This window comes from Silene latifolia, chromosome Y (assembly GCF_048544455.1).
Source record: "Silene latifolia isolate original U9 population chromosome Y, ASM4854445v1, whole genome shotgun sequence".
Classification (NCBI taxonomy): Eukaryota; Viridiplantae; Streptophyta; class Magnoliopsida; order Caryophyllales; family Caryophyllaceae; genus Silene; species Silene latifolia.
In genome coordinates this window covers 26,539,865-26,611,953 of record NC_133538.1, presented here as the reverse complement: position 1 = coordinate 26,611,953, position 72,089 = coordinate 26,539,865, and the positions used below count along the sequence as shown (strand labels likewise).

At 38.5% G+C, this 72,089-nt stretch overlaps 2 protein-coding genes across 2 annotated transcripts; one reads left to right on the top strand and one right to left on the bottom strand.

Moving 5' to 3' along the window:
* The first annotated feature begins 26,378 nt into the window (after nucleotides 1-26,378).
* Nucleotides 26,379-30,021, top strand: LOC141633770 (large ribosomal subunit protein bL27c-like). Its single transcript, XM_074446181.1, has 3 exons — nucleotides 26,379-26,805; nucleotides 29,319-29,420; nucleotides 29,508-30,021. The coding sequence occupies exons 1-3, from the start codon at nucleotides 26,506-26,508 to the stop codon at nucleotides 29,688-29,690; spliced, it is 585 nt and encodes a 194-aa protein (XP_074302282.1). The 5' UTR covers nucleotides 26,379-26,505; the 3' UTR covers nucleotides 29,691-30,021.
* Nucleotides 30,022-31,072: 1,051 nt separating this feature from the next.
* Nucleotides 31,073-39,666, bottom strand: LOC141626850 (protein transport protein Sec61 subunit gamma-1-like). Its single transcript, XM_074440457.1, has 3 exons — nucleotides 39,421-39,666; nucleotides 39,188-39,308; nucleotides 31,073-31,280 (listed from the first exon to the last, which is right to left on the bottom strand). Exons 1-2 carry the CDS (start codon nucleotides 39,512-39,514, stop codon nucleotides 39,193-39,195), a joined length of 210 nt encoding a protein of 69 aa, XP_074296558.1. The 5' UTR covers nucleotides 39,515-39,666; the 3' UTR covers nucleotides 31,073-31,280; nucleotides 39,188-39,192.
* Between the last annotated feature and the right edge of the window lie 32,423 nt (nucleotides 39,667-72,089).

Here is a 72,089-nt window from a genome sequence, read left to right as displayed (position 1 = left end):
TCACTGGTTCTGATGGAGGTTTTCTACCGCCAGACATGGAATAGGTAAAGGAATCAAACACGGAATCCTATTGTACCATACGTTTTGAAATGGGACATATTTCTACCCCAGGGATGCCTTTGAGTGTGTTGTGCATTTTATCATGTTTCGGAATGATTGAGGATTGGAAACAAGACATATTTGGAAACGAACTGCAACTTTTATTGGAATGACACATGCTTAACAGACTCGAAGGAACGATTCCTAGGACACACCCTAGGTCATCGTGGAACAAACGACTCAATTTCAGGAAAATAAAGTCCTAGACTCGACTCAACTAAGATAAGAAAACAGATCCCGGCTCATAATTTTCAAATCTAGTTTTGAGCTTTCCCTTGTTCAGTTGTCAACTTAGATGCTCGGTTCTGGTCCTTGATCCCTTTGATGGTCGGCCTCCATCCCGAGGTAGTCCTCTGAGGATCTACGCCAGTGATGAAAGTTGGTGAATCGAATTGTCTTTTATTAACTTCGTTAACGAGAGGAGTACATTCTAGAGCAAGACTCCCGACTTGAATTTCATTCTTCGGGTTTGGCAAGAATTCAAAGCAATCCACAAATATTTTCCCGATAAACACCCCCTTCAAGTGACATGGGTGGATAAGATGGGAATAATCGACATTGTCTTCGACAGAAACAAAGTTGGCGTGATCGCCAAATGGATTGGTGATGTTATTGGGTTTAACAGCTGGGATCGGGAGCGTTCCGTTCTCGATCATGTCTTGAATTTCGTGCTTCAGTCGATAGCACCTTTCAGTATCATGGCCTTTCCCTTGGTGAAAGGCACAGTAGGCATTTGGTTTATACCATTTACCTTGTTGATCAACGGGAGGGTCCGGAGTTGGACCAATAGGCTTCAGCTTTCCTTGGGCTATGAGCCTTTGGAGAGCGTATGTATAAGTGCATCCAATATCAGTGAATGCCCTAGGTGTTTGGCGCCGCGACCTCTTTGATTGCCCTTCTAAGAGATTGATGGCTTCATCAATATGGGTCGTTGCTGGGGCCTTGCCCTTAGTCGATGAGGCCCCTTGGTACCCTTTCGGCTTTTCAACCTCTGCCCTTATGACATCATCTTCTACCTTTATCCCGATTCTTATCAATTCTTTGAAAGAGCCAAAATTCTGGTATTTCAGAGCATTGCGATAGACAGGTCGTAGATTCTTTACGAACTTATCTACCATTTCAACTTCATCAGGCTTCTTAGCTAGTTTCACGCTTTCAGCGCGCCATCTTGCAAGGAATTCAGTAAAGCCTTCTTATTCTTTCTGTGTCATCACCTCCAATGTTCTTATGTTGGTTTGAATCTCGACATTATCAGCATAGTGCTTGCAGAACTCCACCGTAATATCTTCGAAAGTGGGGAAGTTCTTAAGGTCCAGATTGTAGAACCACGCCTTCGGGTGTTCACCCAAAGATTGGGCGAAAATTTCAGAGAGCATGTCAGCAGGTACTCCCTTCAGTGCTAAGTACCCTTTATAGGCCTTAACATAGTGGACTGGATCTTCGGTGCCCTTGAACTTTCGGATGTCAGTGAGTACTATGTTCGTGGGCAACTTATCCTGAACTGGGGCATAGGCCCTAGCATTCTCATAGTGGACGTTCTTCCCCTGGGAGAGTTTCAAACGGTCTTCAATGAACTTGAACCGTTTCTCCAGATCAGTTAGAGGTGGGGTAGATAGAGGGGAATCTTCACCCAGCTTAGATTCAATTGCATCCATGCGGGTCATCATGAGGTTCACGGCCTCAGTAAGCTTGTTAACAGCATCTTCCATTGCTTGACGTCGGGTTTTTGGCGGCCTTTCTACAAGAAAACCCCGTACTGAGTCAATATTTAAAGTAAGAGCCCCTGCACACTTAAGGACACGACCCCGACTTGACTCAAACAAAGACTAGGCATAATCGACTCGAGGTTCTTTCGAATCGAATTAAGACAAATTAGAGTCGCCACCAAGTTTTTTGGGAACTTGGAACCGTTCAAGTCAACTTTACACCTTTCATCGAAAAGCATAAAGCCAATCGACTACGAGTGATTAAAGATAAAGACTTGTACCCTATATCACTCGATTTGAATGACTCTCGTAATCCAATGGTATTTAGACGGATCCACAAACCATAGATCTTGAGTAAGGGGTGAGGGTACGTGTTAGGAAGCCCATAAGGACACCCAACCCTGCCCGTCAATAACGGCCTCTACTAAGTCAAGTATGGATTTCAAACAAGGTCATAGCTACTACGATATATGAAATGCAAACATTGTTTTCAAAACCCTAACATGTGAAGTTTCTACGTCGATTTAGATGCAACTAAACTAACTTTGTCAAAGTTGTAATTTAGCATGTGGGTTGATTAATCTAACAACATACAAAGCAAACAAGGCTTAAAGGGGGAATGGGGGAGCCGTTGGGATCTACCTATTACAACCCGGGCATTTCATGCCGACACAACGAGAAATTAGAAATACAACTCGATCTAAATACAATTGCTACATACAAAACCGTACACGATAACACACACGGCCATTCGGCCTAGAAAACCGTGCACAAGAGGGGTGGCCCACGGCCTACATGACTCACGGCCTTGGGTCACTCCTCGTGGTGTGTGCTTTCACTTAATCTCATCGAATTAGACATAGGGCCGCGCACCAAAGCATGCATTAGCATAAATCGGGCCATGTTGCTTTAAACAACATGCGATTTACTACGCTCTTACTTGCATTGGGGCACAACCATCTAACCAAACAAGACTAAGGTTTTTGAAAGAGGTTTTGACTCGATAAAAGAAAACTAATTAGAAAATTACAACTCGATAACAAAAGATAAATTACAAGCGACAAAACAAATAAAGAACGAACGATGCAAAAACAAACGAAACAAGAAGGATCAAAGGACACGGCCAAATCACGGCCAAACCAAACACGGCTACCCTAGGTCCTAGGTCAGGTTCATTAGTTAGATCAATTGATTGCGAAACGGGATAGGAAACAAGTTAGAAAACGAGTTAGAAACAACGTTGATCGATTGGAAGGATGTCGCGCAAAGGTGTATTCTACACGGCCTAAAAGGGGTCAAATTAGGTCAAGTTTGCTAATTAAGTTAACTCATCGAGTGTTAATAAGAAGGTGCTAATCACGCACTCTTATACTAGCGAGAAATTAGGTGAAAGAGAGAGATGCGTTCATTAAGTTACAGAATCATTAGTTGATTTTTAAAGCTATGTCGATGTACCCTAAAGTGTCTAATTAGGTTATTAAATGATCGAATGTCGCCTAAATAAGTTATATGTTAACAATCAGAGGTCATACTATCATGTGACGGGTCCTAAGATGGGTCGAATTGGCCGAAACAAACAAAGGGTCAAAACGAGGAACGGAAGTTAGAGATTCGTTTTATTTATGCCCTACCTTGAACACGAGGATATGTAAATGAGACGGGGGTGTACGACCGACTGATGTAGCGGTTTCTTTTCCCATCTCAAGTCAACGCGGGTGTTCATGGTGGTACTTTAACTCATACTCGGACTAAACTAGTTTCAGAGTTAATTTAAACGATAAATAAAAGCGATAAACAAACAAAAACAAACTATAAGAAAAGCAAACATAAAAACGAAATAAAAAAAGGAGAAAGAGGAGGATTTGATGCACCCTCAACCTACATGTATCGTTGACACCGTCTTGGGTCGTAATCGATGGTAGATTTTATCTCGAGAGGCCGTCGTCGACGAAGAAACAAAGCAAACACGCGTTTTTTGACAAATCTGGACAGCAACTTTCAAACGATGATTTCTCCCTCGTTTCACGACGAAAATTCGATTTAAAAGATGTTTTGAAAACTAGAAAGAGAGGACAACAGAGATCTTAAAGCAACCCCTGCTCGTTTTGAGTTATTGGGCACGAAAAACGAGCACAAACAGAACTGGACAGACAAGAACAAACCGCGAAAACAGAGTGTATAACACTCTGTTTTTCGAGGGATTTCGTGTACTCTCAAGGGCAATTTGGCTCGCAAATCTTTGTCTAATGTGTAGATGGATGCTATGTGGTTAATTAGGAACAAGAAACTTGAGTTTTGATGGAGGTTTGAAGGAGGAACGAATTGTTTTTCGAAGAGGACACACAAACTGTTTCAGTTTGGATGTCGGTTTTGTGGAGGGTTTTTGAGAGGCAATTAGGGTTTGTTTCTGAGGTTTAAAGCTTGTGAGTGAAGGTAGTATGTATGGAGAACTTAGAGGAATGAATGTATGGTGAAGGGTGGGTATTTATAAGGAGTTAAAGTAGGGTAAAAGGGAGGAGAGGCAGACGGGCTCGACTGAACATAGCTGCTGTCCAGCAGCTTTTGGGGGGTTTTCTAGGGTTCGTTTGGGAGGTTTTCTTGGTGATTAAGGTAAGGTAATATGGGCCGTGGTTAAGGGGGTTCGAACTGGGTTGGATGGGTAGTGGTCTAGGTTGGTTAGTGTACTCGATATTCGTGCCAACTCGTAAAGAAAACGGGCTCAAAAACCGAGCTAAAATCGAGCTCAAAAACGTGTGGTTGAAACGAGTTCTTTTCGATTTTTAAATCGATTTTTCAAATCAATTAACATATTAAAATAAATGATTTTTCAAACCAAATATACTCATAAAATGATTTTTCAAATCAAATATTTATTTTATTTTCAATAAAATAAACTTGGGAAAATAAATTCAAAATAAAATAAATTAAATTGAAATCACCTTAAAAAAGACTTTAATTTAAATATCATTTAAATTAAAATACTCCGTCGACAACGCTCATTCTACATCGTAAAACGAACCCAAATAATGACAATGACAACTAAATAAATACATGTGTCCTATCATCATCGGGTGTTTGTCGGGTTCTCTATAAATTCCAATATCGACGGATACGGGTATCTACAATTGGTGACATTTTCTTAAAAAATGTGAACTTAATGGGCATAAACATTGGTTATTACAATTTGTTTAAGTGATCGCATATATGAACACAGTTGTTCAATTTCTTATCAATTATGTTACCAAATTGTATATGGAAACATATTGTTCAAGAACGACAACATGACTTATAAATTTCAATTCCTTAAAAAATACATTGATTGTGATTCTTTTACATATTGCGCAAGAGTGAAAAACATTACTGTTAAAATGCATTGGCAAGAATGTCAATTGTTCACATATTGATCTATTATGTTACCAAGTTATATATGGTAACATATTGTGCAAAAACGAAGACGTCACTTAAATTACATAATGACAACTCTAAGTCACCTTGTGTAAAATATATACTACAACAGTGTCCTCATGTCTATCCACTATGTTACCAATTAAAAGATGCTAACAATATGTTCACAAGTAAATCACTATATTTAACAACTTATTGATATACGTGTCCATTGTAATACTCCGTATTTATGAGTCTTTGGGTACTCCATCGAGTAGGCCTTACTCTGTCGAGTAAGGGTAAGTTGCGTTTAAAAATAGTTTCTGACCTCTTGGGTACTCGATCGAGTAACTAGGATACTCGATCGAGTAAGGGGGTACTCGATCGAGTACCTTGGGTACTCGATCGAGTAGCTGGTTTACGGAGAGTTTTTCTCGGGTTTTGTTAATTATGCGATTAAGATATATAACTTTCGTCGTCTTTATTCTAAACACTTTTGCAAAACCTAATTTACTGTTAAAGAGAGAAAGCAAGTACGTTCTTCATCCTAATCGCATTGTTAGCAAATCCCGGAGTTTGGAAGGTCGGTTTTCATCGTTTGATATACCGTTGAGATCCTTGCGTCGAGGGTAAGATCTATGTACCCTTTTTGTTGTCTTTCCTTTGATTTGGTTAAACCCTAATATAGGGATTTGGAGGTTTTTGAGTAGTATGTGATTTGGTAGCATTTGTATGTTGTATGATAGGAGGAGGTTTCGTAGAGGAAGCTTTTGATACAAATTTGTAGAGACCGTCCGATAGTGTGCTTTCCGGGTAGGATTTCCTACTCGTATTAGTCCCATAATGGGATGATTGTTGATGTGTTGAGATTGATTGTTTGATATAGTAATTGTATTGTGACGGTTGTGATTGTGATTGTGATTGTTGTCTATGGTCCTCGAGGCGTGTCCTCTACCGAGTGGGGTCAAGTGCGGGAGTGGCTTCACGCCCTAGTTTTCGCCTTCCGTGGAACCCGCCACGAAGGGATGTGCACATTAATGGACGGGGTTATCGCTCATTATGAGGAGCGGGGATTTGGTTGGTACGGTGCGGTCCCCCATGGCGGGATCGGGTCAAAGTGGACAATCGGTGATTGAGATTATTGGAATTGGTGTGGTTGTGTGTGTGATTAAGCATCTGTTTATCTTGTTGTTGATATATATTGAGTTGTGTGATTAGTGCGACCCGGTTGTTGTTTTGTAAACCTACGGTGATCCATTCGGGGATGGTGAGCAGATATTGAGCGGTATGAGATGAGTACTTGGGATATTTGGGATTGCCACGATATGATGATAGAAGTCTTCGCTTTGTAGCTTAGTAGTTTCTTTACATTTCGATTAGAACGAAGAAATGATGAGTTTGAGAACATGTATTTGTACTTTTGGTTTTGGTTTCGAGATTGTAACCTTTCACTAAGTATTTCTATTTAAACGTTGTTTCTTTATTGTTTATTTGATTATCATTGCCTCGGGCAACCGAGATGGTAATATCTTCATACCTGAGTGGTCCTGGTAAGGCACTTGGAGTATGGGGGTGTTACAAATGGTATCCGAGCAACGATCCTGAAACCTGTAACCAATGAACCTAATGAACATAGGGAGTCAATTAAAATGAACCCGGAGTAAAGGTTGTAGGAGCTAATGCAAAGGCTTGGGAGACGTCCTGAAGTCGCGAACTCGCCCTACAATTTTGAACCGGCCACATGGGGTGTGTATGTCAAGGTCGTATGCGTTGTTTGGTTAGCTTGTGTGTGACTGTGATGAAGTGTGTGTAACCGTTGGGTGTTTGCAGTAAGAAGTTGAGAATGTGAAAGAAAGGTTGATGATATATGTAGAATTGTTGTTGGAATGTAAACATGTTGGATGTTTACAATGTGGCATTTAATAACATGATATAATGATTTCGTAGATCGTATGAAAAGATGTGTAGCATTATATGCTTAGTTATGATATAATGTTGGTTTTATAAAGTTTTTAGCATGTTAGCATATGAAATAGCATGCGGGTAGCGTTTCTGAGTTAGCATGACTCGATCGAGTGGGACTGACTCGATCGGGTGGGTTTTTGATGATTTTGAGTCCAGAATCGTGTTTTTGGGCACTCGATCGAGTACCTAGGGCACTCGATCGAGTAGGGGGTCACTCGATCGAGTAGCCTAACTACTCGGTCGAGTATGTCAGAGATCAGAAGGTCTGTTTGGGGTCTGATGTTGGAGCACTCGATCGAGTATGTTTGGCACTCGATCGAGTAGCCTGTTACTCGATCGAGTGTGTTTGGGAACTCGATCAAGTAGGGTCTGGGCAGCTTGTTTTCGTGTTTTGAGGTTTTAGCGCGTATGTTTATGTCCACCCCTTTTCTGATATAGTTTCAAGATGCCGCCCAAGAAGACTGCTTTGTATGCGAGAGCCGAGCTTATGAACATAGATGACATCATTAAGATGTTGGAGCATCAGGATGCTCTTACTGAGGCTTTAAAGACTGTGGGGAAAGATAAGGATAAGGATAAGGATAAGGAGAAAGAGGTTGATCACTTTAAAATCAGCCTCTATATAGCGAGGTTTAACCCGAAAGAGTACAAGGGAGTTGGGGAGCCGAACCTTCTTGATAGCTGGCTTAGAGAGATGGAGAACATATTAGATTTGGTTCACTGTCCTGATGAGATGAGAGTGGAACAGGCTGCATTCTATCTGAGGGAGGCAGCTGGTAAGTGGTGGGATACGGTGAAAGTGAGTGCTAAGGAGTTGTATGTGAACCAAGGTTTACCTGTTATACCTTGGGAAGAGTTTCGTCGGGCTATGAGAAAAGAGTTTGTATCGGAACACGTGAGGAGTAAGTTGAGAGAAGAGTTTGACAGTTTTAAGATGACAGCTGAGATGTCTGTGGCCGAGTACTACAGGCAGTTCAATGACAAGTCTAGGTATGCTGAGGATATGGGTTTGAGTGAGGAGAATTTGGCGCTGAGGTTTGAGAGGGGGTTGACCCCTAAGATTATGGATAAGTTACCCGTGGGAGTCCTTACTGATGTTAAGGAAGCTTATGAGAGGGCTGGAAGATCTGAGAGGCTGGTGGAGATGGCTCAGGAGAGGTCAGGTAGTGAGAAAAGGAAGTCTGAGAGCGAGGGTGGTGGCCAATCTAATCACAAGAAAGGAAACCACAATCAGTCTAAGGAGTTTTCTTCTGGGTCAGGGTTCAGTGTTGGGGCTTCCTTTGGGCGTGGCCGTGGAAGTGTTAGTGGTAGTTGGGGAGTAACCTGCTATAGCTGTGGTGGTGTAGGCCACAAGAGACATGAGTGCACAAGTGCACCGGGAACTTTCCAAAGACCTGCGCAGAGCTATGCGAGCAATAGACCGGCTGGGTCATGGCCAAACCGGGGAAGTCAAAGTTACCAGAGTGGAGGCAACCGCAACGGCGGTAAGTCTTATCAGAAACCACCAAAAAACAACAACAACAATCAAGGGTCGGGTGCTAAGCCGACCACTTCAGCCAGTACTGTCCAGGGAGGTGGACAGAAGACCAGTGGAAAGTTGTTCATGATGGAGAAGAAGGCAGCTGAGGAGGATGCACATGTTATCACAGGTACTTTTCTTGTTAATGGTATTCATACCTTTGTTTTGTTTGATTCGGGGGCTTCTCAGTCGTTTGTATCTTCGAGTCATGTTAAACGGTTGGGTTTGAGGGTGTATGAGTCTGTTAGCGAGAAAGTTTTTATACCTTCGGGTGAGTCTGTATCTTGTGGGAGGTTATATAGGGATGTACCTATGGTAGTTGGGCAAGTTGATTTCCCTGTAGACTTGCTAGAGTTTCCTTTTGACGGTTTTGATATGATAGTTGGGATGGATTGGCTGGGAAAGTATAAAGCTAAGATAGACTGTCATCAAAAGAAAGTGTCTTTAAGAGGTCCTAAGGGCGTTAGTGTGTCTTATCGTGGGTTTCTAGTCAAACCGAAAGTTAAGTTGATTGCAGCTGTCACTTTGAAGTCATATCTGAGGAAGGGATGTCCTTTGATATTGTGCCATGTGAGAGATGACCGGATAGAGGGTCCGACAGTTGATCAGATACCAGTGGTGGAGGAGTTTGAGGATGTGTTTCCAGAGGAGATTCCGGGGTTGCCGCCGAGAAGAGAGATAGATTTCACAGTAGAGTTGAAACCAGGGACGGGGCCAATCTCTAAGGCACCGTACTGTATGGGTCCTAAGGAGATGGAGGAGCTTAGGAAGCAGTTGGATGATTTGATAGAGAAGGGATACATTAGACCTAGTGTATCGCCGTGGGGAGCACCAGTTCTTTTTGTGAAGAAGAAAGATGGGAGTCTGAGGTTGTGTATAGACTATAGAGAGTTGAACCGAGTGACGGTGAAGAACAAGTATCCTTTGCCAAGGATAGATGACTTGTTTGATCAGTTGAGTGGTGCATCAGTCTTTTCTAAGATTGATTTGAGGTCGGGGTATCATCAGGTGAAGATTAGAGAAGTGGACATACCAAAGACAGCCTTCACGTCGAGGTATGGCCATTATGAGTATGTAGTGATGCCGTTTGGGTTATCTAATGCACCGGCAGTGTTTATGGATTTGATGAATAGGATCTTTAAACAGTTTTTGGACAAGTTTGTAGTGGTGTTTATCGATGATATCTTAGTCTACTCCAAGACTAAGGAGGAGCATGAGGAGCATCTGAGGATCGTGTTGCAAACTTTGAGGGAGCATGATTTGGATGCTAAGCTATCCAAGTGTGAGTTCTGGTTAGAGAAAGTTTCTTTTCTAGGGCATTTGATCTCTAAAGATGGGGTAGTTGTGGATCCGGCAAAGATAGAAGCAGTGAAAAAGTGGGAAGCATCAAAGAATGTTGCTAAGCTCAGGAGTTTTCTGGGTTTAGCTGGGTACTACAGACGGTTCGTGAAAGATTTCTCCAAGATAGCTAGACCTATGACAGCGTTGATGAGGAAAGAGAACAGGTTTCGTTGGGATGAGAGTTGTGAGACGGCGTTCCAAACATTAAAGGAGCGTTTGACCACAGCTCCTGTCTTAGCATTGCCTGAAGGGATCGAGAACTTTGAGGTTTATACAGATGCCTCAAAGAATGGGTTGGGATGTGTGTTGATGTAGAACGGTAAAGTGATTGCCTATGCTTCTAGGCAATTGAAGCCTTATGAGGAGAACTACCCTACTCATGATCTGGAGTTGGGTACAGTAATGTTTGCTCTCAAGATATGGAGACATTACCTTTATGGAGCAATCTTTAAGGTATTTTCTGATCACAAGAGTCTCAAGTATATTTTCACTCAAAAGGAGTTGAACATGAGACAGAGGAGGTGGATGAAGCTGATTGGCGATTATGACATGGAAATTATCTACCATGAAGGGAAAGCCAATGTAGTTGCTGATACTTTGAGTAGGAAGAGTGTACATTCTCTGTGTACAGCTCTATCTTTGATGAGGCTGAGAGATGAGGTAGCGAGGTTTGGGATACATATGATGCAGAAAGGAGATGCTATGGGTGATATGACAGTGCATCTTGAGTTTTATAATGACATTCGAGGTAAGCAGGCGTTGGATCCTAAGATAGTTGAGTAGAGAGCTGGAGTAGAGAAAGAGACAGTGTCTCGATTCTCTATTCACACAGATGGTAGTTTGAGGTTTGATGGTAGATGGTGTGTTCCTAATGATGAGGAGTTGAAAAAGACTATCATGACAGAGGCACATTGCACACCATATTCAGTTCATCCAGGTGGAGATAAGTTGTACAAAGATTTAAAGAATACGTTTTGGTGGCCTGGGATGAAGAAAGATACAGCTGAGTTTGTGGCCCGTTGTTTGACATGCCAGAGAGTTAAGGGGGAACAGCGACGACCACAAGGTAAGATTCAGTCTTTAATGGTACCTGAGTGGAAGTGGGAATCCATTTCCATGGATTTTATCGTGGGTTTGCCAAAGAGTCAACAAGGTAACAACATGATTTGGGTAATAGTGGATCGACTGACCAAGTCAGCTCACTTTGTTCCAATGAAAGATACATGGACTAAAGCACAATTGGCAATGGCCTATCGAAAGAGCGTGCTTAAGTTACATGGAGTCCCTAAGGACATAGTGTCTGACAGAGATGCGAGATTTATATCAAGATTTTGGAAAGGGTTGCATGAATCGTTGGGAACAACTTTGAAGATGAGTACAGCATTTCATCCTGCGACAGACGGACAGACTGAGAGAACAATCAAGACTCTTGAGGATATGTTACGAGCTTGTGTGATAGATTTTGGTGGTAGCTGGGAACAGAGGTTGGACTTGATAGAATTTTCTTACAATAACAGCTATCACACTAGTATTGGTATGGCACCGTTTGAGGCTTTGTATGGGAGGAGATGTAGGAGCCCGATTTGTTGGGACGATAGTGCTGAGGCTGTGGTTTTAGGACCAGAGATGGTGCATGAGATGGTGGAACAGATTAAGATGATCAGGGAACGGATGAGGGCAGCTCAGGATAGGCAAAAGAGTTATGCAGATCTACATCGCCGAGATATAGAGTTTCAAGTTGGGGACAAGGTTCTTTTGAAAGTGTCTCCTATGCGTGGGGTTATGAGATTTGGGAAGAAAGACAAGCTAAGTCAGAAGTTTATCGGGCCTTATGAGATCTTAGAGCGAGTTGGGGAAGTTGCATATCGTCTGGCTTTACCAGCTGCGCTAGAGAGAGTGCATAATGTGTTTCATGTATCGCAGCTGCGGAAGTATGTGAGTGATCCATCACATGTGTTAGAGGTAGAGAACTTAGAGCTAGATGAGTCCTTATCATATGTTGAGGTGCCTAAGCAGATTCTTGACCGAAAGGTTAGGAAGACTAGGAGTGGTGAGACAGTTTTGCTTAAGATCCTTTGATCTAACCACAAGACTGAGGAAGCTACATGGGAGCCAGAGGAAGCCATGAAAGAGCGATACCCTTTTCTTTTTGATCAGGTATGTATGGTTACGGGGACGTAACCTTGTTTCTTTTAGGGGGTAGGAGATGATCGCGATGAGTTTTTAAGAGTTTTATACCCTTTTTGTATGTTGTGTCGGTATGTGTGTCGGGATGAGTTGGGTTAGTAGCATGTTTTATGTTGAGTTTTGTTTTGGTTGTTGAGTTGGAAGTGTTGAGGGAGTACCTTTGTTTAGTAGTGGTTTGAACTTCGGGGACGAAGTTCTTTTTAAGGAGGGAAGACTGTAATACTCCGTATTTATGAGTCTTTGGGTACTCTATCGAGTAGGCCTTACTCTGTCGAGTAAGGGTAAGTTGCGTTTTAAAATAGTTTCTGACCTGTTGGGTACTCGATCGAGTAACTAGGATACTCGATCGAGTAACTAGGATACTCGATCGAGTAAGGGGGTACTCGATCGAGTACCTTGGGTACTCGATCGAGTAGCTGGTTTACGGGGAGTTTTTCTCGGGTTTTGTTAATTATGCGATTAAGATATATAACCTTCGTCGTCTTTATTCTAAACACTTTTGCAAAACCTAATTTACTGTTAAAGAGATAAAGCAAGTACGTTCTTCATCCTAATCGCATTGTTAGCAAATCCTGGAGTTTGGAAGGTCGGTTTTCATCGTTTGATATACCGTTGAGATCCTTGCGTCGAGGGTAAGATCTATGTACCCTTTTTGTTGTCTTTCTTTTGATTTGGTTAAACCCTAATATAGGGATTTGGGGGTTTTTTAGTAGTATGTGATTTGGTAGCATTTGTATGTTGTATGATAGGAGGAGGTTTCATAGAGGAAGCTTTTTGATACAAAGTAGAGAGACCGTCGATAGTGTGCTTTCCGGTAGGATTTCCTACTCAGTATTAGTCCCATAATGGGATGATTGTTGATGTGTTGAGATTGATTGTTTGATATAGTAATTGTATTGTGACGGTTGTGATTGTGATTGTGATTGTTGTCTATGGTCCTCGAGGCGTGTCCTCGGCTGAGTGGGCTCACTTGCGGGAGTGGCGTCACGCCCTAGTTTCGCCTTCTGTGGAACCCGCCACAGAAGGGATGTGCACATTAATGGACAGGGTTATCGCTCATTATGAGGAGCGGGGATTTGGTGGGTACGGCTGCGGTCCCCACGCGGGATCGGGTCCAGTGGACAGTCGGTGATTGAGATTGTTGGAATTGGTGTGGTTGTGTGTGACAGTTAAGCTGTCTGTTTATCTTGTTGTTAATATATATTGAGTTGTGTGATTAGTACTAACCCCGGTTGTTGTTTTGTAAACCTACGGTGATCCATTCGGGGATGGTGAGCAGATATTGAGCAGGTATGAGATGAGTACTGGGATAGCTGGGATTGCCACGATATGATGATAGAAGTCTTCCGCTGTAGCTTAGTAGTTTCTTTACATTTCAGTTAGAACAAAGAAATGATCGGTTTGAGAACATGTATTTGTACTTTTGGTTTTGGTTTCGAGATTGTAACCTTTCACTAAGTATTTCTATTTAAACGTTGTTTCTTTATTGTTTATTTGATTATCATTGCCTGGGGTAACCGAGATGGTAATATCTTCATACCTGAGTGGTCCTGGTAAGGCACTTGGAGTATGGGGGTGTTACATCCATAATTAACAACATTATTTGAAAATGACAAATACAAGATCACATAATTATTTAAAATTGACAAAACATCAAACTACAGTTTATTGGCACGACCTCCACCTTTTGCAATATCACCCCCACGGTCATTTGACCTCTTCGTGTTGTCATGCGTGTGTAGCGTTGACTGTATTTGAGATCCTCAGTGGTAGACTCATGTTCAGTTGTGGACTCATTTGGACATGAAATATCGAAATATACATTCTGTCACCGCTTCTAGAAAACAATGTTATCTTAATACAACTGAAGAAATAGTCACAAACAGTTCATAATTTGTTATATTTTACAGTACTCCACAACTCTACTAAACATTTCATTATGTTGACAGTTTAACTTTATATGTTACCATCCTTACTAATATTTTTTTTTGGTGTAAACCGGGGTGTCCACCGTCGACAACAGTGTATAATCCCCTCGCCGCGGGTGCTCTCACAAAGAGGTAAACGGCTGGCCAAAGAGTTTGCTCCATTCCCATGGGCAGGGATCGAACCCCTGACCTCATGGTTAAGGGATGAGGTGAGCAACCACCACACCAAACCCATTTGGTTACCATCCTTACTAATATGTTCATTAATAATAATCAATAAAACTAAGTTATATCCACGAGTAGTAACAAATGTACTCTTTATAACAAAATATGGACCCATCTCAGTTTACCAACATTTTCAAAGAAATTAGTCACAAAATATACTTCACAAGTATAAATTGTCACCACATCGATATAATATATTACCATTTATGCATAAGTAAAAAACGGTTAAAAACAATTGATAATTGGCTTCATGTTATAGTACTCAATAACTTTCTAAAGCCGATCACCCTGTTGATAGTTTAATTCTATATGTTACCATTCTCTGTTATATGTTCATTAATAATGAGCAATTAAACTAAGTTATATTCACAAGTAATAACAAAGTGTACAAGTCTGTAAACATAAGGAATCATATTAAACCAAGGTGAAATATAATAGGTAAAGTAAAACAACCAAACTCCGTAAAAATGGAAAAAAAAAATTAAAACACCAAAAAAATGTTTAATAAACAGTCATTTCAATCTAATATGTTTACATCTCAGTATTACAAGTTATTATATAAATACATTTTTTTTTGTTAAAATCAACACATATAATACCATTCAACTTAATTACTTACCATTCTAGTAAGAGCATACAATGACCACAATGACCATTGTAGATTTGATCTTGAAATTATAATTTATTTAAGATGGAAGAAAAAGTGAAAGATTTGACGAAAAAGAAAAAAGAAAAAAAATGTATAAGATTGTGGAAAATAGAGAGGAAAGAAGATGGGATTTTCTGACTCATGCAAGGCTCCATTTTCGTCAATTAGGGCTCCATTTTCGTCAGCCATTTTTTTATCGCAAGCTTTTTGAGATATTAAGAATGTAAATTTTGACAATTGATTGTAAGACCATATATAATTTTGAACAATAGAGAGCAATGAATGGGATTTGTTTTTTTTTTTTTTTTGCTTTCTTACAAATGAAACAATAGGGTGCTGAAGAAGAAGAAACCTAGCACAAGCAAGAGAGATATGGCATTTATGAGAGAGATATAGCATTAAAAGAAAGACAGACTTGTTGCAAATAATTGACAATAAATAGTGTGCCAAGTACTCATACGTACAACCTGCCATAAATGAGCAACAGTGCCTTGTCCCTTTCTTGTTTCCCGACCCGCGATTAATATGGTATGTAATTGACCCGTCGCAAGTTTGCGACGGGTATCTCCGTCACAAGGAAGAATTTGTGATAAAAGATATTTCATTTCAGAATCCATTTGGGCTTAATTGAATCCATTTGCAATATGGAGAAACGATTTTCATACCTAATATTTTGTGATATTAGAGATGTAAGCTAGAGCAACATATATTATTATCTATTACCTAACATTTTGTTTTATTGCGGAAATATACCAATTAGTAGATTATACAACCAGTTGTATGCAGTTGTACGGTGTAGAATTCGAGTTGTGTATTAAAGTTTTCGAGTTTTGTTTAAAAGAATCTGAGTTATGCTGTAAAGTTTTTGAACTCACACACTTAAACATAAAAAAAATACTCTTATAAAACTCAGAAAAATTACACATAAGCTCGGATTAATGTATATGGTTGTACAATGCTTATTATACAACTGGTTGTATAGTAGTATTTATGGGAAATATACTACTCTTTCCATTTCATTTATATTGTCTCCATTTTCTCCAAAATTTATCACACTTTTATTGTCCCCGTACTTAATTTAGTAATATAAATTAGTAAGATACCACTAATACCCTTAAATTTAGTAATGTGATACAATATGGGACATGAAAATGGGACTGATAATTCAGATTCCTATTCATCTCGACACAAATGTTTATTATCGCATATTGACCATTATCCCTAACAACAATTCTCCTATAAGACCGTCATATAGCATAGGACTGACCCCAAAAGGAGAGAACCCCAAAGATAACATTAAATTTATTTTATATTTTAATTTTAGATTAATAACACGACATTTTATGATAAAAACTACTGTAACATATTTAAACATACAATTTATTAATATAAAATTTTAGGTTATCAAAATAAAATATATTTTGACAATTCTATTAACTAATTTTTTTGGAGCATTTCGTTATTTGATTAAAAAAGGTAGTTATAAATTAACGTAATTTATTTTCGCAGTACATATTTTACTCATTATAGTACTTTTTGTCACAAATTCCATTCACATGCCCCTCAATTATCTAACATTCTTGCATTCGCTCATTCCACGACCTACTCCACAACCTACTTCGTCGCCGCATCCCGAAACCATCTACCACCTGGCAAACTGAAGGAAATGTAGATCTATATACATAAACATACTCATATATGTTATAAATTAATTTGTCATAAAATTAAATAAAGGTCTTATGCATGCAAACAAGGTAGCAAAATAAAGAAGAAATCACCCTTACATTGTAATTTCGGTTCTTATGGGCACAAGTGAGTTCTCCTAGAACTCACTTGTTCTTGAGCTCTCCAAATGGAAGAACAAGGATTCAAGTATAGAATCCCTCCCAAAAGCATATACCCAAGGAATACTCATAATAACTAATATTATTTAGATCTAGTAATAATATTAGTTTTACTATAAAATTGACACAATATAAATTGTAATTTTACTCTTGAATATTTCGGTCAAGAGAGGAGTAATTTTTGTGAGTTTATTTCTCTAGAAAAATCATATATTGTAGAGATTATCCATTTTCTTACACTAGAAAATTGTATTTTGTATCACAAAAATGAATGAATAATTAGAGAGGAAAAATTGCTCTCTTTCTTTTGATAGGGCCGAAAAAAGAGAGAGAGGGGGCCTTGGGTAGGTAGCCCAATACCTTTTATTTTTGCTCTTCTCAAAAGCATAGGTGTGCATGGCTACTCCTTTAGGTATAATTATTGTGTTTTCCACTCAAGATAAAAACACAATGTATATCATATACTCCCTCCATTATTTCGGCATATACAACATAAAATGGATGCTCCATTTTATTTTGTCATTTGTCAATTGTAACATATGTGACATGTTACTTGACATATGAAATTGTAATGTATTTTTAACATATTAAAAATCAACATACTCATAAAATATGTCATTTACAAAATCGACTAGTAATTCGTAATTACTTGTACCAAAAGTTTCCAAATTATAAACTACAACATTCTGTATTTATAATAATTTATTCATTTCGTTTCAATTGTTTCTGTAAACAATAATTTCATCTAAGTAATAAAACAATTCGATTACTTAGACCGTGTCTTATTTAATCATATTTACAATAAGATACGTAAACTATACTCACAAAATTATCCGTCAATTTTAAGCAATTTAATTAACTCGTATCGGTATACGATTAATTAAATAATCAATTAAGAGTATTTCCCTATAGGTATGACCTAAGGGGATCAACTGATCACCACCGTCGCACGACAGTAATGTCAAACTCTAGTCAGCCAATCATTACCGATATGTGTGGACCGAGTTGACTTGTAAAATATTACATCCCACATGTATTCTTAAAATGAGATTTAATAATGATATTTAAATCATGTGATCGCACTATTGTTGAGGACACATTTCCCAACAATCTCCCACTTGTCCTCGACAAGTGTGCGTCACCAATTCTCTTGTCCTATTACTATCTCCCACTCAATGCAAGGTGTCTTTCAGGTCGTACTTGCAAGTGATCATATCGAGAGTGGTTTCCTCGATCTGGAGAATAACTGTTTGACCGGATTTATCTATCATAGATACCTTCCGAGCGTGGCCACGCATTTCCAGTTCATTACTCCTCGAGTGGCCCTGAGATATTGTTTTAACCCTGACAAGGGGATGGACAATTCCTATCGCACTCATTCCCTTCGACTAGCCACAACCATCATAACCCAAAATATGCCCATTTGACCCCATTTACGAAGGTCGTAGTAACACAAATCAAAGTTAATCTGAAACTGTGCCATCTTAGGCGAATAGTCTTTAGTCAAAAGAATCGACTCATTTGAATACTATAGTAGCTCTCGCCACGACCAGGCTATATAAATTGCGAGAACTCTATAAGCGGTCATAAGGCCCGACAAAATGTTCCTAAATGATCGCCTATGTGATCGACTAGTCATCTCGCATGACTCTATGGCACTTGAACTTGCCATCAATCGCATCACACTCTAGTCACTTCGAGACATCACCTCATACAAGTAACTATGGGCAAATACAATGTTAATCCGTGTTCACTTTAATGGGGTTTAATTGTCTCCACAACCCGTTTGGATGTAACAAAGTATAATAAAAGAGTTTTAAAATAAAACTCGAACGACAAATGCGATTATCACACATGAATAGTCAATGCCTGATTACTATTTCATGTTCTATAATCTAATTTGATCTTGTACGTAGTTGTTCATTTCAATTTAATTGAAATGACATGACTCATCATGTTTAGCCTTTGAGAAGGCTTTGGTTAGTAGGTTTTATCAATTTCTTGTACCTTACTCAACCTTACTACATACTCGTTTTCCTTTGTAATGTATACATTTGCATTACAAAACTTTCTGAGTACGTGTCGAAATCCAATCAAGACATAGGCCCTCTAGCCTAAGAATAGCTCCCACTGTTTTCACAGTGTGCGGGACTCATCCTTCTTGCACATCTCATGATTGCAAGTGTACTCAATTTCCGTTATAAATATCTCTCATTGTTCTTTATTGCCTAGAACGATTCTAGAAAATCTACTTCTTAATTAACATAGCCACAATGGTATCTTAACCATCTTAATGTGTTTTGATTATGGTTTTGTCGGAAACCATGCGCAATCTCAATTGTCAATTGTCACTTGTGTAACACCTTTACACAAAATTGCATCATAAACACTTTGCTTTACTTCTTTAATGCTTCTGCAAGCACTTAAGGGTAATCTTTACAGCTTACTTGGTAAAGATTATTTAAATTCGATTTTTGAAAACAATTCATCATACTCAAAGCATATGAAGTGTTATACATCATTTCTTTTTAATTGATTCGGCAGCGGAAGCAAATGAAATCAATCAAATATGTTCAATTTAATTGAACTAGTCATGAATCTTATCAACATAAGACTCCTTACTGGCGCTAATATCATGTGGATTTATCTTCACAAATCCGGATATTCAAGAGGTATTATAATACTCCAAAAGTCTTAAATCATTCTCAATGATCAATATGTCATCCACATATCGGACTAATTAAAAATTCCGTAACTCCCACTAAACTCCATGTATAAACACAACTTCTCGACTTATCGAGAAATGTTTTATCACATGATCAAAATGTTGATTCTAACTCATTGATGTCCTACTTAAGATCTTCTCTTAAGTTTCACATTATCTTAGGATTGCAAGAATCTATAAAACTTATGACATGTATTGAATACATTGCTTCTATTTAAGAAGTGGGTTTTAGATTCACTTGCTGTGTATTTCATAACCTTATAATGAAACACAATCCCTAAGAAGATCCAAATAGACTTAAGCATTTCAATTAGTGCAAAACCCTTTGCAACTAATCTTGCTATGAAATATCTCTTTATTAGTGCAAAACCCTTTGTCACTAATCAAGTTTTTTATTTCGGATTTTCATGGCTCTAAGCCTTGTATTGAGTTGTGACTTAAACACTCTTATGTAAGTCCTTTGTCGATTACTTTCCAGAAGTAATCAACTTAAATCAAACAATTTCTTTTGTAAGTTATAAGCTCTTTACTTTCTTAAAAGTAGCATGAATTCATTATTTTTAACAAGTGACGAATTTAACCTCCTAGGTTTTGAAGAAACAACGTCTTACACAAAACGTCTCATGTAGCCAAGAAAGACCAGTTTCTTGCGACATAACATTTTTTTTTGTGGCATTCTTTGTGGCTCTTGAATAATTTCTCCCACTCTGTCTTCTAAAAATAAACTTGTATTTTAGAAAGACAGCTTCACGAGCCGCAAACCCGTCGTACTCGTGATAATTGAAGAGGGAAAAATGAGCATTTGTTTCTTGTGAAAACTTACAAACATGGTACCCTTACCATTTCATATCTCATATGATTCGATTTAGTGGAAAAATAATTTAGACAAAATGATAAAATCCCCAAAAGGATAAAGTAACTCAAAATAACTTGATCGAAGTCCAAACCTTATCGAATAGCGTTTGAATTCTTATCCAATCATACATTATCCCATAATGCGTGTTAAGAGAGATTAATTTGTGATACTATATCACAATTAATTTGGCTTATATCAAAGTCTTCACTTTGATAATCCCATCACGACTAAATCGTGATTCCTTGAACTCTTTGAAATTCTTCAAAGATTTCTCTATTTACCTTATTAAGTGAACATATTAGTGTCAACTTAAATCGTAGGTAAAAGATAATGATCAACCTATTTTGGATAGATGATTTACAACCTCGATCTCCTTTTCAACCAAAAGGCATGAGACATCTTGCTTTGAATACAAGATACGCATATACCATTAACAATCTAATGGTTTCAAGAGTACTCGATAACTCTTTACGTTCATCATTCCAAAATTTAAGGTTTAAACTTGGGTTACCAATTTGAATCTTACATCATCTACATGATATATCATTCTAGTTTGTTTTAGAATATAATCACCTTGATAATGGGCTAGCCATACATCAAATCGTGGTGTATAGGGTCACAAAAGTGAAAACCCTTTTTGTATCTTAACAAGTTTATATTCTTATTTAGAGTTTATGCACTTAATAGTCACAATTAAGTACAACTTTAAATCCAAAAACTAGATTGAGTACACAATTACTCTATCTCTCGACATTATTGTTGCTAGTCGTCATATTCTAATCATCCTATGTATCAAGTACAATGATGAAAACCTCCACTGGTTTCTAATATTGACGAAGTGGTACTAGCAAAATTTATGTTTAATCAAATAAAAATTTAAAGAAGAAGGTCCCATTAGATGTCCCACAACTAACTTGTTGATTCTTCAATAATTTGGGGCAGTTTCCTTTCTTGTGTCCAACATTTAAGACAATGGAAACTTTATTGGTCGGGATTGATAGGTTTAGTATTGTCATTCCTCAATGACTTTACTTTTAACATTACCTTGTATCAATTCCATTATTATCTTTACTTCTTGAACCTCGTCCTCATCTTAACGGTTTAAGAGAATGCTCCCACTCATTTCAATGAGTCTTTGCTTTGAGAAGCAAAATTGAATTCATGAAGATTACTCTTCATTTGTTCGTTTTAGTCTTAAAACTTTCATTGAAGTGGTTGCGTTATTTTGGTCAATTACAAATTCTGAAAATCTAATCACCAAAACAATTTATCGCTTCAAGGTACTTAATTCAATTAAGCATATGAAACATAGTCCATTGTAAGTAGAAGTGTTAGTCAAGAATCAAAAACCTGTTTGATAATGAATAACTTTAATCTATACTCTTTACAAGAGATCCTTAGCAATGGTTCGTTTGAGGTTTTAGAAGCAAATTCAAATTTTGTCTTTAGTTACGATGTTTTAATGGAGATTCGTTATCAAAATCGAAATGATATCGTATATGAATTGTGGTAAAGAAATAGAACAATATAAAAAACGGAATAGTGGAAAACTTAACATTTATCGTTTTATTAATACTTGAAAAACAAGTATAGCATTTACATAGTGACCTCTACCCAACTATGATAAATGATTCCAAGACCCAAATTCATATTGACTTAGGCACGGTGGGGCCGATACATCCTTTATCAATATAACTCGGTGGATTAACGTTTAATCGATTCTACTTTTAGAACTCTTGGTCGATAATATTACATTAAGATTTATCTTTAGCCCAAAACACATTCGACAAGGGCACGGTGGGGCCGATACATCCCTTATCAAAAACTTTTGTTGAGTTCAATCCAAATTTCGAATAAATGTGTCCATGATCCAAACCCACATTAACTTGGGCACGGTGTGGCCGATACATCCCTTATCAACATGAATTCGGTGGATAGATATTTATCACTCACTTCCCCTACGTAACAAGGTTTGTACCCCGGTGGGGCCGAGCGCACTCCCTCGCGAAATAGGTTTTCATGGTTTCTACTATTTGGTAAGGCTATGTCTCAATTGATTGTTTTAGCGAGAGGTCATGTCAATTTATTATCTATCACGTTTTAAGTGAACTAAAGCGGTGAACTACGATAATTTTAATTGACACGGTCGATGAACTCGATAAAATAGGATGCATGTTTTAGTTATGGCGATTGAGCGATGCTTGCGACATAAAATAAAATGCAAGCATAAAAATAAATAAATCCTAGTATGGCCTTTCCTAAAATAGAAAAACTATTTAACTATTACATATTCGGAAACCAACTCCATTGGTCCCTTGAACTTCGGTTGTGGCACGCATCTCGAGGTAACGTCGTCTTTATGTATCGCCATTCTTGAAGAAATCCGTCTTTGGGAACTCCGGAATGAATAAAATTACATAATAAATTACATAATTTCCTATTATACATTTGTAACTAAAATAAAATAAATCTATTAATTACAAAACGGTGATACGAGATCACAATAAAATTACAACCGAATCGATATTCCCATACATTTCGGGCAATATCAATTAAAATCTAAGGCCATACTAAGTAAAAATTACATAATTCAAAATTACATAAATTAAAATTATGACAATCATAAAGAAAAATGCAGCATTATAATATGTATGAACATGCTCAATTTTATGCTAAATCGCCTTTAATTAGCCAATATCGTATATTACTCGGTTTTTACGGATTTGCGTGATTTTAACATATTTATAATCACAAAAATACATAAACTCATATTTATGCATAAGTTAATTACCCTAACCTCTTAGGACTCAAAATTTAGTCTTCACTAATAATTGACCATAATTAACCCATATTTTATAAAATTGTTCATAAATGGACCAAAAATTACAAAAATAAGCTATAAACTTCAAATAAATCACAAAATTTCAAATAAATTCGAAATTTGAAATTTAAACTCATGAACATTCTGGAAAATTACCATGACACTCATAATGTTCAAAATCTTAGGTTAAAAATTTCGAAAATTTTCCGGAAAAACAATGTTGCGGTTTATCGATTTTTAATAAAATAATCATAAAAACATGGAAAAAATTATATTCATTAACTTTTCAATTTTAGATCTGAAAAATATAATAAAAAGCAACATTAGACGTTTTTCCTAAGTCATAGATTATGTTTTATTAATTTTTCACTAATAATGTCACTATTTATGCTATTTTTCTTCAAAAATCCATAAATCATGCAAAAAGACTTCTTTATAGCCAATTATTTTACACACATCTTGTAAAATTGCATGTGACAACATATTAATTTTCTATGACCAGATTCGAAATTTAACTCATATTAACCTATTTTTCACCTAAATCCGAATTTAATAATGAATAATCCATTTTTCGAGCATAACAAGTCCAAAAATTATGAAAATTTACAGGTATCTCAAAATAAAATATGTGACAACATATCCAAAAATCAATGGAAAATTCGAAGTATAGCTAATTTTAGACCGAAAATGACATTTTTACTCATAAAATCATATTTAAATGCCATTATTGTATTATATGAACAATAAAAATCCGTAAAATTAACCAAAATATCCTAAAACATTTTAGGACCAGAAATATTAACATGCATGGATTAATTTCGTGATATCTCATAATAACACAAATTTTACAAGTTTTATATGTTATTCTTATAACTCGGAAAAACTTTTAACCGATTTGCATGCAAACAACCGTGGCTCTGATACCGATTGAAGGAAATGTAGATCTATATGCATAAACATACTCATATATGTTATAAATTAATTTGTCATAAAATTAAATAAAGGTCTTATGCATGCAAACAAGGTAGCAAAATAAAGAAGAAATCACCCTTACATTGTAATTTCGTTTCTTATGGGCACAAGTGAGTTCTCCTACTCACTTGTTCTTGAGTTCTCCAAATGGAAGAACAAGGATTCAAGTATAGAATCCCTCCCAAAAGCATATACCCAAGGAATACTCATAATAACTAATATTATTTAGATCTAGTAATAATATTAGTTTTACTATAAAATTGACACAATATAAATTGTAATTTTACTCTTGAATATTTCGGTCAAGAGAGGAGTAATTTTTGTGAGTTTATTTCTCTAGAAAAATCATATATTGTAGAGATTATCCATTTTCTTACACTAGAAAATTGTATTTTGTATCACAAAAATGAATGAATAATTAGAGAGGAAAAATTGCTCTCTTTCTTTTGATAGGGCCGAAAAAGAGAAGAGAGAGGGGGCCTTGGGTAGGTAGCCCAATACCTTTTATTTTTGCTCTTCTCAAAAGCATAGGTGTGCATGGCTACTCCTTTAGGTATAATTATTGTGTTTTCCACTCAAGATAAAAACACAATGTATATCATATACTCCCTCCATTATTTCGGCATATACAACATAAAATGGATGCTCCATTTTATTTTGTCATTTGTCAATTGTAACATATGTGACATGTTACTTGACATATGAAATTGTAATGTATTTTTAACATATTAAAAATCAACATACTCATAAAATATGTCATTTACAAAATCGACTAGTAATTCGTAATTACTTGTACCAAAAGTTTCCAAATTATAAACTACAACATTCTGTATTTATAATAATTTATTCATTTCGTTTCAATTGTTTCTGTAAACAATAATTTCATCTAAGTAATAAAACAATTCGATTACTTAGACCGTGTCTTATTTAATCATATTTACAATAAGATACGTAAATTATACTCACAAAATTATCCGTCAATTTTAAGCAATTTAATTAACTCGTATCGGTATACGATTAATTAAATAATCAATTAAAAGTATTTCCCTATAGGTATGACCTAAGGGGATCAACTGATCACCACCGTCGCACGACAGTAATGTCAAACTCTAGTCAGCCAATCATTACCGATATGTGTGGACCAGTTGACTTGTAAAATATTACATCCCACATGTATTCTTAAAATGAGATTTAATAATGATATTTAAATCATGTGATCGCACTATTGTTGAGGACACATTTCCCAACACAAACCACCACTGCCCTTCACTAAAACGACCCTCCCAGCCTGACACCACCACCGCGCCTCCGTAAAACGCCCCAAGAAGGACCAATCTTGGCCTACCGACGGTGTCTCCTATTTTCTAAGGCTGGATGTATCGTATTCGAATCCTCCTATGTTTCTTTGTCATTTTCATCCACTATTTCTAAGTTGTCTCATGAATTAATTCTTTCAATCGATTTAGATTTTGCATTTTCTAGGTTTACATAAAAAGAAATTAAAAAAGAAAAATCAATCTCACGTCAAGTCAATTCAAAGGTTCATGATCAATTATTCAACGATGGACAATCGAAAACGAAAGCAGCCAAGCAGGTGACATCGAATTGAGAATTAGCGCATCGATTGAGGATGAGGAAGCAAAAACATATGGAGGAGTTGAGCAAGCAAGGATGGTCAAGCGACGGGGTTTCGGTTTGCGGCAGTGCCGTAGCGGTGGTTGGACGTCCGACGTTGTCGTGCTGAAGTGTTGTACAATAATGTGGCTTTTTTCTTTTTATTTGTTAGAATTTTCTCAATACAGTACAACAAGAGAGGGGAAGGAGGGAAATGAGAAGGGCAAAATAGTCCAAAGTGTACTGCAATGAGAAAAATGTGTACTGCGAAAATCACCACCCTAAATTAATTGTTAGGACGTTTGGGTTATGGGCTGGTCTGTTCTATATAACAATTTGTGTATTCCCAAATAACTTGATAACAACCCCCCAAAAAATAATTCGAACCCAAAATGACATAATCCGACTCGGCCCAAAACCTTACACACCCAAATTAACCTAATCCAAACCCAAACCCAAACCCAAACCCAAACCGATTAACCCATATACCAGGTCTAATCATGGCCAACACCTTAAAACTTAGCGGGGCCTCAAACCCATAAAAGGGTAGCCCAACCCAATCACCCAACAAACAACCTTAAATCCACTAGTCATCAAAGATAAGGTTTTCATGAAAGAATTCACTCCTCTAAATCCAACCTTGAATTAACACTCTCTCGAATTAACAACAATGGCGATGGCAACATCAATGGCTTTGAATTTAATGGTATCATTCAAAGGACTATCACTAAGCTCAAGTTCATCATCATCCTTCGTCAAAGGCGAATTCGGGGCTCCCACTTTGACACTACCCGCCCAATCAACCCAACCCTTATTGCCATACGGGTTGACGATTGAGTCAGCCCATAAGAAGGGTGCTGGGAGTACCAAGAATGGTAGAGATTCAAAAGGGCAGAGACTTGGTGTTAAGATTTATGGTGATCAACTTGCTAAACCTGGTGCCATTATTATTCGTCAGCGTGGTACTAAGGTAAAATGACTCGCTATTATATTGATTTTGGTTTTGGTTACGATGGAATAAAGTAAAATGACTCGTTATTATTTTTTTTCGCAATTTATTTTCGCAGTACGTATTTTACTCATTACAGTACTCTTTACACAGTATTTTCCATTTATCTACCCTTGTAAAACAGCTAATAACCCTAATTCTCTCTAACTCTAACTCTACAACCTCTCTCAAATTTATTCAATTATTGTTCTTGATTTGATTAAAACACATGTATTTAATTCGTAAAGTATAATCAATTGATAAAATTAACCGCCTTTTACAAATTTTAATTCGCAAGACTTGTGAGTTGAGATCTTTTGGGTTAGGGGTTATTGTTTGGTGGTGGTTAACGGCAAAGTGTATAATTAATTGAACGTCTATTGTTTTTTCTATTTGGGTTCCATAATTCATGAGTGCTACTGTTCCATTAAATAGGTGATGCAGCAATGTCTCTTTGTACAAGAAAACAGTAGAACATGCAGTGTAATTTTTACATTGAGATGGTCAGATTCGGAGTTTATAAATTCTTGTTTATTCTATATTGTTAATTATAATAAAATCCAGCGGTAGGAAGGTGCCGGAGGGACGGAAGACAGCAAGAAACGGTGGTCAATGGTGGTGATAACAGGTGGTTTACGGTGTTTGGGTTCGATGTTGGATGAGAGATGAAATGAAGGAGGTGAGAAAAATGAGTGGGAAATGAGAGGGGTAAAATGGTCAAAAGTGTACTACAATGAGTAAAATGTGTACTGCGAAAATCACCACCCTTATTGTGTGGTTGGTCGTCATGTGTTACAATTCAATACTTAATACAATTTTCAATAGGAGTCATTTGGAAACCACCTTTGTATTGTTAACATAGCAGTAAGTGGATTATACATCTGATGTAGTAAATCAGATGGTATAGTTTTTGAGCATTAATATAAAGTTTTTAAGTTTTAATTTTAAGATTTTGAGTTTTATCATAAAGTTTTTGAGTTCATTTATTTAAACATTAATCTCAAAAAGTTACATTATAACTCAAAAGAATTACATATAAGCTCAGAAAATTTTGATTTTTGAAATCATAAAACTAAAATGTAATTTATAAACTCTATAGAACTCAAAAAAAAATACACAAAAACTCAAAAATTCATTAAGTGTGATGTAGTACATCCGATGTATAATCCTTTTTACGCCTGACTCTCAGTCCGCTATTTGTTGGAGCCTTTGATGGTTGAACCACTGGTGTAACGTTGTCATGCTGACATTTTTGAACCCATGTTATAAGTCCAACCAAGTGACTCTACCAGCTAATTTAGATGACATTTTATAGGTCGTTTACTTAGTGTAGACTGTAGCTAATTTAGATTACAGTTATAGGTTGATTACTAGTGTAGACTTTGGAGTAAAAATACTCCCTCCGTCTCATTCATTTATTTACATTTGATTAAAATACCTTTCACAAAGGGAGTACTCCATATTTAAGTAGCACCTCACCTCATCTCCAATTGAGGTTTGCGTCATCATAGTAATCTAGTCGAGGGGTTTCCCTTCTATCCCTTGCAAAGTTGCAATTGAGGGACTTATTGTCCATTCTCATATGATAGTAACTATGAACTAAATTCTCTTGTTTTGCAATAGAAAAACGGATTTATGTTTTGCTAAGATGTGTTGAATAATGGTTCATAGGTATCCAGTTGAGCATAGATGTATCAGTGTAATGTTTCCAGGATTAACTTCTGACTCATGAATATCAGTGGAGGATGCACTTTATGAAAAATGTAGCTTGTGGTTGTCCTGTAAACTGTTCTATCATGTTTGCAGTGGATGTTGTTGGATGTTGTTTGAGTTGAGTTGTTATGTTAATCTGTCTTTTACATCACATTGCCTGTCTAGGCTAGCATATCCATCTCAATTGCCGCTGTTCCGAGTCTTATTCTTGATCAATGTATGTGTGAAACATATACTCAGTAGTTTAATTGTAATTTTCATTTAGGAAATCAATTTGTGATTAAGGTTCTGTTGCTGTACAGTTCCAGTTTAGTTGGTCCTCTAAAGATTTTCTGAAGCAAGGAATTTAAATGTGAGCCTAAGATTTCTAAAGTTGCTTCATTTTAGGACTGAACTGAGACCAAGTGTCGTCAAAGATGGAGTCAGTTTAAGTTCAATACTCGGATACACCCCTACCCGAGTTTGAATAACATAGATTACCTATAGAGGGATCTGTTAGGTTTTTCTCATAAGATATACCCATAAATTGAGCTCAAACATGAAGTGATGATTTTCTTGGAGAAGTGGTACTCAACTTCTTCAATTGTTCTTCAGCGGTATGCTATGTGATTGTGTAATTTGAATGCTGGACTTATTAGCGGTGGTTAATCGGTATGTATGTCATCCGTGTTCCCTTACATTATTATTCATGCTGCCTCTGTTCTTGACAAGAAGCATGCCATTTGTTTCCATTGCTCAACACTTGTTACCTATCAGTCTTACACAAAGCATACTTGTTCCAGGTCCATCCCGGTAAGAATGTTGGTATTGGCAAGGACCATACAATCTTCTCGTTAATTGATGGATTAGTTAAATTTGAGAAGTACGGGCCTGATAAGAAAAAGGTTAGTTTGTCTTACAATTTCATGATTTTGTAATTTTTGGCAACAAAAACGTTCAAACATATGTTTGACTAACAAGGTTTATTGCAGGTTAGCGTGTACCCACGAGAAGTGCAGCCTGAAAATCCAAACAGTTACCGAGCAAGGAAAAGAGAGAATTTCAGGCTCCAACGCGAGAAAAAGAAGGCGAGAAAAGAAGGTTACTTGGTTAACCCTCAATTCATAGTGGCATCTGCTACTGATGAGGGCATCAATGATAACCCAGTATGCTAACCTGTTTGCACTGAATCGTTCTTATTTGCATGGCATACAAGTTCAAAAATGTGAAGGCTTTTTGTTTATAGCATTCGTTTGCAAAAAAAAAAAAAGTGCGTATAACAATTCTAAATTTGTACTTTGATTGCCAAATGCCAACTATGCCGAGTAGATTGATAGTGACGTCGCTTTACTCCGGCATGGTAGAAAATATGAGTTGTAATATTATTGCATTCGACTATTCGAGTTATCAAGGTTTTGAAAACCAGACTGCTTTACCTCTGCTGCTAACACAAAAAGCAATTTGAATTCAATCATTTTCTTAATTAGTCTAATGGTTGTATCGCAATTCACATGTATCATTTTGTTTTTGTGTTCTCGATTAGCCATGTTCAATGACACAAGATGTGCTTGGTATAAGGAGCCGCACATTTAGCCGCATAATTCCCGAGAATTGCGCGCGCGGTCCTTTCATTTCGAGCCCTTAGATTTTATATTTTCGCTTATGTATTTTCATTCCTGTTTTCATAGTCGAGTAGTACTCCAAGATTACTTCCTGCATGTTGAATCTTGAAACTAGCTTTTTAGTTTAAGTTACGTTTCTAGGCGTTTAGATTTCATATCGCTATTTTGCACAATCAATGTTTCCTGCTACCAGGACCAAAATATTAAATTTGCCTTTATGAGAGATGCTAGTCAATGAAAACCGCTTCTCATCTTTAAGCTTGATATTGCTTGTCTCTTGCTTACAATAATCGTATTGCTTACTTTTATTGCTTTCGTGTGCCGGACATTGATAATCATGACTAGGATTCCCGACACACACCCCGAGTCCTGAGAAACATGCTAGTGGGCAATCCCTCACTAGTACGAGATCCTTGTTGCTTGCATTCTTGCCCTAGAGCTGGGCAAGGGTGCGCACACGATCCGGCAAAAGTACCGGACCGTGACCTTTGGCGTAGGCTTGTGATTTCATTCATCTGATTTCTAAGACACTCGGCTGTAGCACAATTTTCTACAAATGGATTACTGCCTTGACAACAAACTTTGACAACAGGATAAATTAAAGTTCGAGTTTGTAGCAAGAAACGCATTGGCCCAAAAGTTGGTATGAACGTCGCAACTATTTCACGAGATTACTTCCTCCATTTCAATGAATACTATACATTTGCTTTTTGGGCACTATTCACCTGTGAGGAGAGTCTTCGATATAACTTCTAGTATATAACATAAAAGATAGTCACGTGAGATCTTGTTTGAATTGTCTTACCGAGTATATTATAAATATCAAATTTCTATAATTTTTAGTAATATGTAGCTAAAGATATGAACAAAAGAAAACGAGCATCGATATACGTGTATAAAGCAAATGTATAGAATTGATTGGAATGGAGGAAGTATAATTTTGCACAAAATGCCATAAATTTCAGAATACGAGGTTCTTACACAAAAATTCGAGAACTACAAATGATGCAACACTGAGACGTATAACTTCGGAAGTTACACATGAAATGGGACCCTCGACTACATTAAAAAACAAAAAAAAAAACTTAATGAGATGTGTATCCAGTCTTCTCTTCTGAAGTACCTCTCCACCAACGAAGTTACCTGCACCAAGGCCCAAGGGGTAAAGGAGTTAGGCAAATATAGAGCGGGAATGCAACAATTGTTGATAGTTGTTGTATCACAGTTGTAGGCTATGTGTGACGATCCGCACACTTGAACCCTTAGATTTATTTATGCTTATATAATTTCATTTTCATTGTACATTTGTAGTAAGTATTTTCTTAGTAGTTTTAGAATAGGTTTCCATAAATAGGTATATCACTATTCTGAACTAAACTTGTAAAATCAATGTTTCCTGCTACCAGGATGTAACTATCATATTTCCCTCTTTAGGGAGTACTAGTGAATGAAAATCTACTTCCTACCTTGTGCCTTCGTATTTGCTTGTTGTTGCTTTGTTGTGAACGACTCTTTGCCTTCACTTTACTAACAAGCCGTGTTTGTGGGATCGACACTGGGATCCCGACTCACACCCCGAGACCCGAGTATCGTGCTAGTGGGCGATCCCTCACTAGTACGAAAATCCTTGTCGCTTGCATCTTGCCTTGAGACGGGCAAAGGTGCGCGCCACGGTCCGGCAAAAGTAGCGGACTGTGACATTTGGTATCAGAGCCCGATCTTCGGACGGGCGTCTGCAAGCCGCATTTGTTTATCGAGATCGAGAAAATGGGCGAAAAGATTGAGGACCGAGTGGATGCCTTAGAGGACGCAATCGACGTCAAGCTTCCCAAACTCGAGGACATCGTTATGCGGATGGCTGCGAGCCTCGAGGAGTTGCAAAAGACGGTTTGTGACCTTGAGACGAAGGTGGACGGGATGGACACCCGCATCAAGCGATCGGTGGTGCGATCCCGACGATCGGGAGGAAGAGATCAATCATCCGCATCGAAAGGTCGAGATGTTAGAGAACACTTGCGCCACGCTCGTGAAAGCGGTGGCCAATGACGGAAATACGGGGAGCCATAAGGTGAAGGCCCCTCCACCTCATGCCTACGATGGGGCGAGGGATTCGAAAGCGGTCGATAACTTTATCTTCGATATGGAGCAATACTTCCGAGTAAGTGGGCTCGACGAAGACGCGGAAGTTGTCACGGCAAGTATGTATCTAGTCGACGATGCCAAGATGTGGTGGAGGGCTAGGTACAAGGAAATCGATGCGGGCACGATTACGGTGACATCGTGGGCCGACTTCAAGAGGATCTTGAAGGATCACTTCTACCCCGAGAATACGGAGTTTGTTGCTCGGAAGAAGTTGAAGGAAATCAAGCACACCAAATCAATCCGGGAATATGTGAGGGAATTCTCAGCATGCATGCTCGAGATTACCGAAATGTCCGAGACGGACAGGACATTCGAATTCATTGATGGGTTGAAGAGGTGGGCTCAACAGAGGTCATGAGGCGAGAATCCCAAAACTCGTCTTCGGCCATATCGGTGCGGAGCGCCCGCTCGACTTTCATGGGGGAGCGAGAGGCACCAAGAGTTCTGGCACCAACGGGGAATACTGGTGTGTCACAAAGTGGGTACAATGGACAAAGGCCACAAAACAGCGCCATTTCTGTTGGGAACAGTCGTTTCCGCTCACAAGGAAGTCAAGCCCAATCGGCGAGCACTACAAACTCGCCCTCAAGCTCGTCTTCGAAGGCGGGAAACTCTACTGCTTCCACGACGAAGAGACCGTTCGCGTGTTTTGTGTGCAAGGGTCCTCACAAGATGGCCGATTGTCCGAGTAAAGCGGAGTTCAATGCCATGTTCAAGGAGATGCCGAAAGGGGCTCAAGAACGTCTTGATGGGGCGTTGGCCGACTATCACCAAGAGTGTAACGAAGACTCGAGTGATGGTGAAGACCAACCACGGATGGGCTCACTCCAACGGATCAGCGCGATGGGGAAATACGAAGATTCCTCCGCCAAGAAATCCAAGGGGCTCATGTACGTGGACTTGATGGTGAATGGGAAGCAAGCACGAGCCTTGATCGACTCGGGCGCCTCCCATAACTTTGTTACGAAAGAGGAAGCGGATCGGTTGGGGCTAGTTCTGCGGGATGCTAACGGTACTGAAGCGGTCAATGGGAAAATGAGACGCGTCCAAGGAGTGGCTTAGAAGGTCGCGGTCCAAGTGGGTGAGTGGGCAGGGGAGCTCGACTTCACCACCGTTCATTGGATGACTTCAAGTTAGTACTCGGGATGCGTTCTTTCGAAAGCATTGGTGGTATTGAAACCGAGTGACGGATCGATGCTACTAATGGGGTCTATCGTAGTGAAGACGGTGAGCGGCGACGAAGACAAGGGGCGCATCGAATTTCGGCTATGAGGGTGATACCGAGGCGAAACAAGGGATGCGACCTTGGAGATTGCCTAAAGGTTCGGTGGAGCCGAGGGCGAACAAGACCCAGACTAACTACGATGCTAAGTGGCCTGGGGGACGAAAGAAGAGTCTACCCCCACACCGAGGAGTAGACAATGAGGGCCGAGATGCCCAAAGAAGTAGGCCTCGTACCATCAGGGGTCCGCGTCGATGTGCTGAATCGACGTCCTGGTTTGCGGGTCGGTCGACCCGGGAGATAAGGCCTCGTACCATCGGGGGCCGCGTCGATGTCTTGAATCGACGTCCTGGTTTCATGGTCGATCGACCCAAGAGAGAAGGCCTCGTACCATCGGGGGCGCGCCGAAATCGATTCGGCGTCTTGGAGATCTCACATTCCCTTGAATGCAGTCTTTGAAGTGACGAGAGACAAGATGAAGGTCCGTTGGGGCCAGTACTTGAAGGAATCCCGAGAGAGGACTTTTCAAGCAGCGGCAAAGTGGACGTTCCCGAGAGACAAGGAGCACGTGGTGAACTTGGAGAACATGATGTTCGGCAGCTTCTATGTCAAGGAACTCCAGCCTATCCTTGAGGGGACGAAAAGGCCAGTCATTGTTTGGGACGAAGCGCACATTCAAGCCGAGTGGTACAAGCCAATCCCCAACACTGCATGGACAGTCAGAGCTCACCGAGGATGTCTCACTGAAGCACCATTCAAGATTTTTGTGTTGCCGAGGCGGCGGCAGTTAGGTGGGGAGAGTGTGACAATCCGCACACTTGAACCCTTAGATTTATTTATGCTTATGTAATTTCATTTCCATTGTACATTTGTAGTAAGTATTTTCTTAGTAGTTTTAGAATAGGTTTCCATAAATAGGTATATCGCTATTCTGAACTAAACTTGTAAAATCAATGTTTCCTGCTACCAGGATGTAACTATCATATTTCCCTCTTTAGGGAGTACTAGTGAATGAAAATCTACTTCCTACCTTGTGCCTTCGTATTTGCTTGTTGTTGCTTTGTTGTGAACGACTCTTTGCCTTCACTTTACTAACAAGCCGTGTTTGTGGGATCGACACTAGGATCCCGACTCACACCCCGAGACCCGAGTATCGTGCTAGTGGGCGATCCCTCACTAGTACGAAGATCCTTGTCGCTTGCATCTTGCCTTGAGACGGGCAAAGGTGCGCGCCACGGTCCGGCAAAAGTAGCGGACTGTGACACTATGCAACTTCGTAGCTTTAACATTCCACTTTACACATGAATTAAATCCCAGTGTGAGTCACAATTGCGGGAACAGTTTCGAGTTGCAGTAGCATATTATGGGTCATAGTGAGTCGAGTGCCATTCCTAATCAAGGCTGTATCAGTCTGGTATTGGCTTTGCAACGGCAGCTATATATTAGGGAGTACCATGTTCCCATATTCAGAGACGGCAATACAGTCATTTATATACCTGGCTTAAACGATTAGGCCACAAGTCCAAACAACGCCATCATTATTATCAAATTTCAAACAGAAAAAGTTGCAAATTCATGCCATGAGGCACACATGCATGTTAATAACAATGAGCATATATCGTTACTTTGTTACTTCAACGCTTCACTCCATACGCGCATGCTAATAAAGAAGAGCACTTAGTTTGATAATGCGCAAGGCGTTTTGGCTAGTGCCTCATCCAAGGCGTGCTTTTTTAAATTAAAGAAGACGAAGAGCATATACAGTTCTCCATCTCGTTTCCCTCGCTTATAACAATGAACATGCATCAAGTTAGGACTGCCAAGTGCACAAACGCTAACACAAGCCAGGCGACATCCTCACCCACATGCATGCTTGACACTTCGATACCTTACAGGTAACAGGGTCATCCATGATAATGTTACTGTCGTTTCAGGAAGTACTCTGTATACATTACAGCCATAATAAGATGACTCAACAGCAAGACGTTTGCAAATTATTAAAAATCCCTCTATGGCTACGCTACAGTGTTACTGTTCCCGATCCTACAGCATTGAGGTAAGATAAGATAATAAGAATACCTCCTGACACCAATTACGATTCCAATAGTCATATAACAGTTGATCTCGTGGAAGACGGTTGTATGATACAACAAACGGAGTAATTATTATCGCTAGCATCAAATGAGGTGCATCACATAAGGATACGGTCGCTGTATGTCGTACAATGGTCAGAATTATAGATAGATATAAAAGAGAGGAACTAAAAATTACAGGTATATAACAAACCCCAGATGATAATGTTAGAGTTAAATCCCTCCATTATGGAGTAGAGGTTTCTTGTTGAAACATTATGAAGATGAGTTACTAATTGACCAATAACATACTTGTACATTGATAGAGTCATGAATATAGTATAAGTTACATGGAAGTTATAGCTTGGGATTTAGTTATAAAAGGAGAGTTTAGTCTATGTAACTTGTATCCTCATTCCTCATTGTATATCTATTGAGTGATCAATAGAATTCCTAGTGCGACTATAGTGAGGACGTAGCCAAGTTGGTGAACCTCGTAAATATTGTGTCCTTGTTATTTTTCCGATTCTTATTATCTTTATTATTGTGTGAGTGGCTCATACCAAAAATCCCTACAAACTGGTACCAGAGCCCGGTTGGGCGGGTGAGGGAAGAGCGATCCACTAAAATTCACAATAATGGAAGGAGGTAAAATTTTGTTCGATAAATTCGATGGGAAATATTTTGCTTTCTGGAAAATGCAAATAACGGATTATTTGTATTCAAAGAATCTATATCTTCCTTTGGAAGACACTAAGCCGGATTCGATGGAAAAGGAAGAGTGGGAAAAATTGGACAGGCAAGCGTGAGTGCAAAGACGACATCGGACCTAATGAATGTCCTAGAAAATATGTATGAGACACCGTCAGCTACAAATAAAGTTTTCCTTATGCGTAGGTTGTTTGGTTTACAAATGCATGAACGAACCACAATGGCAAATCATATTAATGATTTTAGGGGGTGTTTGGTTGGACATATTGGAATGGAATGGAATGGATTTGATCCATTCCATTGTTTGGTTGGGGTGATTTGGAATGGAGTTAGATACCTAATGGATTCTAACTTCACCCCAACCCCTTGGAATCCTATACCCACCCTCCTCCCTTGGATTCAAATTCCATTCCCTCCTTCTATAATTTATGATGAACCAAAGAAGATTAGACAAGTATGGATTTAGAACCTCATACCAAGGTTACCGAATTCGCTCATTGCCCTAATAATCGCGAATTCTATTATTTTGCTTACCGGAAATACTAATAACACACATTCTGTAAGAGCGAATCGCGAATTGGTAAAGACGTATTCAAAGCGAATTCGGTAACCATGCCCCATACCACTATATTATCAAACTCCATTCCATTCCATTCCGACTTGTTGAACCAAACGACCCCTAATATGATCACAAGACAACTTAGCTCCGTAAAAATTGATTTTTAATGATGAGATAAAAGCACTAATTTTATTATCCTCGTTACCTAGTAGTTGGGATACTCAGGCCCGTCTTTGAGCCCGTGCAGCCCGTGCGGCTGCACAGGGCCCCCAAAATTTAAGCCCAAAAACCAACTAACTTCATATATCAATAGAGCACAAATGTTGATATCAACAGCATAGTGTCTCACTGGATTGTCATTTGGTTTTCACTCCCACACCCCGCGTTCGAACCCTCACAAGCCGATTTATTTTTCATTTTTTATATTGCTTACACTTAATACTATAGTTAGGCCGTATAATTGGTTTTTTTTTACCAATATTCTTATTTTTAGCAAATGAGTATAATATGTTTTACCCAATTTAAAACAATTTCTATTACGTAATGACCTAAAAATAGTGGGAAATAATTTTCAGTTTGGCACATAAAATTAAGTAACTAATACTTTTATATTTTTACGTGGATTTAATTTATTACTCCTATTTCATTTGGTATCCTAAATCAACTTCATAAAAATAAAATATACGGAGTAAGTTAAGTTTCACGGTATGTTACCGTATAAATTTAGATTTATATAAATTTAAAAAATTTCCGCTTAGAACAAATAAAGGGCCCCATTTTATATTTTTGCACAGGGCCCCTAAATCTCCAAGACGGCCCTGGGGATACTACAGTGACTGCAATTAGTAGTTCGCAAGGATAAGAGAGGCTCAAGTTTGAAAATGTACGTGATCTAATTCTTAGCGAGAGAATTCGCAAGAATGAATTAGCTGAGACGTCCGGAATAAATGGGAGCGGATTAATTGCTGGTAGTAGAGGAAATAAAAATTATAGAGGTGGTTATCGCGGGAAATCAAAGTCAACAACTAGAGGAGGTGCTACCTGTTGGAATTGTGGTGAGAGTGACCATGTAAGGTGGAATTGTCCAAATCCTAAGAAAAATGAACAACAGCGTAATAATGAGGATGGAAATGGGGCGATAGCTGTGGAGGATGAAGGTGATCTTTTGGCAGTGAGTGTCGAAGATCCGATTGAGTCTTGGGTATTAGACTCTGGTGTATCATTTCACGCTTCTCCGGATAAAAATTCCTTTCATAAATTTATTGGTGGAAGGTTGCCGATTATGGGAAAAGGTGATGTTGAGATACGTACCCGAACTGGGGGTAGGTGGGAGCTAACAGATGTCATGTTCATCCCGAACTTGAAAAAGAAATTGATATCTGTTGGAAAGCTCGATGAAGCAGGCTACAAGGTTGTCTTTGAGGAAAGTTCCTGGAAAATAGTCAAGGAAGCTATTGTTGTAGCTCGTGGGACTAAGAGTGGAACTTTGTACACCACTGCAGGGTATAGTGACATGAGTTGTGTAACTGCTCAAGGGATGAAGAATACAATGGTTTCACGAGACTTGTTGCAGGATCCGAAAACTATGCATAGTGTGCCTTACACTAAGTACCGTGGAAGTAAAGTCGGTGGCTTGAAGGCGGAAGGTGGTCCGAGAATGCACAAGGTGAAACTGGCACGCTCAAATGTGTGCGGAAATTCAAGTAGTTTACTAAGGCAAGAAATGATGTTTCGTTTAGGTGGGAGTGCACACCCCGAAAAACGATGAATGAAGCCCGACAAGTATGGTTGCTTTTGGGAACAAAGTTGAATGGTAAATGGTCAAAGATGGGTAGTACCTTGGCTGAGCTCTTGCATTTAACATGAGCAAAGACATGGTTGCATTAGGTGAAGAAAATAAGTTTTGGTGTTACTTCCATAATTGTCGGGAGGTGGGAGATTGTTAGAGTTAAATCCCTCCATTATGGAGTAGATGTTTCTTGTTGAAACATTACGAAGATGAGTTACTAATTGACCAATAACTTACTTGTACATTGATAGAGTCATGAATATAGTATAAGAAAGGAGAGTTTAGTCTATGTAACTTGTATCCTCATTCCTCATTGTATATCTATTGAGTGATCAATACAATTCCTAGTGCGACTATAGTGAGGACGTAGCCAAGTTGGTGAACCTCGTAAATATTGTGTCCTTGTTATTTTTCCGATTCTTATTATCTTTAATATTGTGTGAGTGGCTCATACCAAAAATCCCTACCGATAAAAACACAATCTTTTCGATCAAAAACACTAAGTCAAAAACACTAAGAAACAATTCGAAACAAAGACCAAAACAAATTAATTACCTAAATCAAGCAGATCCAACAATAATGTTATTAATAGGGATAAAAATGAGTTTGACGAAGAAACCAACAAAACCCATCACCACAAATCCAACTGCCGTACGAAAAGCAACCTTTGTAAACTCTGCAATTTTACACAAAACAATCATTATTATAAAATTCAGTTAATTCACCAAATAAATCACAAGATCTTCAAAAAAAAGTTGACATAAAATTGGAGTAAATTGAATTGGTACCCTTTTGATCGGGCTTGTGGCAACGCTTAACAAGACGAACACTATCCTTGGCGAAATCTCTCAAGGGATCGAATACTGTGTCAAGAGCATCCATTTCCTTGTGTTTTGATAAGAGATGAGATGGAAGATGGGTTTTTGATTTGAAGATTGCACGAAAGTGGGAGTTTCCTAATCAATATCGATCATCTATATTACTCCGTATTAAAGGAAGTTTTTTTCGAGCGATTACAGAGAGTTCAAGTTTAACGAATGACTTTCGAATAATTTTTAATTATTTTATATATACGGTAGAATCTATCTATCTATCTATCTATATACTTAAAAGAGGAATTTTTGGAGCGATTTCATTGGTTCAACTTTTCAAGCGATATTATTGGTCCAAGTTTTGTGAATTATTTAAGTTATAAAATATTAAAATAAGATAAATATATTAGTGAAAAGTTTAGAAGATAAATAACGATAATTATTTTAAGATAATGCAAAATTCATATAATACCCGTATTTTAATTTTAAGATAATGCAAAATTCATATAATACCTGTATTTTAAAAGTCAAATTATATAGTGGCTTAAATTTTGTAGAATTTGACAGTTACAATGTTACTTATAGTCCTATATCGACCAAATGCTATTATTTATTAATATCCCACATTAAAGATTATTAATTGCATATTAGAGAGTTGTATATAACTTCGAACGTCTATTTAGTATATTACCTACAAGTCTTTACACAAAGACGAGCTCCTATACATACATACCCCATCTTTATATGACTATCAATCTTTTTGCTTAACATTAACATCCATAACTTAGGATAAATTATCTTTAAGATATTGACGTGTATCAAACAAATGTTTAGTTTGTTGTAGATACTAATAAGTAATAATGTTGTTTGGTTGATATTTCAGGTACGAAATTCAAAGGCGAATTCACCCTTATGACGGTCACAAGCATTCAAAGGCGTCATGATCTTGAATTTATGGACGCAATTAGTTGGGACTGCGGATCAGGTGATTTCTTTGAAATTGTCTCTCCAAAAGAGTGAAATCCTGGCAACTCTTGAGTTGGATGACGAACGCATGCAATGGATCCGGGAAAGTAAACCGATTCATCTGGTAATGTCTCCCAATGCTTGTGACCGTCTTCGGTTGATGGTTGATGCGGGGTGGAAGTCGAGGGAAATTGCGGGGATAGGGTGGGTTGTGCTCTCGCCGGTTGGAAACATTCTCTTTGAGACAGGAAAATTCATAAGGGCAGAATCTCCTCTTACGGCGGAAGCACTGGGACTGCGGGAGGTCCTCTCGTGGGCAGTCAAACACAATATCTTTCACTTGGAAGTTTTTTCGGATTGTCTTCCCATTGTTACGGCCATTGCGGATATCGTCAAGCCTCATCATTTGGTTAAGACACTCCTCAATGATATCCTTTCACTTTGTTCATCGTTTCATTGTTTATCGTTTAGTTATGTTCCTAGGGTGTTTAATAAGATTGCTCATGGCCTTGCGTGTAAGGCCATGAATAGTTAGGCATACCTATCTTTACTGCTGTCTAAAAAAAAAAAAAAAAAAAAAAAGAAAAGAATGGTGTTGCATGCACTACACCACGAGGTATTTTTTTTTCTTTTTAGCTTTCGTATATTTTTTATGTTAACTGTATTTTTTGTTCTTTTTGTTTTTTAGATCTGACAAGGAAGGATGCGATATGGGATAGAGTTTTTCTCTACCATCTGACAGGGTTTGCTAGACTTTCATTAGTAGTCCACATCTCCTTCAAATACGACTAACGCAAGAGGATTAAAGTAAGATTGTACGTATAACTTTTTTTCTTCTTTCTTTTGTTTGGCGAATCAGCTTTTCTTTAGAGTCCTCAAAAAAAAAAGCTCTGATATTTTGCCATGTTATTATTATTATTCATTTCTCCACTAAGCCATTAAATGCATTGATGCGAAACATGTTTGCCATAAATAGTTAAAGCATAATAAATTTTCTACCGTAAATTCGCATGTCGTCAGAATAGTTTTTCGTAATATATGATTGAACAAGAGAATCTAATTATGATTGTGATTCTAACTATTAATAATCTTATTTTCGCGGATTACTTGATTATATTTGAGAGTAGGTAGTAAAAAGTTCACAAACCAATCATTTACAACGACGTCTCATAATTTGGCCTGTGATTATATATATATATATATATATATATATATATATATATATATATATATATATATATATATATATTTGACATTAATTAAGTAGCAAATAATAGATAGACCTTACAACTAATAGAGAGCATCATAATTGCACCCTTATTAAGATCATAACATAAAAGAAGACAAACATGCGTCAAACACGTCACCTATTTAAAAACTTTACTAATAATTAGAAGGTCTACATAGTTACTCTTAACAGTCACACATAAAAACGGTCTATACCCAATCAAAAATTCTTAAAAATGAATATGGTCTACACTCAATAGTATTAATAATCTTACTAACACTAAGTCTCATGATAATTACTTAGAAATTACTGTTGTGTATAACCCGGGCAACCCTTGACATGAAATCTACCCGTACATAATTGAATAAATTGAAAATAAACTACTGCAAGAATTTGATCAACAATAGAGTAGGATAATCTTGAATGTAAGAGAATTCTAGCTCCGCAACTACACAATATATATTTGAGTAGAACAAGTTATATAATTTTGAACGCAAGAGAATTCTAGCTGTGCAACTACACAATATCTATTTGTATATGTAAACTCCTTTTGTATTACGGCCACGATAGATATCCCTTTCCTCAATATTGGTTTGTTATTATATTGTTATGTAATTTATTTAACCAAAAAACATTTCTCAAATATTTACATCAATTTTGATCAAAATCATATGTGTAAGAGATTTACAACGATCACAATCCTAGGTGTCGAATCCAAACATTATGCAAAATGGTTTGCCCAAAAGAGCAATTAATAGTATTATTATGGTGTTCTTTGGAGAGTAATAGATCTCACAAAGATTAACCAAAATATAGGTATATATTAGTTATAATTAAAATGCTTTCAATGCAACAATCTCGATCAAGATAAATATTCAGAAATTATTTCTTGATATCACCCGGCCAACGACTGGGCGTGAAATCTAGTTTTAGTTAAACTGAGATAACATTGAGATAAACTATTAAGAATTTGACTATATCTTGAAGTCGGTATGTTTTGTAGGTATAAAACAAAGGTTTCACGGCTTGCATTATTCATATATGCTTCATTTTGTACGTATACAAAAGTTTTTGATTGTTTCTTTATCAATTGGATTCAATCGTACAATTTATGCGTATAAACTGTAGAGGACGTAAAATAATAGAGCGTAGTTGGACTTTGTACTGGGTTTCCGTCTCCGAGCTGTTCCGTTGATCGATACCATCATAAGCTCAGCAGTTTTAAGGGTTGCTCGTGCGTATCAGACGACACATCCACCGTCAATTCGTGTCCCAAACACGACATATTCACCGTCCGTTCATGTCCCAAGCACGACAAAGCCGTAGGGGTGACGTCTATCCTACACGAGCAATCTACGGTGAGTGTGCTATACATGACAAAACGACGATTGTGTCGTGTGATTTACATGACATGACGACTCCTGATCGTTATACTTACACGACAATACCACAGCTCTATCGTCTGACATTTTGGGTGTCATCCTTTCGTCGCATCTTATTTGTTGAAATTAAAGAGAGTAATGTACCTTCATTGTTGTTGTTATCGTCGGAAACTAGCAAATGGTTAAACAAAGGTGGATTTGAGAAGTATGGTAGCAAAATTTGATAAGTACGGTAGTAGCTTTTGATGTCTGATGGAATGGGTTGTTTATTGTACAAGGGCAATTTTGTGATTGTTTAATTATATTAAGGATAATTTTGTAAATTACTCGGGCGATATAAGTAAAATTCGTGCGACAAAAAGAAAAAGTGTTATTTATTGGTTGGCTCTCATTAATGTAGGGAAGACGGTCTCTCAGAAGACTGGTTGGTTGTTTGTGTTATAGAAAATTAGCAATAGTTTTCAATGATTCATAATTAGAATTAGTCTTTTTTTTGGTACAAGAATTAGTCTTTCTCACATTAAGTAATTATGATTTTATTGTATAAACAGTAGTAGGTTTTTGACCTTGCGATGAGTTTTAGACCAGATCTATCATAGCCAAATCCCTTCTTTAACAACTTCTCCAAATCCATCTACAATAGGTGAGTAGCATTACAACTCAAAAAAATTTCTCCAAAGTTATCAAGAAAAAAACTTCTCATGTATGAATATTTTATTATGCTTAACTCGAATCATCAACCCTACACTTATTTACCATGTGTTTTTCATTACCTATGGTGATAAAAAAAAATTATTTTAAAAATGTTTGGAGATGGCATAAATAAAAATTCATTCTTTATCTTACGTACTCTTATACTCCCTCCATTTTTCTGTTTTCTTCCCATTTCATTAAAATACTCCTCACATATGATAGAGAAATGGGAAGAAAACAGAAAAATAGAGGGAGTATAGTTTTCGAGCGATAAACATTTTCTTAACGATTTAGGTAAAGTTTATTTGTTTGATGTTAAAATTAAAATTAAATAGAGTTGTAGTGATTTAGGTATGATGAGAGTAATTCATATAGAAAAAGAAAAAATAAAACTATTTAGGTAAGATATGATAAAAAAATAAAACTATTTAGGTAAGATATGTTGAGAGTCAACAATATTTGCAGATATGCTTTTCATATATTTTGACTTGTGAAATTGAATTGAGTGAACACCATATATAACAAGTGAATTATAAAGAAGAATTTAGGTCCTGTTCTTTTTAACTTAATTTTAGATTATAAGATCAATTTAGATTTATTGAGTTCAGTTCAGTTCAGCCGAGTTCAACTTATTAAGCTCTGTTCTTTTGAACTTAATTCCAGATTTCCAGCTCATTTCAGTTCAACTCAGCTTTTTTCAATTTAGTTCAGTTTAGCTTCATTAGGTTCAGTTCAGTCCAGCTTATCTTTTTGGTTTATTTCATCTCCTTTTAGTTCAACTCAGATCAGTTCAGCCCTTCTTTTCACAAGTTAACTTTTACTTCAGTTTCATTCAGTTCACCTCAGCTCCATTCAGTTCACCTCCATTCAATTCAGTTTAATTAATCTTCATTAAGTTCAGTTCAACTTTTTTCATCAGAAAAGAACATGGCCTAGGGATAGGATCAGTTCAGTTCAGTTTTATTCAGATTAGTTCAGTCCCATTCAATTCTGTTCAGTTCTACTCCTTTCATCCGAAAAGAACAGGGCCTAAGGATAGGATCAAGTCAGTTCAATTTTATCAGTTTCAGTTCGGATCAGATCAGTTTAATTCAGTTTAAATAATTTTAGTCCAAAAGAATAGGGCCTTAATCTTATATATATTTTGCAGCTACCTACAATACCATCGAAGTAGTAAAGTTAATAAGATAGAATATTACAAGTGGATGCACGGGCATTAAATCTAGTATCTATATAAAAGAGACTTTTTCAGGCATCGTGAGAGACTCCAAGGAAAGTAATTTGTTACTGCTTTATTTTTCTTTGTAGTTAGACTTTGGTTAAATACTAGGATGTGTTATTCTGATATCCTAAATTTTGTAAGCTGTTATGTTCAATCGTTTTGTGTGCTTTGTAGGTGGTTGCAGCCTGCATGCAAGTATGTATTCATTTGCAGGCAAGTGTTAATGCATATCAAGTGTTTGCTGAAATATCTTCTGCTGTAGGATATTTATTTTCTTTTACGCTTGTGTGTTGCGTCGGCCATGATAAGTTAACATGATTTTGATCGCAAAATACTACATATTGACAAGAAATTGGTCGCATATGTAGATACCACTAATCTTGCACTCCTTCCATTTCTTTGGGATAAGCTGATTATTTGGAGCAAGTGAAATAATTCAATGGACCAAAAAAGAAAGGGAAGGAGTATGAATTTGGTAAGACTTTTTGTTAAAAATTATTTTTACATCTATTCAGTTCTCATAAGTTATTATATTGAACTGATGGTATTTTTTCTTTTTCTTGATGATATTTTGTTCATCATTGTGTTTTCCGATATGTTTGTGCTCGAATGCATTGACCTTTGTTATTGTCTGCTACAAGAATCATGGAACCAATTGCAAATTGATTCAAACTTGGTGAGTGACAGTCGGTGAGATTATCTGATTCTATTTAATTGTTCCTTCGTATTTGGTCTTTCAGTAATCTATTAGTCTATAGGCGTTCATACATAATGAGACGGACTTTTTTTGTCACAAGCTTGTGACCTCTCACATGGGGTGATAAACCAAGATATTGGGCGTTCAACCCTTAACCAAAGTGAAGGTATTTCAACAATCGTTCATGTTATCTTTGTTATTCATTTTTGTTTTGTTTTTGAAGTGGGACATGTTAAGTCTTGATGAGATGTCTCATTATTAAACCAAATTAAGGATTTATTATTCCCATTTGTTTTACAATTACCTTCGTCTTTGTTTTCTGGAAATTAAGCTTTTAACTAGATTTATTAAAAACTAAGAAAAAAAATTGTACTACATATGTACATAGGCCCTGTTAACCAAATACTCATGGTGGTTGCAGATTTGATGCATCCGTACTATATTAGGATTGACAAATTGAGGTGACCAACCCCACATTAAAATTGCTTCATTTTATATCATTTTCATTATTTATTAGGGTTGGCTGAAGTTACTGATGTGTTATTAGGTAGTTTATATTCCAGAGGAGAGATTGAACAATTAGCAAATCAAGTCGATATGGAAGCTGGTCTTGCTAGGCTCACTCTTTCCCTCCTAAGGTATTCACTCTATTGCTAGACTTTGTTGGTTATACCTCCTTTGGCTCAAGCATTTGTATATCTTTTTTTGTTCTTTGTGACAGATATTTTAATCAAAGTTAAACAAATGAATGCAACGGAGGGAGTAACAATTAAGTTGGTTTTAATTGCGTTGTTTTCCTGTGTTTGTTTACTGCAGCTGTTAGTTATAAAATGCTAATGTTTGTGTGTTCACTATACATCCAAGCTGTCTTTTGTTTTCACATCCATCTTTCTTTACATTGATATTAAGGATCTCTTTAAATATATATAGGGACCTTGAGGAATGACTTCATTATCTTAACTTTGGGGATTTATCGAAATCTGGGGTAAACAGCTGTAGTATGAAGTAATTTGCCGTTTTACAAAAACCAATTGCTGGTTTTCTACAATTGTAGACGCAAAAATTGCAGCATTTGTCACATCATCTTCAATAAATGAAGCAAAATGCATGGCTGATAGAGGAAGACATCATTTATATTAAGTATAGAAGGGTGTTGGATGGTTTTTCAATACAACACACACAAAATGTTTGTCGCTTTTAAACCTTCCGTCTGATCTTTTTATCACTAGGATTTATGTTTCTGATGGTGAAAAAATCCATGTGGTTTGCCTAATTATGACTCTGTAACAATAGTTGGGTTATGTGATACCTAAGGCTCCACCATTTATTTGTGTATGTGTTCATTTGGTAAGCCTTAGGGGGTCTTTTCGCAGACAAGATTGCTGCGAAACATAAATCTGTGATCTAAGCAGAGAAATTACCTTAGTAACCTGATATGAACCCATAGGCTCAAATACTATAATTATCCGTCACCCGAGGCTCGTGCAACCAACTCATGACTGATGATAATGTAAACATCGGTTTCTGAAATCGGTCAACCTCCAACAAGTAGCGAAGTGGTTCGCGCTTATTGCACCATGGTGATTTGCTTAAAATATGCGCATTCAATACTCTCTCAAGTATGTATCACATATACAGTTTGATATCAAGAAATTTATTTAATTTAGTTCATATTAATTCTTCATTTTAGATCAAGTTGTTCTAATTTCATTTGCTGAAACTGAGTTGGAGGTGCACAAATATATAGCAAACATTACTTCAGAGACAAAACTAATGGGCTGCCAAGGTGGATGTTATAGAGCAGTCTTCCCCTCGTTCCGCTTCTAAAAGTTCTCAGAAATACGGAAGGCGTATAGATGTCACTGTCATCCAGTACACGATTTTTGTGACAAAGAACATGGGTGTCTGATTATGAGTGCATGTATATATGACAACTTCCATTATATATCGTATTATTCTTTTTAGCCAATATGATCACACATTTGTCTTTTCCGAAAAACTTATATACTGAAGCCCGAGCATTGCCGGGCCCAAAAACTAGTATAGATAAAAAGGGGGTTTAGTCTTATAGAATAGGGGGTTTGCGGGCCAATTTAGACGGGGCAAGATAGCTCCATTTGTACTTGACTCGATATCCAAACTTGACCAAATTTACATTAACTCGATTTTAATGCTTATTGTTAAAAATGACTGCTATCCCTAAATATCTGAAAAAAACTGTCCCAATAATGACCCGAACTCGAATTCACTTGTCTCGACCAGAATTTTGTCAAACCGAAAATGACTCGACTCAAACATAATCGACTTGAACCCGACCGGTTAACCCGTATCCTGCGTCTAGGCCAATTGGTATACGTTACGATTTCTATGGACTAGGTTCAGATCGGATAGACCTTTTTCGATTATCCATCGCTTTTTAAATATCGATCAATTTTGAAACTTATCATTCGTCATCTACCCATTTACCATTAATAAAAGACCATATGAATTGAGTGATAAACGAGTAATCGCGTATATACATGTTTAAAGCTAAAAAACCGACGACTTTTAATCAACTAAAAAAAGTTCAAGTTATATACTTTTTTTTTCTCTTTAATAAAAAATTTAACTAATTATTTATTTTAAGAGCACATAAATTAGAAAATTGAATATTTTATATTATAAAGAATGTATTATGCATATTTTTTTCAAATGAAAAACTAATCATATCGTCGAGGGGATGGGTGTCTAGTGAGACTTCTTCATCTATCGAACATCAGTTTCACTTGTCATCCATTTGAAGGGTTTTGTAACGATTTTCAACAGATTTGAATTACAGAATTCCCAAGATCTCATGCATGTTAAGTATTAAGATTAAATAAAAGGGGTGATTAGCAAACTTACTTGGATGCGGAAGAATTCCAATAATATGCTAATAATAAGAAGTATAATAAAACCCAAATCGCAGGTCCTTGAATAGAAATAAAATCTGTGAGACCGTCTCACAATAACGCCCCAAGTGTTGCGCCTCTACTGGTATCCACACAATATGAGTATGTATGCTAGTACAAATTTAAGAGCAATTTTCTTCCTTTTTCTCCCTTGAGGTTTTGTCTTTCAGAAAAATTGATCTCTAAACAACTCCTCTTATATCTATATATATAGGGAGTTCAAGAAGAATCCTAAACTATATAGGATTAGGAAAGTCTAATAGAATAATCTTTTATTATTCTTATTAACTTTATATTAGTTATAATTGCGCAAAACTCATCTAGTGTGTGACCTTGTAGGACCGATTAATACTACCTGAATCCTAACTCATTTAGGACTCAAACTACAAGCAGCTCCTAGCAGAACATTGTAGCCACATAGAATTAATCGGTTATACAATATTTCGGACATATGGGCACACTAACTCTTTCAGTCTCCCACTTGCACTTATGTCCTATAAGGCACCATAATCTCTTTGATTCTATCTCTTCAGATGAGAATAGGGTAGGCGAAGTGTCATCCCTATAAAACTCTATCTCTTTTCTCGAATCTCTAAGTTGAATTGTTACAACAGACGACCGAGTTTCACCTCGTCAGGGCATGGCCATGCACTTATACAATTCCCACTCTTCGAGAAGGAGAAGATGATAAACTCCTTTATCAAAGGAGGAGGAATTCCCATTTTGTCTAACCACATTCTGTCACACATTCCATGACAAGTTCAACCATCACCTTTATAGCCACCAGTCACGGTTGACGTTTGATGATGTCAAAACTAGCACTTCACATGTACAGAATAGTCAAGACTCGGGTCTAAAGACTACTAAACGGTGAAAGAAACTATGTTGACACTAAGCGAAACCTTAACAAAGTTCTTTGACGGGTCAGTCTAATACACATTCTAAACATGTATCCATGTGCCTGGTTTGATATCTCAGTATCAAGACTTACGGAACGTATTCATCAACCAACTCACAACTAATCATTATGAGGCATAAGTGTCCCTTTCACTATGCCCTGATTAGAGACTTATATAAATACATTATTGATACGTGCATTTTATATAGTCTTTTTAGCCTATTCTAGCACGTATTTATATGCACTTTCATACTGTTTATATTGCATTTTGCCCCCAATTGGCTACTTTGGTTCGTTTTGTAGAAATGAACGCGAAAGTAGTGGAATCGTACCATTTTTCGTCCTTTTTGCATACATTTTGAGGAGACGGGATTTTTCGGAGTGAGTTCCTGCATTGGGAAGCGTGAAGGCACGGTTTACGAGGCAGTCGAGTACAAGATTGGGCTGATTGGAAGGAAGAATACTCGATCGAGTAGTTTTATTACTCGATCGAGTGGTTTTTATAGCCTGGGTTGATCGATCGAGTGGTTTCTGTGGCCCTGGTTGATCGATCGAGTGGATTTCTACTCGATCAAGAAGTGCTGGAAAGTGGAGTTACTCGATCGAGTAACATTTATGTTCGATCGAGTAACTTATCTGGAGCTTTACTCGATCGAGTGGTTTCAAACTACTCGATCGAGTGGTTTAGGCTTTCGTGGGGTTTAATTAGCCCGTGAACTTGTTTTAGCTTTTGAACTTAGTTTATTTTCTATTTAAACGCAACTTTACTAGGTCATTAGCATCTAATTTTTCATCTAATTCATTATCTATCATTTTTCAAGACTGCGTTGCTTTCATCCTTCACTGTAACTTTGCTTTTGGGGTTATTTAGCTCGGATTTTGTCGTTCTTTACGCCGGATTCTTGCGATTGTAATCTCTTTCTCCTTTCTTAATAATAATCTCTCTTTCATTTACTTTAATTGTTCGTTTTACTTCATTTATTTCTTTGCCCTAATTACTTTTATGCAATTTAATTATCGTTTCATTATGTTTATTGGTAGTTCATTCATCTTTATTAGTTTTGGTAATATTAATAGCGATATGAGTAGCTAAATCTATTTCATGTTGGGATTAGGGGATCTACGGTAGGAATGTGACGATGTAATGAATAAATTAGATGAATTAATTGTGAGATTCTGTCACCATAGCAATATAACTGCATTTACCGACTTAGTTGAGTGCACGCTTCTGAGTCACCTTTTTAATCTGGTTAAATTTAATCCTGGATCGGAAGATTGGACTAAATAGACCTGCTATGAACAGTAGACTACCCTGACGAGGACGGAAGTTAAGTTAGTGGTAAGTTAGGATAGAAAGTGGACCGGAAGGACCTTTCCATATCCGTCCCGCAGTAATTTATCTTAGTTGTTTACAGTTAAGTCACTGGACTACCGTAGTGAACCAAAATCCTGACATGTCCTCTCTCTATTGATAGTTTATCATCTTTTTCTGCCTTTATTGCTCTTTTCTCAGCTTCTCTTCCTTTAAACCTTTTAGTTTAGAAAACCAATTTAAACACCCCCCATTTTGTGACCAAATAGACGGACTCTTACAGATATCTTGCCTCCCTGAGGAGATCGACCTAAATTCCCTAGCTATATAGTTAGTTTAGTTAGTTATTTTTTATAGGTATACGACAGCCCTGTCAAATTTTGGCGCCGTTGCCGGGGAGACAATTGCTCTATCTGTCTTTGTTTTGTTTATTTTATCCATCTCAGGGAATTTTTATTCCTTGAGGCAGTTCTTATTTGTTTTCTTTCAGTGTTGTGTATGCCCAGGTCAGACAGGTTTGAGTTAGTTGCAGCTGATTCTAAGCCAGAGAGACTATTTAGGCATAGACTCCGTCTGCAAAGAGAATCACGAAAGGAAGCCTTGAGTACTTTCGAACCAGAGCTTCAACATTTCCTTTTTAGAGAAAATCCTGTGGGGTAATATCCGTATAAAACCCTTAAATTATAGGACTATAACATAAATTTAATATGTGATTTATTGTCATAAACGAAAAACAACAAAGAAACGATAAAGCATAAGAAATAACCTCGGGTCCTTTGAGATGCGGCCTAAGAACAGAAACAAAGTAGATTTCCTCCTAATCGATACACCCAAGACCGTCTGAGACTATGCCCTTGTGCTAGAAATGTATTCTCTAATTGCCTTGCAATATTGAGAGAATTGTTGTGAATTTTACGATGTGAGATCTAGAAATTTCAGAGGAAAAATGCCTCCAAAACCCTAATGTTTTTGCAAATGAAAAATGATTAGGTTAACAAGGAGGAGAGGCTCTCCTTTTGTCCTTTCATTCGGCCAAACCGAGATCCACATGGGAAGTGGGCTTCCACTTCCTCTTATTTTTAACTCGTGGTCCGACTCGAAATTTGCTAAATGTATAAGACGGGTTTTTAATTATAAATCGTCATCGGTTATTAAAATATCAACTAGTAACTTGACTTAGTCGAAATATTAATACATGTCCGACAAAGACAATATCGTATAATTAATTTATTCAATATACATTAATCAAATATAATCGCATATATTTAATTTACGAATTAACTGCTTAATTCGTCTTAGCCATTTTTATTTAATCCGTATTAAATAATTATCTCAACATCGCGTTTGACTAATTATTAGTCAATGACTCCGACTAACTGCTTAGTCAACTTTGGCATCAAAATGACTGTATTTTCATACCGTCACATCTCTCAAACGTATCCTATAGGTGTGACTTTTAGGGACCAGTTGATCACCGCCATCTGTATGACAATAACGTCAAACTTATCTAGCAAGCCAACCGTTATTGATAAACGTGGATCAACTGGTCATAATACAAAAGTATACCCTTTGATCCTTTTAGAGATTTATAAGTCCTTGCACTAACTGTAGAGGACACCAGCCCCAACAAGCTCCCACTTGTCCGTACAAGTGTACGTGCAATGACGTTATCCGCACTCCTTTGGAGGACACCACCTCCAACAAACTCCCACTTGTCCGTACAAGTGTATGTGCGATAACCGATTCTCATATTCATTTAAAATTTCTCCCACTCAATGTAAAACAATTTGCAGATCCGGATCCGCAAAGGTCGTATTTTACAATCGATCTGTATCAATAGTGGTTTCCCCGACTAGAGAGTAACTCAACTGATAAAACGAATTCTTATTCGAGCATGGCCATGCATTTCGATTCTGACTCCTCGAGTGGCCCCGAGAAATATCGAGTACCGATAAAGGCTGAATATTTCCTTCAACTCGACTCCTTCCGAACTAAGCACAGCATGAAATGACCCAGAAAAAATCTACTTGGCCCCCTGTTACGGATGACCGTGAGAAAGAAACCAAAGTCATCCAAAATCTGCCTTAATCTCAAGAGACAGTCGATAGTCAAAAGAATCGACTCTTAGGATCACCATGGAGGTCCTATCCACGACCTGGCACCGAATGTTATAAAACATTTAGGACTCCACGTCGATGTCACAATTGTGTCCTACGAGATATCCGTATAACTCGCCTCTGTGATTGGTCAGTCAAACGTTTGAGTTATGGCTCGTTGAACCCACCATCAACCAACGTCACAAAATAATTACCTTGAGTTATCAGCTCACGTGGGAAATTAAGGACCAAAAATATAATGTTTGTTCAGTTCACTTTGTGGTGTTCAAAATTGTCGTACAAAACCACATGAAAAACAAAATATATAAATATCAAAACGATGATGTCGTATAGAGTACATAAGGGAATGAATCTAATCCATAAAAGAGTACTACAACTTAGGAACACGTTTAATTCCCATGGAATTAACATGCCCTTCATGCTTATCTTGTCGTAATGGTTTAGTGAGAGGATCTGCTATGTTATCATCTGTAGCAATCTTTTCTATCACTACTTCCTTTTGCTCCACGTAATCTCGGATTAGATGAGCTTTCCGTTGTACATGTCTAGACTTGTTGCTAGACTTTGGCTCCTTAGCTTGGAAGATGGCACCTCTATTGTCGCAATAGATGGTGATCGGGTCATTCGAACTAGGCACTACAGATAGTCCTTGTAAGAATTGACGCATCCATATCGCTTCCTTTGCAGCTTCAGACGCGGCATAGTACTCGGACTCAGTCGTAGAATCTGCTGTAACACTTTGTTTGGAACTCTTCCGGTGATCTGCAGCGCCATTAAGAGTAAAAACGAATCCAGACTGAGATTTTGAGTCATCTCGATCCGTTTGGAAGCTAGCATCTGCGTAACCGGTTGCGCATAGCTTTTGATCGCCTCCATAAGTCAATCCCCAATCTTTAGTCCTCCGTAGGTACTTAAGAATGTTCTTGTGACCATCCAATGTGATTCACCCGGATCTTTGTTGGAATCGACTTGTCATACTCAATGCATATGCCACGTCCGGACGTGTGCATATCATGGCATACATGATTGATCCTATAGCCGAGGCATAAGGAATCCGTGTCATGCGCTCTTTCTCTTCCGGTGTCTCTGGTGCCTGAGACTTGCTCAAATGCACCCCTGGAGCCATAGGAAGAAACCCCCTTTTGGAGTTAGTCATGCTGAATCTCTCTAGGATCTTGTCTATGTAAGACTCTGAGGCGAGAGATAACATCCGACGTGATCTATCTCGATAGATACGGATGCCTAAGATTCTTTGTGCCTCACCCAGATCTTTTATCTGGAAATGGTTTTTCAACCATACTTTTACCGAAGTTAAGAGAGGTATGTCATTCCCAATCCGGAGTATGTCATCGACATACAATATTAGGAAGACAATCTTGCTCCCACTCGACTTGATATATAGACATGGTTCCTCGACCGATCGAGTAAATCCATTTTATTTTATCACTTGGTCGAAACGATGATTCCAACTCCTTGAAGCTTGCTTAAGTCCATAAATGGAACGCTTAAGCTTGCACACTTTTTTAGGATGTTCTGGATCGATGAAACCTTCGGGTTGTACCATGTACAACTCTTCCTCCAAAAAACCGTTTAAGAAGGCGGTTTTCACATCCATCTGCCAAATTTCATACTCATGAAAAGCGGCAATCGCTAAGATAATCCGAATGGAACGCAACATGACTACGGGTGCAAAAATTTCATCGTAGTGCAAACCTGGCACTTGGGTGAAACCTTTAGCAACTAGTCGTGCTTTATAGATATCTTGTTGACCTTCCCTGAGAATGCTTTATCTTGTAAAGCCATTTGCATTGAAGGGGACAAACCTTAGCAGGTAAGTCAACAAGATCCCATACGTTGTTCTCATACATAGAGTCCATCTCGGATTGCATGGCCTCAAGCCATAGCTTTGAGTCAGAACTAGTCATGGCACCTTTATAGGTTGCGGGTTCACTACTCGTTAAGAGTAGAATGTCATCTATGTCATGTTCCTCGACCATACCAATGTATCTGTCCGGAGGAATAGAGACTCTTCCCGACCTCCTAGGTTCCTCAGGAATATTCATTGCAGCCGGGATTGAAGGAATTGGTTCCTCCAATGGTTGCTCGGTATTTGGTTCTGGAACCTCCGACAGCTCGAAGGTTCTATCACTCTTTGCATTCTCGAGAAATTCCTTCTCTAAGAATGTCTCACTAGCCGCAACAAAAACACGTTGTTCGGTTGGCGAATAAAAGTAATGACCAAGTGTTCCTTTAGGATAACCTATAAAGTATGTCTTGACCGATCGCGGGCGGAGCTTATCCTCGTGTCTCCACTTGACATAAGCCTCGCAGCCCCAAACCCGTATAAAGGACAAGCTAGGGACCGTTCCCTTCCATAGTTTATATGGAGTCTTGTCAACAGCTTTAGACGGACTTCGGTTAAGTATTAGAGCAGTGACATGGAAGAGCATAACCCCATAATGAGTCGGCAACACGGTGTGACTCATCATGGATCGAACCATATCAAGTAGTGTTCGATTTCTCCGTTCGGACACACCATTCAACCGAGGTGTTCCGGTGGAGTTAAGCGTAGGGCAATCCCGAGTCCTTAAGGTGTTGATCAAACTCGTGAGAAAGATACTCGCCACCACGGTCCGAGCGCAGTGTTTTAATCTTTCTACCCAAGTGAGGTTACGTACCCGATTCTACGGTATTCCTTGAATTTTTCAAAGGATTCACTTTTGTGCTTCATTAAGTAGACATAGCCATATCTACTTAAATCGTCCGTGAAAGTGATGAAATACCTATAGCCTTCTCGTGCGGTGATTGACATAGGCCCACACACATCCGTATGTATGAGTCCTAATAGGTCAGTAGCGCGCATTCCAACACCTTTGAAGGAAATTCGAGTCATCTTACCGATGAGACATGATTCACACGTGCCAAATGATTGAAAATCAAAGGCCGAGATAGCTCCATTCTTTATGAGCTGTTTTACGCGTTTCTCATTAATGTGTCCCATACGGTAGTGCCATAGATACGTTTGATCTTTGTCACCAACCTTTAACCTTTTATTCATTACGTGTAATATTTCGGTGGTCTGATCTAAAACATAAATTCCGTTCATGGAAACTGCCTTGCCATAAATCATATCGTGTAATGAGAAAATGTAAGAATTATTCTCTATTACAAATGAAAAACCAAGTTTGTCAAGTGCGCGTAAACCGAAATAATGTTTTTAGAAAGATGGGTACATAATAGCGATTATATAAAAATAACTCAAATCCGCTAGGAAGCTGGATCACGTATGTTCCCCTCGAGACGGCAACCACTCGTGCTCCATTCCCGACACGCAGGTCCACCTCACCCTTTATGAGGGGTTCGATGTTTTGAGCCCCGCACATGATTACACAGATGAGAACCACAACCAGTATCTAGTACCCAAGTTCCGTAACTTGCGTGGTTAATCTCAATCATATGAATAAAAGTAGAAGAGGAAGAAGACATACCAACAGGTTTAACGCGACTTGCTTTTATGTCCTCATGATAAACAGGACATGTACGCCTCCAATGCCCGATCTTGTGGCGGTGATGGCATTCCATGTTTTCGGTCTTGCTCTTTGTCGCGCCTGATGAGTTGCTTGCCTCACCAGGCCCACTCTTACCTGATCCCGACTTCTTAAACTTCGGTTTACCTACCGCTAGGTCTGCTCGAGCTTGCCCTTACCCTTGCCCTTGTTTGACACAACGAGAACATCCTGTTTCAAGCTCCCACTGAACTTCATGTCCTTCTCGGTCTGTACGAGGAGGGAGTGCAGTTCATGGGGACTTTTCTTCAAATCATTCATATAGTAATTCGCTCTAAAGAGCGCAAAACCATCGTGGAGTGAATGAAGCATGCGGTCAATCACGATGTTCTCGCTGATTTTACAATCAAGCGCCTCCATTCTCTCGACATTCTCAATCATCTTTGAGAATATGTGGGCTAACCGGTTGGCCCTTTCGGAGTCTCGCATCAAAGAAGCGAGTGGTATGCTCATAGGTCACGATTCTCGGTGCTTTCGAGAATTCCTTGGTGAGCGTGGTGAAAATCTTGTTTGCACCTTGGGCTATGAAGCGTTTCTGCAAATTGGATTCCATTGCAAAAATGAGTACGTTTTTAATCGCACCCGCTTCCATGACGAAGTCGCTATACGTGGAGACCTCGTTAACTCGAGCCGTGGGGCCTGGGGCTGGCGGGAGGGGGCTCGATCATATACTTGAGCTTCCGTCGGCGGTGGCGGCATTCCGTAATGCCGCCTCCCATTCCGCGAAGTTTGATCCATCATTCTTGATCTAGTAGCGATTCATCCGATTCATAAAGATCCGAAGCCGGACTCACGGTCCAATGTGGCACTTGGCATTGGGTCATCGAGGATGCCACCATTATGTTATTAGCGTTTTTAAAAAATGTGATCTACGCTGAAAAAGAAAGAAAAACAAAAACGAAATAAGCAACTCATCGAGGTGATTTAAGTCTATTTAAAATTCATTTTAATCGTGTAGACTCATTGCACTTGCATAATTGATCTCCCTCAAGAATAATACAAGTGATCCCAAGACTCAATTTCTGTAAATTGATAAGCCAACTGTTTAGCTAGTTCTTCCGTAAGAACTCTTGGTCGATAGATTTCCGTAAATCCTATCTTTAGTCCACCATAATCACAGGATCGTACGAGTGACCATAGTGTTGAGATAAAATAAGTCAATCAGCTCCAACTTACCCGACGTAGAAGGGGTCATATTATGCCTACCGACGAAGAAGGGATTCATTGGAGTTTGACCTATAAAGACTGTTCTCAATTTTTGTTTATACGAGGAAGATCCCATCAACTTAGTTTTAATTCATTTTAAGTGAACGAATAACTAGCATTACATGAATGAATTAACTTAGGTGATGGCTTAAACTTGATCGTGTGACATAAGAATGTCATAGAAAACTAACGCGTGACCTCTATATGAGTCAGTTTTCATGCAATTATTAGGTGGTTTGGTTTTTAGGCGGAATATGATGCAATCTATCGTTACGAAAAATAAATAAAAGAATGCAAAACGTAAATAAAAATTCCTAGTGTGGCCTATCCTAGTAAAAAGAACATAATACAACTTTGGAATCCACTGTTGGACCCGAGAAGCTTGTCTTGATGTTCCATCTTTGTCCATGTAGCGGGAGTGAGCATCCGATCTCCATCTTTGGTCTTCTCAAAATTACAATTAAAATTTACAAAAATAAACCTATTTACATTCTAAATATAAACTGTAATTACAAGGGAAAAATCAAAATGGAGATACGAGATCTCAAAATACAACCAAGACCGTGTTCCATCATTACGGTAACACGTTCTACTAAGGCCACACTAAGTTACAACCGTTTGTAAAAAAAATACGTAATAAAAGCATTCAAAACATTCAAAATAACGATAAATAAAATGCATCAACTAAATAAAATTTATTCGTGACATAATTCCGTAATTATGTTAAATTTATCCAAACCACCAAAGACAATTAAAATTATGTGATAAAACCGCTTTAATCAACTTAATTTTAATTCATTACAATCCGTTACTTTAAATCGCTTTAAAATAACTAAATGGTACGTGAGTGAACCGTTTCACTATCAAGCGAATGCATAAAATCCGTATTATGCACATGTTAGGGCCAAAAAAAAATAAAACTCTTTTTTTTTTTTCTTCACGTCAGGCCGTGAACAGTACCCAAAAAAATTTTTTTTTTTTTTTATATTGGAGCTGAAATGCCGAGAGCTCGAAAGGCAAAAAAAAAATTCCAGCGGTACACAAAAAACCGAGAGCCTCAACAAGCAAAAGAAAATCGATTTGTTAAAAACCAATTGCAATTTAACCTAATCCGTATAGAATTGAAACTACAATTGATGAATCTTTAACATATTGTTATGAATATCGATTACAAGAACAATATGCAAAGAACAAATCGAATACCAAACATCGTCTGATTAGCACGGTTTACAAAAACAACAAAATAGACATGGCACGGAATTCAAGAAAAAACAGCCGTGTAAAATCAAGACACGGTTTTCAAGAAAAAAAAGACAGCCGTGCAAAAAAAAAAATCAGCCGTGCATAAAAAAAAAAATCAGCCGTGTGGGTTTTATGCAACAAAAATTTATCGATTCAATTCGTTTGATGAAAATCACATAGAAAAATTTACGTGGCCTCGCTCTGATACCACTTGTGGGGTAATATCCGTATAAAACCCTTAAATTATAGGACTATAGCATAAATTTAATATGTGATTTATTGTCATAAACGAAAAACAACAAAGAAACGATAAAGCATAAGAAATAACCTCGGGTCCTTTGAGATGCGGCCAAGAACAAATCAAAGTAGATTTCCTCCTAATCGATACACCCAAGACCGTCTGAGACTATGCCCTTGTGCTAGAAATGTATTCTCTAATTGCCTTGCAATATTGAGAGAATTGTTGTGAATTTTACGATGTGAGATCTAGAAATTTCAGAGGAAAAATGCCTCCAAAACCCTAATGTTTTTGCAAATGAAAAATGATTAGGTTAACAAGGAGGAGAGGCTCTCCTTTTGTCCTTTCATTCGGCCAAACCGAGATCCACATGGGAAGTGGGCTTCCACTTCCTCTTATTTTTAACTCGTGGTCCGACTCGAAATTTGCTAAATGTATAAGACGGGTTTTTAATTATAAATCGTCATCGGTTATCGGTTATTAAAATATCAACTAGTAACTTGACTTAGTCGAAATATTAATACATGTCCGACAAAGACAATATCGTATAATTAATTTATTCAATATACATTAATCAAATATAATCGCATATATTTAATTTACGAATTAACTGCTTAATTCGTCTTAGCCATTTTTATTTAATCCGTATTAAATAATTATCTCAACATCGCGTCTGACTAATTATTAGTCAATGACTCCGACTAACTGCTTAGTCAACTTTGGCATCAACATGACTGTATTTTCATACCGTCACATCTCTCAAACGTATCCTATAGGTGTGACTTTTAGGGACCAGTTGATCACCGCCATCTGTATGATAATAACGTCAAACTTATCTAGCAAGCCAACCGTTATTGATAAACGTGGATCAACTGGTTATAATACAAAAGTATACCCTTTGATCCTTTTAGAGATTTATAAGTCCTTGCACTAACTGTAGAGGACACCAGCCCCAACAAATCCATCTTTTGAAGAAGATACTTCTAGTTCTGTAAGCCAACCAGTAAAGATGTCGAACATTGCTAGTCACTCGGAGCCTAAAGCAACATCAATTCCAAAGGGTTTCAATCTCCAGACTGAGGATGGGAATACATTTGACATCCGTCCTTCCTATATCAATCTGGTGGAGAGAAATCTCTATAGAGGTGTGGCAGGTGAAGATCCGAGGAAGCACATGGAGGTCTTTACGGACTACTGTTCTACTATCCCCGCCACAAAGGGGGTAACTCAAGACAAGATTAAGGAGGTTTTGTTCCCTTTTTCTTTGACTGACTCAGCCAGGGAGTGGCTGACTGATTTGGACCGTGCGGCCACAGGGGTTACCAACTGGGAGATCCTTTCTCTTGCTTTTTACAAGAGATATTTCCCTCCACATCGCACCAATCAGCTGAGGGCAAAGATCACAAGTTTCAACCAAGCACTTGATGAAACTTTATATGAAGCGTGGTGTAATACTCCGTATTTATGGTCTTGGGGGTACTCTATCGAGTAGCCCTTACTCTGTCGAGTAAGGGTATGTTGCAGAATAAAATAGTTTCTGACCTGTTGGGCACTCGATCGAGTAGTGGGGCACTCGATCGAGTAGGGTACTCGATCGAGTACCTTGGGTACTCGATCGAGTGTCCGGTTTCGGGAGTTTTTCGCGGGTTTTGTTAATTATGCGATTAGGGTATTTAAACTTAATCGTCGTTGTTTTAATTCACTTTTACCAAAACCTAAAACCTGTTTAAGAGAGAAAGCGATCGAGTCATCTTCCTAATCGCATCCTTAACAATTCCCGGAGTTCAGACGGTCAGTTCGTGTCGTAGTTCGTGTCGTTGGATTCCTTGCGTCAAGGGTAAGCTTTTAATATAATTTATATAATGTTTTGCTAGGTTTGGTCAAACCCTAATTTAGGATTTGGGGTTTTGTGAATAGTAAGTAATTGGTAGCCTTTATGTGTTATTTGTTAGGAGGAGAATTTGTAGAAGAGGCGTTTTGAGACACCTGTAGATACCGTCTGCGTGTTGTGCTTTCCAGGTAGGATTTCCTACTCAGTATTAGTCCCATAATGGGATATTGGTGATGTGCTGTAGTTAGTTATTTGATATGATGATTGTGATTGTGATTGTGGTTGTGATTGGTTCCTATGGCTCTCGAGATGCGTTCTCGGGTGAGTGGGGTCACTTGCGGGAGTGATCTCACGCCCTAGTTTCGCCCTTCGTGGAACCCGCCACGAAAGGGGATGTGCACATTAATGGACGGGGTTATCGCTCGTACGATGAGCGGGGCTTAGGTGGGAACGGCTGCGGTCCCCCATCGCGTGGCAGGCTGGTGGGTGGACGACAACAAGATTGAGATGATGGGAGTTGGTGGTGTATGGGTGTGTGTGATTCAAATTGTCTGTTTGTCTTATTGTTGTTATCTATATTGATTGTGTGATTAGTAATGCGACCCGGTGTTGTTTTGTAAAACTGCGGTGATCCATTCGGGGATGGTGAGCAGATATTGAACAGGTATAGAGATGATACTGGGATAGCTGGGATGGCCACGATATGACGATAGAGTCTTCCATTTGTAGTTTAGCATTTATTTACATTTCGATTGAGAAAGAGATAGTTTGGAATAATGTATTGTACTTTCAGTTTGGTTTCGAGGATTGTACTTATTCATTAAACTACTTATAATAAATGTTGTTTCTGTTTTGTCTATTTGATTATCATGCCTCGGGCAACCGAGATGGTGATGTCTTCATACCTGAGTGGTCCTGGTAAGGCACTCGGAGTATGGGGGTGTTACAAATGGTATCAGAGCGACGATCCTGAAACCTGTAACCAATGAACTTAATGAATATAGGGAGTCAATTAAAATGAACCCGGGGTAAAAGTTGTAGGAGCTAGTGCAAAGGCTTGGGAGACGTCCTAAAGTCGCGGGGGTCGCCCTACAACTTTGAACCGGTCACATGGGGGAAATGTGTGTTGAGTCATGTGTGTGCTTAGTAACTTGCGTGACAATGTGATGGAATGTGTGATTTGATTGTTGGATGTTGAAGGAGAAGTTGAGAATGTGAAAGAAAAGTAATATATATATGTAGACGTGATGATGGAATAACATGTTGGATGTTTACAATGTGGCTTTAATGGCATGATGAATTGATCTTGTTGATAGTAGAGTAAATGCGTAGCATATTTATTATGATATCATATGATTTTATAAAGTTAGCATGTTAGTATGTGACGTAATATGCGGGTAACTCTTACGTATTGGTGGTACTTGATCGAGTGAGGCTGACTCGATCGGGTAGGTTTTTAACGATTTTGAGTCCAGAATCGAGTTTTGGGGCACTCGATCGAGTAACTAGGGTACTCGATCGAGTAGAAAATCACTCGATCGAGTAGCCTAGATACTCGATCGAGTGGGTTAGTGATCAGAAGGTCTGTTTGGTTCTGGAGTTTGGGTACTCGATCGAGTACATGGGGGCACTCGATCGAGTAGCCCGTTACTCGATCGAGTGGGTTTGGATACTCGATCGAGTAGGTTTAAGGCAGCGCGTTTTCGTGTTTTGAGGTTTAGTACGCGTGTTTATGTTTATCCCTTTCTTATATAGCTTCAAGATGCCGCCCAAGAGAAATGCTTTGTACGCGAGAGCGGAGCTTATGACTACGGATGACATCGTTAAGATGTTGGAACACCAGGACGCTCTTTCGAGACCCGAAGAGAGTGAATGAGGACAAGGATAAGAGTAAGGAGAAGGAGGTTGACCATGCTAAAGTCACCCTCTATATTGCGAGGTTTAACCCGAAGGAGTACAAGGGAGTTGAGGAGCCTAACCATCTTGATAGTTGGCCGAGGGAGATGGAGAACATACTAGATTTAGTTCGTCGTCCGATGAGATGAGAGTGGATCAGGCTGCATTCTATCCGAGGGAGGCGGTGGCAAGTGGTGGGATTCCGTGAAAGTGAGTGCCAAGGAGATATATACCAACCGGGGTTACCCTGCTATACCTTGGGAGGAGTTTCGTAGGAATTTTTGTGAGGAAGGAGTTCGTACCGAGCATGTGAGGAGTAAGTTGAGAGAGGAGTTCGACAAGTTTAAGATGATCGCCGAGATGTCTGTGGCCGAGTACTACAGACAGTTCAATGAGAAATCCAGATATCGAGGATATGGGTTTGAGTGAGGAGAATCGGCTTTGAGGTTTGAGAGAGGGCTAACCACGAAAATTATGGATAAGTTACCCGTGGGAGTCCTTACTGATGTGAAGGAAGCATATGAGAGGGCTGGGAGAGCTGAGAGACTAGTGGAGATGGCTCAGGAGAGGTCGGGTGGAGAGAAGAGGAAGTCTGAGAGCGAGGGTGGTGGCCAATCTAATTTCAAGAAAGGCAACCACAATCAATCTAAGGGATTTTCTCCCGGGTCCGGGTTTAGTCTTTGGAACTTCCTTTGGGCGAGGTCGTGGGAGTGTGAGCAACACTGGGAGTGACTGCTTTGGTTGTGGTGGCGTAGGCCACAAGAGACATGAGTGCACGAGCGCAGGGATCTTTTTCGAGACCCGCACGAGCTTTGCGAGCAAATGACCACCGGATCATGGCCAAACCGGGAGGTCGAGCTACCAGAGTGGAGGCAACCGCAACGGCGGTAATTCTTATCGGAAGACACCGATGAACAACAACAACAATCAAGGGTCGGGTGCTAAGCCGACCGCATCGCCTAAGTCTTGTCCGGGGAGGTGGGCGGAAGACCGATGGCAAGTTGTTCATGATGGACAAGAAGGCACCAAGAGGATGCGCACGTTATCACCGGTACATTCCTTGTTAATGGTATTCCTACGTTTGTTTTGTTTGATTCGGGGGCTTCTCAATCGTTTGTGTCTTCGAGTCATGTAAAACAGTTGGGTTTGAGAGTATATGAGTTAGTTAGGGAGCAAGTCTTCATACCTTCAGGTGAGTCTGTATCGTGTGGGAGGTTGTTTAGAGATGTATCTTTGATAGTTGGGCAAGTCGATTTCCCTGTAGACTTGCTAGAGTTTCCTTTTAATGGTTGTGAGATGATAGTTGGGATGGATTGGTTAGGAAAGTATAAGGCTAAGATAGACTGTCATCAAAAGAGAGTGTCCCTTATGTAGGGTTAGATCCGTATAAAACCCTCTCTTTATAGGATTATAACGCAAAATTCATATGTATTTTATGGTCATAAAACGAAAAACAAGATGAAAGCGATAAAGATGTAGAAATAACCTTCGGTCCTAGTGCAAAAGGCAATGAGAGATTAAAGTAAATCTCCTCCTAAACGATGCACCCAAGATAGTCCGAGTAATGCCCTTGTGCTAGATCAATTCCTCTAATTGCCTTAGCAATATTGAGAGGATAGTTTTTGTGAATTGTGTTGGATGTGAGATCCGAATTTTGGGAGGCACAATTCCCAAAACCCTAATTCTTTTTGTCAAATGAATATTAGGTTAGACTAAGGAGAAAACTCTCCTTTTGTCTATGTTATACTCGGCCAAACCGAGTGAGAGGAGCCCATATGGGCTTTTCTTATTCTCTTCACTTAAACTCGTGGTCCGGTCCATAACTCGCTAAGTGTATACGACGCGGGTTAATTATAAACTGCTATCGGTTATCGGAAATTAAGGCATCAACTAATATCACGGGTTAGTTGAATTATTAATACATGTCCGACAAAACAGTATTGTATAATTATATTCAATACACATTTAATTAAATATAAAACGCTTATATTTAATTTTACGAATTAACTGGTTAATTCGCCTTTAGCCCATGATATTTAATCCGTATTAAATATAATATCTCAACATCACATTTTTGACTAATTATTAGTCAAATAACTCGAACTAATCGGTTAGTCAAATTTGGCATCTATATGACTGTATTCTCATACCGTCACATCACTCAAGACGTATCCTATAGGTGTGACTTTTAGGGACCAATTGATCACCGCCATCTGTATGACAATAACGTCAAACTTATCTAGCAAGCCAACCGTTATTGATAAACGTGGATCAATTGATTATAATACAAAAGTATACCCTTTGATCCTTTTAGAGGTTTATAAGTCCTTGCACTAACTATTAAGGACACCAACCCCAACAAGCTCCCACTTGTCCGTACAAGTGTATGTGCAATGATGTTATCCGCACTAACTGGAGGACACTACCTCCAACAAACTCCCACTTGTCCGAACAAGTGTATGTGCGATAACCGATTCTCATATTCATTTAAAATTTCTCCCACTCAATGTAAAACAATTTGCGATTACGGATCCGCAAAGGTCGTATTTTTACAATCGATCCGGATCAAGAGTGGTTTCCCGACTAGAGAGTAACTTAACCGATAAAACGAATCCGTATCCGAGCATGGCCATGCATTTCGATTCTGACTCCTCGAGTGGCCCCGAGAAATATCGAGTACCGATAAAGGTGAATATTTCCTTCAACTCGAACTCCTTCCGATCTAAGCACAACATGAAATGACCCAGAAAAAAATCTACTTGGCCCCCTGTTACGGATGACCGTGAGAAAGAAACCAAAGTCACCCAAAATCTGCCTTAGTCTCAAGAGACAGTCGATAGTCAACAGAATCGACTCTTAGGATCATTATGGATGTCCTATCCACGACCGGGCACCGAATGTTGGAAAACATTTAGGACTCCATGTCGATGTCACAATTGTGTCCTACGAAATATCCGTATAAAACGCCTCTGTGATTGGTCAGTCAACCTGTTGACTTATGGCTAGTTGAACCCACCATCAACCAACGTCACAAAATAATTGCCAGAGTTATCAGCTCATGTGGGCAATTAAGGACTAAAAAAAATATAATGTTTTTGCAGTTCACTTTGTGGTGTTCAAAATTTGTCGTACAAATCCACATGAAAAACAAAATATATATATAAATTATCAAAACGATGAGGTCGTATAGAGTACAAAAGCGAATGAATCTAATCCATAAAAGAGTACTACAACTTAGGAACACGTTTAATTCCCATGGAATTAACGTGCCCTTCATGCTTATCTTGTCGTAATGCTTTAGTGAGAGGATCTGCTATGTTGTCATCAGTAGCAATCTTTTCTATCACTCACTCTTTGTCTTTTGCTCCACGTAATCCCGGATTAGATGAGCTTTCCGTTGTACATGTCTAGACTTGTTGCTAGACTTTGGCTCCTTAGCTTGGAAGATGGCACCACTATTGTCGCAATAGATGGTGATCGGGTCATTCGAACTAGGCACTACAGATAGCCCATGTAAGAATTGACGCATCCATATCGCTTCCTTTGTAGCTTCAGACGCGGCATAGTACTCGGACTCGTCGTAGAATCTCTTCTGTAACATTTGTTTCGAACTCTTCGGTGATTGCAGCGCCATTAAGAGTAAAAACGAATCCAGACTGAGATTTCGAGTCATCTCGATCCGTTTGGAAGCTAGCATCTGCGTAACCGGTTGCGCATAGCTTTTTTTCGCCTCCATAAGTCAATGCCCAATCTTTAGTCCTCCGTAGGTACTTAAGAATGTTCTTGACAGCCACCCAATGTGATTCACCTGGATCTTTGTTGGAATCGACTTGTCATACTCAATGCATATGCCACGTCGGGACGTGTGCATATCATGGCATACATGATAGATCCTATTGCCGAAGCATATGGTATCCGTGCCATGCGCTCTTTCTCTTCCGGTGTCTCTGGTGCCTGAGACTTGCTCAAATGCACCCCTGGAGACATAGGAAGGAACCCCTTCTTGGAGTTAGTCATGCTGAATCTCTCTAGGACTTTGTCTATGTAAGACTCGATCGAGAGATAGCATCCGTCGTGATCTATCTCGATAGATACGGATGCCTAGAATTCTTTGTGCCTCTCCCAGATCTTTCATCTGGAAATGGTTTTTCAACCATACTTTCACCGAAGTTAAGAGAGGTATGTCATTCCCAATCAGGAGTATGTCGTCAACATACAATATTAGGAAGACAATCTTGCTCCCACTCGACTTGATATATAGACATGGTTCCTCGACAGATCGAGTAAATCCATTTTCTTTTATCACTTGGTCGAAGCGATGATTCCAACTCCTTGATGCTTGCTTAAGTCCATAAATGGAACGCTTAAGCTTGCACACTTTCTTAGGATGTGCTGGATCGATGAAACCTTCGGGTTGTACCATGTACAACTCTTCCTCCAAAAAGCCGTTTAAGAAGGCGGTTTTTACGTCCATTTGCCAAATTTCATAGTCATGAAAAGCGGCAATCGCTAAGATAATCCGGATGGAACGCAACATGACTACGGGTGCAAAAATCTCATCGTAGTGCAAACCTGGCACTTGGGTGAAACCTTTAGCAACTAGTCGTGCTTTGTAGATATCTTGTTGACCTTCCGCAGAATGCTTTATCTTGTAAAGCCATTTGCATTGAAGGGGACGAACCTTAGCAGGTAAGTCAACAAGATCCCACACGTTGTTCTCATACATAGAGTCCATCTCGGATTTCATGGCCTCAAGCCATAGTTTCGAGTCAGAACTGGTCACGGCACCTTTATAGGTTGCGGGTTCACTACTCGTTAAGAGTAGAACGTCGTCTATATCATGTTCCTCGACCATACCAATGTATCTGTCTGGAGGAATAGAGACTCTTCCCGACCTCCTAGGTTCCTCAGGAATATTCACCGCAGCCGGGATTGAAGGAATAGGTTCCTCCAATGGTTGCTCGGTGTTTGGTTCTGGAATCTCCGACAGGTCGAAGGTTCTATCACTCTTTGCATTCTCGAGAAATTCCTTCTCTAAGAATGTCGCACTAGCCGCAACAAAAACACGTTGTTCGGTTGGCGAATAGAAGTAATGACCACGTGTTCCTTTAGGATAACCTATAAAGTATGTCTTGACCGATCGCGGGCCGAGCTTATCTTCAGGTCTCCACTTGACATAAGCCTCGCAGCCCCAAACCCGTATAAAGGACAAGTTAGGGACCGTTCCCTTCCATAGTTCATATGGAGTCTTGTCACAGACTTTAGACGGACTTGGTTAAGTATTAGAGCGGTGACAAAAGAGCATACCCCATAATGAATCGTAAAACCGTGTGACTCATCATGGATCGAACCATATCAAGTAGTGTTCGATTTCTCCGTTCGGACACACCATTCAGCTGAGGTGTTCCAGGTGGAGTTAACTGTAGGGCGATCCCACAGTCTTTAAGGTGTTGATCAAACTCGTGAGAAAGATACTCGCCACCACGATCTGAACGTAGTGTTTTTATCTTTCTACCAAGTAGGTTCTGTACCCTATTTTGGTATTCTTTGAATTTCTCAAAGGATTCACTTTTGTGCTTCATTAAGTAGACATAGCCATATCTACTTAAATCATCCGTGAAAGTGATGAAATACCTATAGCCTTCTCGTGCGGTGATTGACATAGGTCCACATACATCCGTGTGTATGAGTCCTAATAGGTCGTCAGCAGCGCATTCCAACACCTTTGAAGGAAATACGAGTCATTTTACCGATGAGACATGATTCACACGTGCCAAATGATTGAAAATCAAAGGCCGAGATAGCTCCATTTTTAATGAGTTGTTTTACGCGTTTCTCATTAATGTGTCCCATGCGGCGATTGCCATAGATATGTTTGATCTTTATCACCTACCTTTAATTTTTTATTCATTACGTGTAATATTTCGGTCGTCTGATCTAAAACATAAATTCCGTTCAAGGAGACTGCCTTGCCATAAATCATATTGTGTAAAGAGAAAATGCAAGCATTATTTTCTATTACAAATGAAAAACCAAGTTTGTCAAGTGCAGAAACTGAAATAATGTTTTTGGAAAGACTAGGAACATAATGGCAATCATATAATGATAACTCAAATCCGCTTGGAAGCTGGATCACATATGTCCCCTTGGAGATGGCAGCCACTCTTGCTCCATTCCCAACACGCAGGTCAACCTCACCCTTTACGAGAGGTTCGAGATTTCGGAGGCCCTGCACATGATTACATTGAGATGAGAACCACAACCAAGATCCAGACCCAAGTTCCGTAACTTGCATGGTTAATCTCAATCATATGAATAAAAGTAGAAGAAGAAGACATACCAACAGGTTTAACGCGACCCGCTTTTATGTCCTCATGATAAACAGGACATGTCCGCCTCCAATGCCCAGTCTTGTGGCAGTGATGGCATTCCATGTTTTCGGTTTTGCTCTTTGTCGCGCCTGATGAGTTACTCGCCTCACCAGGACCACTCTTCCCTGAACCCGACTTCTTGAACTTCGCCTTACCTACTGTTAGGTTTGCCGGAGCTTTGCCCTTCCCTTTCCCTTTGTTTGACACAACGAGAACATCCTGTTTCGAACTCCCACTGAACTTCATGTCCTTCTCGGTGCATACGAGGAGGGAGTGTAATTCATGGGGAGTTTTCTTCAAATCATTCATATAGTAATTCGCTCTGAATTGCGAATAACCATCGTGGAGTGAGTGAAGAATACGGTCGATAACAATATTCTCGCTGATGTTACAGTTAAAGGTCTCCAGTTTCTCGACATTCTCAATCATGCTGAGAATGTGTGGGCTAACCGGTTGGCCCTTCTGGAGTCTCGCATCAAAGAAGCGAGTGGTATGCTCATAGGTCACGATTCTCGGTGCTTTCGAGAATTCCTTAGTGAGCGTGGTGAAAATCTTGTTTGCACCTTGGGCTATGAAGCGTTTCTGCAAATTGGGTTCCATTGCAAAAATGAGTACGTTCTTTACCGCACCCGCTTCTAAAGCGAAATCGTTATACTCGTTGATTTCGTTAATTCCATCCGTGGGGCCTGGGTTTAACGGCATGGGCTCAAGCAGATATCTGAGCTTCCCGTCGGCAGCGGCAAAGATTCCGTAATGCCGCCTCCCGGTCCCGAAGTTGGATCCGTCATTCTTGATCGAGTAGAGGCGATTCATCCGACTCATGAAGATCCTAAGCCAGGACTCACGGTCCAATGTGGCACTTGGCATTGGGTTATCACTTGAACCAGACATTTGTTGTTTAGCGATTTAAAATCGTGATCTACACTGAAAAAGAAAGAAAAACAAAACGAAATAAGCAACTCATCGAGGTGATTTAAGTCTATTTTAAAATTCATTTTAAAACATGTAGACTCTCGCACTTGCATAATTGATCTCCCTCAAGAAAGATACAAGTGATCCCAAGACTCAATTTCTGTAAATTGATAAGCCAACTGTTTAGCTAATTCTTTCGGAAGAACTCTTGGTCGATAGATTTCCGGAAATCCTATCTATTAGTCCACCATAGTCACAGGATCGTACGAGTGACCATAGTGTTGAGATAAAATAAGTCAATCGGTTCCAATTTACCCGACGTAGAAGGGGTCATAGTATGCCTACCGACGAAGAAGGGAGTCCTTGGAGTTTGACCTATAAAGACCGTTCTCAATTTTGGTTTATACGAGGAAGATCCCATCAACTTAATTATAATTCATTTTAAGTGAACGAAAAACTAGCGTCTGCGTGAATGAATCAATTTAGGTGATGGCTTAGCATGATCGTGTGACATACGAATGTCAATGAAAACTAACTCGTGACCTCTATATGTGTCAGTTTTCATGCAATAATTAGGTGGTTTGGTTTTAGGCGGAATATGATGCAAGCTATCGTTACAATAAGATAAATAAATTGAATGCGATACGTAAATAAAATTCCTAGTGTGGCCTATCCTAGTAAAAAGAACAATATACAACTTTGGAATCCACCGTTGGACCCGAAAAGCTTGTCTTGGTGTTCCATCTTGATCCATGTAGCGGGAGTGAGCATCCGGTCTCCATCTTTAGTCTTCTCAAGAATTACAATTTAAAATTTACAAATATAAACCTATTTACATTCTAAATAAAAACTGTAATTAAAAGAAATAAAATGGAGATACGAGATCTCAAAATACAACCAAGACCGTGTTCCATCATTACGGTAACACGTTCTACTAAGGCCACACTAAGTTACAACCGTTTGCAAAATAAATAAATACGTAATTTAAAGGCATTCAAAACATTCAAAATATAAAAAGAACGATAAATAAAATGCATCAACTAAAATAAATTAATTCGTGACATAATTCCGTAATTATGTTTAATTTATCCAAACCACCAAAGATAATTAAAATTATGTGACAAAACCGCTTCATCAACTTAATTTTAATTCGATATAATCCGTTACAATAAATTTTTAAAGTAACTTTAGTTTTCGTGGGTGAACCGTTTCACTAATCAAGCGAGAGCATAAAAAAAACGTTTTATGCATTAAAAAGGCCGAAAGAAAAAAACAGAAAAATTTTCTTCTGTACTGTTCACGTGAACAGTACCAGGGGCCAAAAAAAAAAAATTTTTTTTTTAAAACCGGCAGAAATGCCGAGAGGGTCTTTTACCCCAAAAAAATTTACACGGCTCAATTTGTGAGCAAAGAAAGATCAAAACAAAACGGTTTGATTTAAACACAATTGCAATTTACTCTAATCCGGATTAAAATAAAAATACAATTGACATGTTCTTCACATCTTGTTGTAATTATCGATTAAAACAACAATTCGCTAAGAACAACACTAAAACAAGAGATCGAACGATCTAACAAAATTGTGTGGCACGCAAATTAATGTAAAATTCAGAAAACAGGCCGTGAACATTACAAGCCTCACGGTTTTCAAGAACAAAATGCCGAGACAAAAATTTTTTTTTTTTGTGCAACACGAAATTTTATGCAATGATTTTAACCGATCTTTAACATATAGCGATGAATATCGATTACATAGACAATACGCAAAGATCAAAAATTAAAACAAGGCAATCAACACCGTGTAAACTAGACACGGTTTCCAACAATCACAAAAAAAAAAAAAAAAAAAACGCAGCAATTTTTTTTTTCAAAAATGCCGTGACAAAAAAACTGGCAGCCGAGACCAATTTTTGAACAAAATTCATCGTTTTCAAAATC

Excerpts from the sequence above, each read along its gene's own strand:
- LOC141633770 (XM_074446181.1), top strand. The coding sequence starts at position 26,506 with ATGGCGATGGCAACATCAATGGCTTTGAATTTAATGGTATCATTCAAA. Across the intron at positions 26,806-29,318 it reads TTCGTCAGCGTGGTACTAAG|GTCCATCCCGGTAAGAATGT; the intron begins GTAAAATGACTC and ends TACTTGTTCCAG. Across the intron at positions 29,421-29,507 it reads ACGGGCCTGATAAGAAAAAG|GTTAGCGTGTACCCACGAGA; the intron begins GTTAGTTTGTCT and ends GGTTTATTGCAG.
- LOC141626850 (XM_074440457.1), bottom strand. The coding sequence starts at position 39,514 with ATGGATGCTCTTGACACAGTATTCGATCCCTTGAGAGATTTCGCCAAG. Across the intron at positions 39,309-39,420 it reads CCACAAGCCCGATCAAAAGG|AGTTTACAAAGGTTGCTTTT; the intron begins GTACCAATTCAA and ends GTAAAATTGCAG.